This window comes from Antechinus flavipes, chromosome 4 (genome assembly GCF_016432865.1).
Source record: "Antechinus flavipes isolate AdamAnt ecotype Samford, QLD, Australia chromosome 4, AdamAnt_v2, whole genome shotgun sequence".
In the NCBI taxonomy this organism is placed as follows: Eukaryota; Metazoa; Chordata; class Mammalia; order Dasyuromorphia; family Dasyuridae; genus Antechinus; species Antechinus flavipes.
Window position 1 is genome coordinate 481,671,545 of NC_067401.1, and position 72,089 is coordinate 481,743,633.

General features: G+C 37.7%; 1 protein-coding gene, 1 non-coding gene and 1 pseudogene across 2 annotated transcripts; 1 reads left to right on the forward strand and 2 right to left on the reverse strand.

The window, feature by feature from the left end:
* Positions 1-16,528: 16,528 nt before the first annotated feature.
* TRNAW-CCA (transfer RNA tryptophan (anticodon CCA)) lies at positions 16,529-16,600 on the forward strand. Its single transcript has one exon. It is a non-coding gene; the product is annotated as a tRNA-Trp (tRNA).
* A 3,382-nt stretch (positions 16,601-19,982) lies between these two features.
* On the reverse strand, positions 19,983-48,564 carry LOC127563475 (vitellogenin-1-like). The gene is made up of 11 exons (XM_051999987.1): positions 48,281-48,564; positions 43,783-43,983; positions 42,066-42,208; positions 41,822-41,960; positions 39,511-39,646; positions 36,353-36,536; positions 34,550-34,647; positions 30,366-30,460; positions 27,347-27,506; positions 23,007-23,162; positions 19,983-20,362 (listed from the first exon to the last, which is right to left on the reverse strand). The coding sequence occupies exons 1-11, from the start codon at positions 48,362-48,364 to the stop codon at positions 20,238-20,240; spliced, it is 1,521 nt and encodes a 506-aa protein (XP_051855947.1). The 5' UTR covers positions 48,365-48,564; the 3' UTR covers positions 19,983-20,237.
* An 18,887-nt stretch (positions 48,565-67,451) lies between these two features.
* The window catches only part of LOC127561692 (PHD finger protein 3-like), a 23,650-nt pseudogene continuing 19,012 nt past the window's right edge, over positions 67,452-72,089 (reverse strand).

The following is a 72,089-nucleotide window of genomic DNA, read 5'->3' on the forward strand; positions in this document are numbered from 1 at the left end:
GGGAATGCAGATGCTCTTCTGGGCGAGGCTGCATTGTCCTCATCAGTGATGACTTGGGAGTCGTGGTGTCTGGGGTTGGGGGGAGCTTCAGGATGAAGCTGGAATGAGATAGAGGCCAAGTGTAGAAGGCAGAGACTTCACTCTTTGAGGAAGGAGAGAGAATGACAGGGAACTAGGAGGTGACATCAAGGAGGGTCCAGAGAAAGTAATGTGGACAATTTTGCAAACCTGTGCATCTGGGAATTATTTGTCCAGCAGAGGACCATAATAATTAAATGGAATTTTCTGTTCAGTCAAAGAGTGGCACTGTGAGAGTCTTAAAGCAAGGATCATAGACTTTGAGAGTTAGAAAGGACCCTAGAGAACCAAAGGAGAGAAGAATCCAAAAAGTAGAAAGAGCTTTTCTAGTGATTTGGTTGGATACATTGCCCCAGTTCCAGGTTAAGTCAGTTATGAAGTAAATAAACAGGATTAAAATATGGGTTGATATTATACAATACTACACATATATCTTATCCATTTCTGAATTTCTAAACATCTTCGGTATCACCTGCAGACTTTTGCAAATCATTTAGTTTCCCCAAAACTCCCTGCCCCCCAAAAATTTTTCATTTAATTTCTCATACTTGAAATGGACAAATGGCCCTCCTTTACGCCATATTTCAAAGGCCTCGGGCTAGCAGAAGAAAATTTGCTCGGCTAGATTAGGGGGCTTCTTTGGCACTTCAAAGGGCCAGATCAACAGTGCTCCTAAGGGTATCTGTTCCGTGAGGGTGGTCGCCTAACCCTGATCCTATGTTAGAACATCTGCCCCGGTGGGTTCTCCTTTCATTCCTGTAAAACCCCCAATCTCCTGTTGTAAAACTCGAGTCACTGTTTAATGTCAAAATGTCACGAGCCGAACAGAAATGCTTATAAGGCTGTCCCTATTTCAGTTGGGCACGGAACCATGCCAGAATCCTACTGGAGGTCCATCCTGGCCATGCACACCATCTAGGCCAGTTACAAATAAATTATTTCTAAATTATGAATTACCATGGCCGCCTTGAATTCTATTGCCTGGGCTATTTCACTTGGAAGTCCTACAGAGATAAGCCTTTGGCTCTGTCTGAGGACCAGTCCCTCTCCTTGGAGGGTGAAAGAGATTATGGATCCTAGGGGCTGGCCACCGAAAGACCTTCCTCGGCCTCTAGTATTCAGTAATCTCTTTTCTGCAATCCAGGAGACTGAGACCCAAATTTTGAATTCGGTCCAAAATTGGCATAAAGCATTCTAAAAGCCAGTTCTGGTTATTTTGAGGGGCCCCTGCAGCTGCAGCTGCCTAACTATCCTGCAGCTGCCTGTCTGGTCTGTTGAGTACTCCGATATCTGTACAAGTGGGCCTAGCTGGACGCAGTGTTTGACGGTGACTCTTGCTGGCTCTTCATGGGATGCCATCATAAGAGTCCTGACCTGGTTCTGGAAGACTAGTCTGTATGTGTTCTGTGTGATTTGTCTGTCTGTTTTGTTGGTTGCTGTTGTTTGTGGTCTATGTTCTGTGTGTTCTGTGTGATTTGTCTGTCTAAAAGCTTTGTTAACAATGTTGCAACGGTGTTTAGTTTAAAACTGTGATTTCTAACTTTTAATCTGTTGCACTAATTCGTAAGCAAAAAGCAGCAACAGGATTAAAAAAAATGTAAAAGGTGAAAATGGAGATCTGCATGTGTCTGTGTGTGTTTGTTTGTGTTATGCCACAGTTCTCTTTAACTGTCCTGACTCAGTTTCCCTGTACGAGTTTCCCTTGTCTCAGTTTCCTTAACTGTTCTGTTTCAATCTCTTTAATTGTAAATCCCCCTCTGACCCAGGAAGACTGGGGACTATTTGTTCAAAGGTTATATATTAGCAAGATAAATGAGAGAGTAAGCCTCCTGACTCTTTTCTGTCCTCAAGAATTTACAATATCCCTCTAAAATATTTCAAGATATCTCATTAATATCTTTACTTCTTTGTATTCAGACATCCTGTCTCTGGGTTTTCTAGGATTTATGGCCTCCCTATCCTGTTAGAGTTTTCCCTCACTTCTTACCCCTTCCTTTGTTTAGAGAAAAGGTAGTTAACAAGTTGGGGTTCCTCCATTCGTTGTTGGAGGCTGGCGGCTGGCGGCTGCACGCTAGATGCTGGATTCTTTGGGATGATAGTCTTCTCCAGCCCTGGGACCAACATGGATTCCTTGGTCCCAGTATATCTTTATCTCTGTCTGACTGGATAATCTGAGACGAGAGTCCTGTCCAGTCAATCTTACTCTCCCATTAATAAAATATTAAAAACTCTCTAATCTCTCTCCTGCCTCAGTTTCTCCAGCATTACAGTGTTCTGTGTTAAAAAGTTAGCAAGCTTGTAAGAGATAAGAATTCAGCCTCTGTGTTGCAGGCTTAGAAAATATCAAGAAGTTTGAAAAATCTTTCTCTCTCCCTCTCTCTGTCTCTGGCTGACTGCAGCAGCCTGTGAGAAAAATGGAGAAAGGGGAGAGAAAGGGAAAAATAAAAAAAGGAAATGAATTAAAAAAAATAGATTGAAAAGGATTTGGAAGTTTGGAAAGTTAAAAATATACATATATAGAAGAGCAGTGTGCTAACATTTAAAGAAAAGAAGTTTGAATGGAATATCTAGGTATTCTTTGTGAAGGCAGAGAACAGCACTAAATGGGCTTGCAAGTTCATAGAAACACCTTTGGATTCTGGAAGGGAAAAAGGAAATTCAAGGTGAAACAAACTTCTCTCTAGGGGCAGAGATCCTGGAAAAAAGCCCCTAGTCTGTTTGCTGATTTAAGAGTTTTGTTGAGTTTTAAGAACAATGATTTAGAAATTTGGGAATTGGTTAAATTTTTTTAAATTTGTAAGTGAATGGAATTGGCTAAGTCTTTCCTGGAAGGAATTTGATTAAGAAGTTTGGGATGGTTCTGAAAAGGAAAAAAAATTGTGAGAAATGATTATGCTATAGTCTTTGCATGCTAGATTTGTTTATTCTGAGTATAAGATCTTGGAATTTGTTTGAATATTGATAACTTCCTTAGTAAAAAGGAAGAAAGAAAAACAGAGAGAGAGAGAGAGAGAGAGAGAGAGAGAGAGAGAGAGAGAGAGAGAGAGAGAGAGAACAATAGAACAATAGAATTCCAATTTAGCCTGGGCTTGATCATGGAAGCTCTGCCTAGAGATGCTAATTATTGTCAGACAACACTCAGGTAGAATAAGAAAAAAGCATTTGTAAGAGCCTTGTATTAGTTTGGTTCAGAGTTTGTTACCTTCTGAAATATATAGAGTTTATTTGTTAACATAAGTTATACTTTAAATCCAGCTCTGCTGGACATGTGTGGGTTTTATGGAGGTTTGGGCTATTCACTAGTGTGAATCTTACAGGTTTTTGAAGGAAAAAGGATAGAGGAATGCAGGTGATTTGGGAAGGACTGATTTGTAGGGGCAATTAGAGGTTTGCATGGTTTTAGGAAGGTGAAAGAAAGACTTTTGGGAGTAGGTGAAGAGGTGGGAGAGGGAGCCACCCACCCCCACTGCCTTCTGCTACTTTACCAAAGGAGCATCTGGTAAGAAAGTTCTTTAAGCAGATTGTTCAAGTATGTAGCCAGAAAAAGAGAAAGTTGGAAATGGGTGGATTTGGGAAGAAACCTGATGTTGGGAAACTGATGGGCTAAATCTTGAAAAGGATCTCCATGTAGGAAATTGAGTGGGGAACCTGAGGGAAGTTTTTTCTAGGGAGTAGGAGTAGGGGAAGGGTAGCCACATGGAATCCTCTCCTCCCCTCTCTTCTCTAAGTATGTTCCTGCCGTTTTTTTTTCTTATCTGATTACGGCCAGTGCAGAAAACTGTGATCTTTAAGAGCATGCTTACTTTTAGGTTAATTGATTGAATATTTGTTTCTTGATACACAAAGGTTTTCTTGGTTGAGGAATATGGTCATAAACGTGATCCATACTTTGGTAGGAATATTTCTAAAAGTTTAATTGCTATGTTGAAAAACTTTTTGAATTCTTTATGTGGAATTTGGTCTTTTGTATAAGTTTAAATTGATTGTATTGGGTCATCCTGAGATTGTTTAAAGGCCTCTGAAAATAATAGTGTTTTTTTCTTTGTCCTTTTGAAAATGTTTCTGTTATAGACAAAATGAAATTTGGGATTTTTTCTATGTATTGGGTATTTAAAAAAAAGCAAAATGATTTGTATGTATAATGTTCACTCATGTAACATCTACTTATATATGATAATTGTTCTAAGTTGTGAACTTACTGAGACAAAATTTCTTTCTGTTATTACTATAAGGTTATGATAAATCTTTGTTTAGGAGTTATCAGAAGTTTGATTAATAAAATCTGTTATTGGAAGTAAAAGTTCTTGGGCTTAGAGTTAATTAGTTAATGCTATTTGGGAGTTTTAAAGCTCTACCTTCTGACAGTTACTGGGATAATTGATAAGCAGTTAAAACTCAACTGCTTATGTTATGTTATAGTTATGTTCTTGCATTTTTCCTTCTGTAACTGATCTCTCTGATCAGAGCAATGGTCAATAGAACTGTTAATGCAATTTAATTATGTCATGCCCTGCTATTTTCAGTCTGGTTATATGTAATCGTTGTATCCTAAATGCTTGGGCAACTGAGTATTTCTCCTGGTCATCTGTCTGTTACTAGATATTTGTGTTTTGTTTCTTTAAGGTTTCTACATGATAAGAGGACAATTAACAGGGGTCTGTGAGACCTCACTGATGTTGCAACTTGGGACTGCACCTGTTTGCTTGGCCTGTAAAGCAAACTCATCTCTTCACATAGGAAACTGCTGGCCAATTTATTTTGGCCTCCTCATATTTTGCATCAGTCTGGTGAAAAGAGTCTTTCTATCTGAGACTGATCTAATCTTTCTTTGTTAGATTTGTGTTTTTGTTCTAGATTTTGGTCAAATTACAGAGATTGGTTTGCTTCTGGAACCTGGATCAGCTTTCATCAGCTTTGATTGTCAGAATGATACACCCAGGGACTTCCGGTTAAGATGGCGGAGAGGAGGCTCACAGCTGCATAAGCTCCACGATTTCTCTCACTATCCATTTCATTACAAGCCTCTGAATCAATGCTTGACTGAAAAAAACCCACATATAGTTACCAAGAGAAGCCATCCTTGAGATCCGCCAAGAAAGGTCTGTCTTTACTGGAGGGCTGGGGCGGTTTTAGATCGGGCACAGGCGGCGGCAGTGAGAGCACGGGAGCAGACTGGAGAGGGGGTGGGGAGTGATCACAGCCGTCTCTGCGGGGAGAGCTTCGCTACAGGTTTGGAACCTGCAGCAAGTCAGCAGCCCAGCAGAGAAGCTAAAAACACCGGGGCTGAAGAACACAACCCCAAACAGCTGGAGTCTCTCAGGACCTGGCCGCCCCCCCCTTACCCCCCCTCAGTGACTCAGCACGCTTTGGGATCTCAGAGCGCAGGCGCAGCACAGTCCTGCTAGTGCCTCACTGCTGCCCCCCGCAGTCTGTAGAGGAAGCTCGATAACACACCCAGCCCCCCCCCAAAGAAAGACTCCAGTTTTTTCTGTTTTTCTTTGGTAGTTTGTCTCTGATTAATAGACAGAATGAGCAAGAAGCTGAAGAGGACTTTAACCCTTGACAGCTTCTATACAGATAGAGAGCAGACTCTAAATCCTGAGGAGACTAAAAACAGGCAGTCCCCAGGTGAATCCCCAAAGCAGGAGAGCATCTGTTCCTCAGCACAGATGAACCTCATAGAAGTGATTTAAAAGGCTCTCACAAGGGAGCTAGAAGAAAAATGGGAAAAGGAGAGGGAGGCTTGGCAAAAGAGCCTGGAGAAGTCAGTTAAAGAGAGAGTGGATAAAGAAGTAAAATCCTTGAAAAATAGGATTAGTGAACTGGAAACAGAAAACAGCTCTCAAAAAACAAAATTGGCGAAATGGAAAAAAATTCCACAGAACAAAAGAACTCAATTGGACAATTAGAAAAAGATTTTAAAAAAGTGAGTGAAGAGAATACTTCACTGAAAATCAGAATTGAACAAGTGGAATTGAATGACTCGAGGAGACAAGAAGAATCAGTCAAGCAAATCCAAAAAAATGAAACAATGGAGAAAAATGTGAAATGCCTTCTGGGGAAGACAACAGACCTGGAAAACAGATCCAGGAGAGACAATCTGAGAATCATTGGACTCCCAGAAAAACATGATGAAAAAAAGAGCCTGGACACTATTTTCCAGGAAATTATCAAAGAGAACTGCCCAGAAGTCATAGGAACAGAGGAAAAAATAAACATTGAAAGGATTCATCGATCACCCACTGAAAGGGATCCTAAAATCAAAACACCAAGGAATATAGTGGCCAAATGCCAGAACCCTCAGATGAAGGAAAAAATATTGCAAGCGGCTAGAAAAACCCAATTCAAGTATCAAGGAGCCACAATAAGGATCACCCAGGATCTGGCAGCATCCACATTAAAAGATCGAAGGGCCTGGAATATGCTATTCCGAAAGGCTAAGGAACTTGGTATGCAACCAAAAATAACTTACCCAGCGAGAATGAGCATCTTTTTCCAGGGAAGAAGATGGACATTCAACGAAGTAAGCGAATTTCATCTATTTCTGATGAAAAAACCAGAACTTAACAAAAAGTTTGATCTACAAATATAGAACTCAAGAGAAATCTAAAAAGGTAAAGATTAATCTTGGGAACTATATTTTGACTATATAGATGTATAAAGAATACATGTATACCTTGTTCTAGAAATTGATGTGGAAAGGACATTGTACCAGAAAAAGGGTAAAGTGGGGGTAGTACATCTCATGAAGAGGCATAGGAAACCTATTATATCCGAGAGAAAGAATGGAGGGGGATGAATATAGTGGGTATCTTACTGCCTTCAGAATTGGCTTTAAGTGAAAAATCTTAAGACATATTCAATCTATGGTGAAACTTCTCCCATCTCATTGAAAAGTGAGAAGGGAAAAGTGAAAAGGGAAGGAATAAGCTAAGGGGAAGGGAATACGGGAACTGGGAGGGAAAGGGGTAAGATAGGGGGAGGAACTCTAAGGCGGGGGGAGGGATACTAAAAAGGGAGGGCTGTGAGAAGCAAGTGGTGCTCACAAGCTTAATACTGGGAAGGGGGGGGGGAAGGGGAAAGAAGGGAGGAAAGCATAAACCGGGGTTAACAAGATGGCAAGTAATACAGAATTGGTCATTCTAACCATAAACGTGAACGGGGTAAACTCCCCCATAAAGAGGAAGCGGTTAGCAGAATGGATTAAAAGCCAGAATCCTACAATATGTTGTTTACAGGAAACACACCTGAAGCGGGGAGATGCATGCAGGTTAAAGGTAAAAGGTTGGAGCAAAATCTACTATGCTTCAGGTGAAGTCAAAAAAGCAGGGGTAGCCATCCTGATCTCAGATCAAGCTAAAGCAAAAATTGATCTAATTAAAAGAGATAAGGAAGGACACTATATCTTGCTAAAGAGTAGCATGGATAATGAAGCACTATCTATATTAAACATATATGCACCAAGTGGGGTAGCATCTAAATTCTTAAAAGAGAAACTAAGAGAGCTGCAAGAAGAAATAGACAGTAAAACTATAATAGTGGGAGATCTCAACCTTGCACTCTCAGAATTAGATAAATCAAACCACAAAATAAATAAGAAAGAAGTCAAAGAGGTAAATAGAATACTAGAAAAGTTAGATATGATAGATCTCTGGAGAAAATGTAATGGAGACAGAAAGGAATACACTTTCTTTTCAGCAGTTCATGGAACCTATACAAAAATTGACCATATATTAGGACATAAAAACCTCAAACTCAAATGTAGTAAGGCAGAAATAGTAAATGCATCCTTTTCAGACCACGATGCAATGAAAATTACATTCAACAAAAAAGCAGGGGGAAGTAGACCAAAAAATAATTGGAAACTAAATAATCTCATACTAAAGAATGATTGGGTAAAACAGCAAATCATAGACATAATTAATAACTTCACCCAAGAAAACGATAATAATGAGACATCATACCAAAATGTATGGGATGCAGCCAAAGCGGTAATAAGGGGAAATTTCATATCTCTAGAGGCCTATTTGTATAAAATAGAGAAAGAGAAGGTCAATGAATTGGGTTTGCAATTAAAAATGCTAGAAAAGGAACAAATTAAAAACCCCCAGTCAAACACTAAACTTGAAATTCAGAATGATACACCCACTCTGCAAGAAATGAGAGTCTCCTATCACTTCACAGCCTGAAGCAGCAGTTTTTTAAAATGAGAGCATGGACTGGACCCTGCATCTAGTGTACTTTGGACTGATATGAGGGACTTTGGGAATGTTTGATGACTGACTGTTAAACCTTGCCTGGATCATCTATTACTGTGTGTTTAAGATTTGGGATGGGATTTGTTAAAACTGTGTAATTATTGCTGTTATGTTTGAGGGCTTTTTAGGAAATGCTACTGTATTCAATTGATCAAAGATGAGCAGAAGCAGCTACACCCAAAGAAAGAACACTGGGAGATGACTATAAACTGCCTGCATTTTTGTTTTTCTTCCCGGATTATTTCTACCTTCTGAATTCATTTCTCCCTGTGCAACAAGAAAACTGTTCTGTAACCTATTCAACATGTAAAGGACTGCTTGCCATCTTGGGGAGGGGATGGAGGGAGGGAGGGGAAAAATCGGAACAGAAGTGAATGCAAGGGATAATGCTGTAAAAAATTACCCTGGCATGCGTTCTAGCAATAAAAAGTTATTAAAAAAAAAAAAAAAAGGAAATGCTACTGTACTAGTCTGTTATGTATAGGCATTTTGATTCACTCTTGGGATTTATATGGGGAATGGTCATTTGATAATTCCTTTCTGTGAGAAAAAAAGGGGGGGGGGAGGAAGAGATAGAACACTGGGGCAACTGGTATATTTTTTTCAAAATACCTGAAAGAATGGGAACCCCTTAGCTCCTATTCACTTTGCCTTAGGCATTTCTGCCCCACCCCCTATCTCACTAGTTCAGACTGAATTTGGATGCTTTAGCTTTAGAATCCCTTATTTTGTTAAAATTGCCCTGGCAGACTCAGTTTTGGGGATTATTTTTTTCTTAGAAAAGTTTTAGAAATCAGACACCTGTCCTGGGATTGGCAGTCTCTCTGATCTGTTTTTCTTCAATCCTGTAACCCCAGTTCATTAATTAGTACCTCAGAATTTCAAAGGACCTTGTTTGATATCATGCATCTAAAAGTTTGGGGTTTGCCTGCCGCCAAAGTCTAACTGTGCATAATTTGCTCTGCAGTCTGATCCTTTCTGCAGCCTTGTCTGTCTGGGCGGGGACAAGCGAAGCTACTACAGCTTCACCCTTCTCCTCCAGAGAGATCTTTCCCTCCAAATGGCTTGAGCCTTTGCCCCTGCTGCTCTGTAAGCAGAGACTGAGTTAAGTGCACAAATGACCACAGACCTAACTCACAGCGAACTGTCCATCTCAAACTGGCTTCTCTGGCTGAGATGGTGCCCCAGACTCTCATTCCTTGCAGAGTGAGTGTATCATGCTGACAATCAAAGCTGATGAAAGCTGATCTAGGTTCCAGAAGCAAACCAATCTCTGTAATTTGACCAAAATCTAGACCAAAAACACAAATCTACCAAGAAAGATTAGATCAGTCTCAGATAGAAAGACTCAGTTCACCAGACTGCTGCAAAACATGAGGAGGTCAAAATAAATTGGCCAGCAGTTTCCTATGTGAAGAGACGAGTTTGCTTTACAGGCCAAGCAAACAGGTGCAGTCCCAAGTTGCAACATCAGTGAGGTCTCACAGACCCCTGTTAATTGTCCTCTTATCATGTAGACCTTAAAGAAACAAAACACAAATATCCAGTAACAGACAGATGACCAGGAGAAATACTCAGTTGCCCAAGCATTTAGGATACAACGATTACATATAACCAGACTGAAAATAGCAAGGCATGACATAATTAAATTGCATTAACAGTTCTATTGACCATTGCTCTGATCAGAGAGATCAGTTACAGAAGGAAAAATGCAAGAACATAACTATAACATAACATAAGCAGTTGAGTTTTAACTACTTATCAATTATCCCAGTAACTGTCAGAGGGTGGAGCTTTAAAACTCCCAAATAGCATTAACTAATTAACTCTAAGCCCAAGAACTTTTACTTCCAATAACAGATTTTATTAATCAAACTTCTGATAACTCCTAAACAAAGATTTATCATAACCTTATAGTAATAACAGAAAGAAATTTTGTCTCAGTAAGTTCACAACTTAGAACAATTATCATATATAAGTAGATGTTACATGTAACATTATACATACAAATCATTTTGCTTTTTTTTAAATACCCAATACATAGAAAAAATCCCAAATTTCATTTTGTCTATAACAGAAACATTTTCAAAAGGACAAAGAAAAAAAAACACTATTATTTTCAGAGGCCTTTAAACAATCTCAGGATGACCCAATACAATCAATTTAAACTTATACAAAAGACCCAATTCCACATAAAGAATTCAAGAAGTTTTTCAATATAGCAATTAAACTTTTAGAAATATTCCTACCAAAGTATGGATCACGTTTATGACCATATTCCTCAACCAAGAAAACCTTTGTGTATCAAGAAACAAATATTCAATCAATTAACCTAAAAGTAAGCATGCCCTTAAAGATCACAGTTTTCTGCACTGGCCGTAATCAGATTTAAAAAAAAAAAAAAACGTCAGGAACATACTTAGAGAGGAGAGGGGAGGAGAGGATTCCATGTGGCCACCCTTCCCCTCTCCTACCCCCTAGAAAAAACTTCCCTCAGGTTCCTCACTCAATTTCCTACATGGAGATCCTTTTCAAGATTTAGCCCATCAGTTTCCCAACATCAGGTTTCTTCCCAAATCCACCCATTTCCAACTTTCTCTTTTTCTGGCTACATACTTGAACAATCTGCTTAAAGAACTTGCTTACCAGATGCTCCTTTGGTAAAGTAGCAGAAGGCAGTGCGAGTGGGTGACTCCCTCCCCCACCTCTTCACCTACTCCCAAAAGTCTTTCTTTCATCTTCCTAAAACCATGCAAACTTCTAATTGCCCCTACAAATCAGTCCTTCCCAAATCACCTGCATTCCTCTATCCTTTTTCCTTCAAAAACCTGTAAGATTCACACTAGTGAATAGCCCAAACCTCCATAAAACCCACACATGTCCAGCAGAGTTGGATTTAAAGTATAACTTATGTTAACAAATAAACTCTATATATTTCAGAAGGTAACAAACTCTGAACCAACTAATACAAGGCTCTTACAAATGCTTTTTTCTTATTCTACCTGAGTATTGTCTGACAGTAATTAGTTATCTCTAGGCAGAGCTTCCATGATCAAGCCCAGGCTAAATTGGAATTCTATTGTTCGTTCTCTCTCTCTCTCTCTCTCTCTCTCTCTCTCTCTCTCTCTCTCTCTTCTCTCTCTCTCTCTCTCTCTTCACAGCCTGAAGCAGCAGTTTTTTTTTTTTTTAAATGAGACCATGGACTGGACCCTGCATCTAGTGTACTTTGGACTGATATGAAGGACTTTGGGAATGTTTGATGACTGACTGTTAAACCTTGCCTGGATCATCTATTACTGTGTGTTTAAGATTTGGGATGGGATTTGCTAAAACTGTGTAATTATTGCTGTTATGTTTGAGGGCTTTTTTAGGAAATGCTACTGTATTCAATTGATCAAAGATGAGCAGAAGCAGCTACACCCAAAGAAAGAATACTGGGAGATGAATATAAACTGCTTGCATTTCTGTTTTTCTTCCTGGATTATTTCTACCTTCTGAATTCAATTCTCCTTGTGCAACAAGAGAACTGTTCGGTTCTGCACACGTATATTGTATCCAGGATATACTGTAACCTACTCAACATGTAAAGGACTGCTTGCCATCTGGGGGAGGGGGTGGAGGGAAGGAGAGGAAAAATCAGAACAGAAGTAAATGCAAGGGATAATGCTGTAAAAAATTACCCTGGCATGAGTTCTAGCAATAAAAAGTTATTAAAAAAAAAAAAAAAGGAAATGCTACTGTACTAGTCTGTTATGTATAGGCATTTTGATTCACTCTTGGGATTTATATGGGGAAAGGTCATTTGATAATTCCTTTCTGTGAGAAAAAAAGGGGGGAGGAAGAGATAAAACACTGGGGAGACTGGTATATTTTTTTCAAAATACCTAAAAGAATGGGAACCCTTAGCTCCTATTCATTTTGCCTTAAGCATTTCTGCCCCACCCCCTATCTCACTAGTTCAGACTGAATTTGGATGCTTTAGCTTTAGAATCCCTTATTTTGTTAAAATTGCCCTGGCAGACTCAGTTTTGGGGATTATTTTTTTCTTAGAAAAGTTTTAGAAATCAGACACCTGTCCTGGGACTGGCAGTCTCTCTGATCTGTTTTTCTTCAATCCTGTAACCCCAGTTCATTAATTAGTACCTCAGCATTTCAAAGGACCTTGTTTGATATCATGCATCTAAAAGTTTGGGGTTTGCCTGCCGCGAAAGTCTAACTGTGCATAATCTGCTCTGCAGTCTGATCCTTTCTGCTCTGCAGTCTGATCCTTTCTGCAGCCTTGTCTGTCTGGGCGGGGACAAGCGAAGCTACTACAGCTTCACCCTTCTCCTCCAGAGAGATCTTTCCCTCCGAATGGGCTTGAGCCCTTGCCCCTGCTGCTCTGTAAGCAGAGACTGAGTTAAGTGCACAAATGACCACAGACCTAACTCACAGCGAACTGTCCATCTCGAACTGGCTTCTCTGGCTGAGATGGTGCCCCAGAACTATAGAGGACCTGACATGTTTGTAACAGGGAGCCTTGTACTGCTGAAGTTACAGACCCGCCGTGGGTTAGAGCCACTGTTCGTGAAGCAAGGGGTCTGTGTGTGCACTGGGAGCATCTTGCTGCTTCTATGCAAATCGGTTGGGTGTCATTAGGCAATCTCTTGCTTCCCTGTGTAAGCAGTTGGATGACCGCGAGGCCAGTCGTGCGGCTTCAAGCAGTCACTCTATGACTGGCTGACTGACCACCCTCCTCGGGAGGTACCGGCCCAATCCTCTTGTCCCTTCTCCTCCTCCTCAGAACTCCCTGCATACGAAAGTGCCTCATTTCTTACATTCAGGGTCGCATACAGAACCTGGAAATTTTTGCTCTCAACATGAATTATTCTCGGTTGGCTTCAGATGAGTCACAACTATGAACGTGAAAAAGGGGAAGTAAAATGTACAAATGGTTCTCCTTTCCCGCCTTATTTCAATGGCCTCGGGCTAGCAGAAGAAAGTTTGCTCAGGTAGATTAGGGGGCTTCTTTTGCACTACAAAGGGCCAGATCAACAATGCTCCTAAGGGTATCTGTTTCGGGAGGGTGGTCGCCTAACCCCGATCCCTATCTATGTTAGAACATCTGCCCCGGTAGATTCTCCTTTCAATCCTGAAGTGAGCAGAATATTCAGCTTGCAAAAGTGATAAACAGGGTAAAGGACTAAAGAAAACACAATAAAATGATGTAATATAGCTTTAGGGGAGTCAGCAATGATTTTAAGGTCCCCTGATCTTAGGGGGGCTTCTGTTCTGACAATAAATCAGTAATCCTAAATCTTCTGGCTTTGGAGTCTGCCTCAGGGACTTCCTACTCTAACGTATACTCCCAATCCAAGAACAACAACCTGCCTGATTCTGAATAGACCATTCCTCAATTCATTGCTGACAGTCAGATAATTTCTGGCTTCAGGATCGTCCCACTGATCAAAATCACAATAGTGATTAATTTGTTGATCTGTGAGAAGCAAATTCTGGAAGCTACACTCCTGGTCCTACCTCTGAGCCATAGAATTAGCACATCAATGATAAAAAGCTGGATAAAGATGTTCTCTCTCAGCTCTCTGCTAAATTCTCTTGGGATTTTGAACATTTGTAATGGGGTTATAATTACAATAAAACATTGCCCCTTAACCAGGAAACGGATTCAAGTCTGCAAATATTTTTTAATAGCTTTTTAGTCACAAAACATATGATCCATGGGTAATTTTTCAACTCTGACCCTTTCAAAACCTTCCGTTCCAAATTTTCCCCTCCTTCTCCCCATCCCCTCCCCTAGATGACAGGTATTCCAATACATGTTAAAATATCTGTTAAATCCAACATATGTATACATATCCATACAGTTATCTCTGCAAATATTCTTTTGAGACACCTTGTGATACCTGTCTATGACCCCAAACTTTTAGGGTCCCCTTCCCAACCTCAACAGAAGGATATTACCCCATATCATCAAAGCTGTTGTTGGGAGTGTTTGTCCCTTCTTTCTTCTCTCCCCTCCCCCTCATAACGGTTTATTATAGCAAAAGCATCACGTACCTCTTTTCCTCTGTAGCTGCTAGAGTCAAAAAGGGAACCACAAGCTCTTGCAACGTTTTCAAAAACTCAGAGAGGGTGGAGCCAGGAAATTCATACGACGTACGACGTACGACAGAAGAAGAGTGTTAATAAAGGAAAACAAATCTTCAGTTAGCACAGCTATTTACCCAAGTCCAAAAGAAACAAAGTTCTTTATCTGATAAGATAAAGAGAACGCCTTTAAAAGGCTTTTAAACGCTTTTAAGCCTTTTCTGAAGTATGTGTTATATAGACAAATTTTAGGCTACTTTCTCAAAAGAACTGCAAACATAACCTCTGCTACATTGAAATGAAATTCTGAGGATATACCCCCACATAAAGATACAAGTATCCTACTATTGATCCTTCAAAGACAGATATTTTTTTAATAACTTTTTATTGACAGAACCCATGCCTGGGTAATTTTTTACAACATTATTCCTCAAATTACCCTGGCATGGATTCTGTCAATATAAAGTTATTATTAAATAAAATAAAATAAAATATAAAAAAATAAAACATTATCCCTTGCACTCACTTCTGTTCCTATTTTCCTCCTCCCTCCCTCCACCCCCTCCCCCAGATGGCAAGCAGCCCTATACATGTTAAACAGGTTACCGTATATCCTAGATATAATATATGTGTGCAGAACCGAACAGTTCTCTTGTTGCACAGGGAGAATTGGATTCAGAAGGTAGAAATAACCCGGGAAGAAAAACAAAAATGCAAGCAGTTTATATTCATTTCCCAGTGTTCTTTCTTTGGGTGTAGCTGCTTCTGCCCATCCTTGATCACTTGAAACTGAGTTAGAGCTCTTAGTCGAAGAAAACCACTTCTTTCAGAATACATCCTCATACAGTATCCTTCTTGAGGTATATAATGATCTCCTGGTTCTGCTCATTTCACTTAGCCAGATTTCTTTTTTAATATCCTATACTCAAATAATTCCATGCTGCAAATGCATTTCTAGTCTTCACTTGACCATTGCAATAACTGAATAGAATTCTGCCAAATATAGATAATTCTATAATTCCATCTCTTCTCCCATTATCAACAAGGAGATCTAAATAGATGAAATAAAACTCAGATTATGAGACCTCGAAATTAATAAACATATCTCTAAATCATGTCGACAAATTTGCAAATCTTTCCATTCTCTTATCTTAGATCTAACACTTCCTAAAATATTCTACCAAATACAAGCTTCGGGGTACAGGGTGGGGCTGCATATTCTAACTTCCTCTTTTTAGCATTCTTTATTTAAACATCCAATCTACATCTCTCTCTCTCTCCACTCTGATCTAAAACTCCACTTTCTGTTCCCCTTACATCTCAAAAGTATCTCAAACTTATTTTTTCCAAAACTTGATTTTTTCAATCTTTCCTTTACAAATAAGCAGTATATCAAAGTGAACCCAAACTTTTAACGTTGATGATTAAAAATGAAAACGCCTAAGAAATCTGGGAGCAATTTCAGAGTATTCTTAGAGTTACACATTTTTATCTCGAAAGAAAACGTCATTATTTTAAGAGAACCTCTGCCTTACTAGGATTCTCTACTGAAATTAACTCAGAAGCCTCCTTATCCTATCTCCAATTTTTTTTCTTTTTTCCTCTCAGAAACAAAACTTCATTCCAATGTCGATTTTATCTTGTCGTTTACCTAGACAATTTCACTTTGTTAAATCATTTTCAGGGATAAACAAAAAATCCTCCATAGAATCACAGTTCGTATATACTAGAGAATTACCATCGTTATTATTTTCTATTCTCTGGAGAGTCCTCTAGGAGAATATCAATAGGGGATAAAGAGAATGTGAATGAGAAGATCCCATTTGCCCCTAAAATCCCGTTGGGATATTTCAGTACTTTCAAACCACATTTCATAAATAATTAATATAGGGTAATCGAGTCTTTCAAATGCTTCTAGCAAAAGGGAACTCTTAGCGTATTGGTCGTCTCTCCCCTTAGCATTCTAGAATTAGAAGTATCAGGACTAGGGGGAAATCCCTTAGTCGTTCTTGCGATTTGAGGAAACTTTATCCCAACTTAAAGTCCTTGCCAGGGCACAGTGGGAGTCCCTGTTTAAGAGGGAAGTAAGACCTCTGACCTACAGCGACCTCGTGGCGCAACGGTAGCGCGTCTGACTCCAGATCAGAAGGTTGCGTGTTCAAATCACGTCGGGGTCATGATTCTCTTTTAGAGAAAAGTAGTGGATTCACACTCCGATTTAGACTCGTTTCTAGGTGTGTGTGTGTGTGTGTGTGACTCCAGGCAAATTTCGTCGCTTTAACCCCATTTTCCTCTGTTTCACATCTGTAAAATCCGGAGAAGGAAATGATATACCCACATCTGTGTCTTACTCGAGAAAATATCATACGATCTAGAAGGAACCGATGGGGCCGAGCAACGACGGAGGTTGTCATTACCATCTGCTAATCGTAACGATGACCCACGATCCCACGTATTTTAAATATTATGGGGCATCATTTAATTTATGGATTATCAAGATGTCAATGAAAGAATACCCCGAGATGGGGTGAGGAGTTGGGGAACTCAAGGAAATTAGAAAGAAAAATGTGTGATCTTCTCGTCTTTCCTCCTTCCCTCTCCCCTCCCCATAAATATTGAAGCTCATGTCAGATTTGGGTTCTTGTCACCAAATCAAACCCAGGAGATTGAACGCTGACCTCTCAAATAAGAGCTTTATGTCAGGGTTTTTGTTTTGTGTTTTGTTTTGTTTTGTTTTGTTTTGTTTTGTTTTGAACTAGACCAGGGCCATAGGGATGGTAAACCAGATAGTAGTACAGTAATAGTAAACGCCAAACCGACCAGTTTCTTGCTCACTCGCCTGAAGGGAAATGAGGAGAAAGGGCATAGAGTTTGAAAAATAACACTTGCTAAAACAGCCGAGTTTCTCCATTCTTTTAACTCCCACAACTTAGTCAACAGGAAATCAGTAAGCAGTCAGCCTGAGCACTCTAGAATTCAACACTTTGTCTAATGAACTATTCAGGTGCAAGAGACAGATATAACACCACACACAAGTACACAGAACATGATTTTCTAGCTCACTACGGTTTTCTAGAACTAGAAGATTTATCCTTTAGTCAAGTTTTTCCACTTCAAAGCTTCCCCAGGGAAATTTTACCTAGTGTGTGCTGACAGACTTCTGAACTGAAAGACTCTTTCCAACTTATTGATAACTGTTTTTTTGTGGTCTGCCCATTTGACGTCCGAATACCCAAGGACTGATTCATAGGTACTGCTGCCGATCATACTTATAAGCACACAGAAAGATTTTGTAACTGTATTTATTATATAGTTGGAGGATCGACTCAGAGTTTCTAAATGACCACTGAGCACCAAGTAAAATTTTAAATAAGATTTATATAGTCTCTTTTGTTCATTCATCTTTGTGTTCAATTCTTTGTAACCCTATTTAGGCTTTTTTGGCAAAAATACTACAGTGGTTCGCTATTTCCTTCTCCGGTTCATTTTACAAATGAGGAAAGTGAGACAGAGTGGCTTTCCCAGGGTACCACATCTAGTAAGTGTCTGAGGCTAGATTTGAGATCAAGAAAAGTCCTGACTTCAGGTGGGGTAGCTCTATCCACTGCACTAACTAGCTGTCCCATATAGTCGCTAGTTTAATAAAAAATTTCAAGAGATACAATTGGATTTTATAAATGGCAAAAGGTGCAGAAAGGGAAAAACTACATCAGTACAAGTTGTAAACCAATCAACAAACACAAAAAGGAATTACCTTAGAACTTATAACTAGCGTAATAGTTATCATAAAATTGAGCCAGAAATTTCAACAGTAAATGGCAAAAATGTATAGAGAGGAAGGATATTTGCATATCAAAGGTGCAGAAAGGGAAAAACTACATCAGTACAAGTTGTAAACCAATCAACAAACACAAAAAGGAATTACCCTAGAACTTATAACTAGCGTAATAGTTATCATAAAATTGAGCCAGAAATTTTTTTTCACGCTAACCAATTAATCCTTGGAGATCTCAGCTGAAGTCTATTATACTATAAGGAAAGTTGGCCAGTTATGTGGGTTTTTCTACAAATAGAATGACTATACTGCAACTAAATAGAAATTAAAAAAAGAAACAAACTCATGACACCATCATATGGACACATTCCTTGTACGATCAGGTGTGAAACCAAGATACCCATTATCACCACTATTATTTAACATTGTACTAGAATTGCTTTTTTATAAGTTGATTGTTTAAAAAAAGAAAGAGAGAGAGAGACAGGAAGCAGAAAGAAGCTTCAGTATTCTGGGTTTATGAGATAGACAAAGAAGAGGCATTAAGTTGGTTGCGGGAATAAAGACAGATAAAGAATAATAAGTGGATTCTGTGTCAGAGTCCAAAGAAGGATGATGAAAAAGAAGCTGGTAGATAAAAAATATCTGCAAGAAAACACAATGAAATCTTCAGTCAGAAGAAAAAAAATCTGGGACTGCCCTTCAGAAAGACTCCAAATAAACTCCCTTGGTGCAAAGTGAATGATGCTCTAGGTTTCTCAAAGTACAATCCCTCACATGAAGAAGGAAAGAAAATCAGCCCAACTCATTGGCCCATTCCTTCTGCATTCAGAAATTCATTTTGTATTTTTTAACTGGCAATCCAAATCTGGTTTTTACATCACAATAAATACTGCATAAAGTATGTTGATATATGTTTGTGTTATAAATATTCTATATATGAATGTTCATGTATGTATACACATGTGCATGTATACGTGTGTATACATATACATACTCATATACCTATATAGCCATGTTTATATGTGTCTATATACATATGTATGTGCATACATATATACACTCACATATATGAAGAGACAGAGAGAAAGTGACAAAAGTCTCCTTAAATCAGTTCTCAGAGTTCATCAGTTCTCTGCCTGGAGATGGAGAGTGTTTTCCATCATGTGTCCTTTGGGATTTTCTTGGATCATTGTCTTGATCAGGATAACAATCTTTCACAACTGATCATTGTTACAATTTTGCTTTTACTGCATTAACTAATTTTTTTGGTCCAAGACTATAATTACTTGTTTGTAAGGAACTCTTGGAATGAGAAGTTTATTTCGCTGATACAGATCACTAGTTTACATAAATTTAGTTTTATAATGTTATAACATTGAGAAGTGACTTGTCCATGATTACATTGGATGTAGATGTTAGAGGAAGCATTTGCACTCAGATCTTGACTCCAAGACAGTTTTCCAGCAGCTCCGATCTCATAATCCCTCCCACCCTCTAACTATTCAACTGTATTACACTCTAAGATTTGTTCCAGAGTTATTGGTATAAAAAGCACACTAATTCGCTCATCCTTAAGAATTCTATGATCTTTTTCTTTGGTAAATATGAAAGAAAACACATGATTATAACATTTTTTATACCTAAATAGGAACCGTCTTGTACAAGGCATAATTAAAGCTAACTCAGATTCTATATGCTCTCATCTTTCAACCAGAATCATTTCATGAGAGAAGGATGGGATTATACTTTTGAAGTACAAGGAACAAAAATGCTAAAAGAGCTTATGAATGCATATTTAATTAGCAACACAAACAAAGGGTTTTTGTCCTTTATTCCCAAAGAGGACCATGACATCAGGGAGGTGACCATATAAAAATGACCATATACAATGTATTAGGTTCTATAGAAATACATTAACTTTTATGATTTTTCAAGAATATTTTAAAAATCATTTCCCAAACTTCTCCTATTCCCTTCATAGTCAGGACATTCTTTGAGGATGTTGTTACGGCATCTGTCAGATGAATTGTAAAGCGTCACAGTGGGGGATGATCTCTCACACATGTGCAATTAATATCTGCATCTATGGCTTCCACTTTGTCCTCTGTAAAGGCTTGTTTGTTTCTCGTGTTTACCCATTGTGTCAGACTCATTGACAAATCTGTAAGAGAAAAATGAGGTAATTGTGGGTTAGTATCCAGAAAAATTTAAGTCCTCTCAAAATCCCATTTATGGGATTCCAACAGACAGAACAGCATCAATTACATTGGTATCTCAAGGCTTCTAAGTAGAGCTCAGGTGAGATGACTATAGTAAACACAGGCAGATAACAGGGTAATTGACCTTCATTAGTCTGCACAAGTAGAACATTGGGGCCATTGTGTTCTATTTGGGGTGTCATATTTTAGGAAGGTTTTTGAAAATCTGAGGAACGTCTGAAACCTGGCAAATAAGATGACAAAGGATGATGATAATACCATATGAGGACTGAACGAATTAAATCAATATATTACTCCCAGAAAGTCACTTAATCTTGTTTGCTTCAATTTCCTCATCTGTAAAATGAGCTGAAGAAGGAAATAGCAAGGGGCAGCTAGGTGGTACAGTGGACAGAGCGCTGATCCTGGAGTCAGAAGGACCTGAGTTCAAATGTGGCTTCAGACATTTGACATTTACTAGCCGTGTGACCCTGGACAAATCTCTTAATCCCAAGTGTGGAAAAAGAAGAAAGTGGTGAACTACTGGATGGAATTTCATACTTTTTGCCATTTAGAGTGTGTGATAACCTCCCACAAGGATCTCAGGAAACTGCATGTATTTCTAGTCTGAAGAATAAGGCTATGTTATAGAACTATACACCAGCTTTGGTTTTTCTTGCTTTAATCTCTATAAAACCTTTCTTCCCAGCTCCCATTCTCATATCACATCTTGTTCTCCATAGGATATGTTTCCTTTATACAATTGTCCTTTCCCTCTCCCGCTGATCTTTCCTTTGTCTGGTAGAGTCCCATCCTCAAACTTCCATATTGGGGTGGGGGTGGATGCCCCTCTTCTTTACATCTTCCTGGACATTTATGATGGTCCTGTTCTTCCCCTGGGGCCCATCTTCCACCACAAGATCCAGACACTGCACTCTCCTGACCATTCTTGAGAGATAACTTCTCCTTCAGTTACCATTAGTAACTACTCTTCCTCCCAGTTCTTATCTTCACTTCAATAACCAACTTTACTCGGATTAATTGTTATTGCTATTTAATTGTTTTTAAGTTGTATCCAGTTCTCTTTAACCCTATATAAGGTTTTCCTGGCTAGAGTGGTTTGCCATTTCCTACATCAACTACTTTTATAGTAAGGAAATTGAAGTAAATAGGGTTAATGACTTGCCCAGGTTCTCATAGCTAATAAATGTGTGAGGTTAGATTTGAACTTACAAAGATGAATCCTCCTGATAGGCCCAATACTCTATCCATTGCATCCTCTAACTGCTAGATTAATTGTACTTATGCTCTAATTGTTACTATTTTTCCTTCTGTTTGATGGCTTAGTACAGAACTGGACTAGCATTTCTCTGAGTTGTCAATATCTCTAGGACTGTCTTAAGGGGTAAATTTAATAATAACACGTAAATGGTATCTCTGGATGATTGTTGGGATTGAAAAGTGTTCCACAACCATCTCTGCACATCTGGTCATCAGGTTTGCAGAAACCTCACACATTACAATCCCAGGAACACTTAATGATTTTGGAGAATCTCAAATAAATTGTCATAAAGACCGCGCACTTTACTTCATAGGAACGACACTCAGTTCCTCTTGAAAATTCCCTTATCTCTTAATTTAGCAATGCCTTTCTTGTTGATTTTTGAGGATTGTACCCAGAGAAGAACATTTAAAGCCATTATTTCATTTTGGAATATAAATATCTAGATGAAGGTTTTCATCCCCCAACAACTATCACAGCCATTTATTAAACATCTATTCATACTGGGGAGAGAAAAATGAAAAAATATATATAATCCCAGTCCTGAAAAGACTCACATTATAGTGGAGAGGTTAATATGATACAATGGGAAGGATGCTTAATTTAGAGTTCAGGGACCCCGCTCTGCCTCTGCCATTTGCTCTTTGAATGGCCTTGGATAAATCAACCACTTTGAGATTCAATTGCCTCATCTGTGAAGTGAGGAGATTGGACTAGATGACTTCTCCAGACTCTTCTGGTTCCAAATCTATGATCCTTTAACCTTAACTTTTAGAATATCAGGATTTGGTTAAATTAGAACCTTCAGTTCAATAAAGATAATAGTTTGCATAAGTATAGTATTTATGGATACAAAACACTTTCACACTTTTATTCAGCCATCCCAACAACTTTGAAAAGTATATCATACAAATATTACCCTTATTACCTAAAGGGAGACATGGTACTGAAACCCCCCCCCCAAAAAAAAAATCCTGGTTTTGGGTTCTGAGTCTACATTCTAGCTTTGGAATTTTCCTACTCTCTGCTGCTGGGCTAGTCCCTCACTATCCACTTACGCTCTCTGTCCAAGGTACCCGTACTAACAGACTCCACTCTTCCTTCTATTGCCCAGGCTGTTCGGAGGAGAGAACAGTACTTTGTAAAAAATTAAAGAACGGTAAATAAGTGTGAATTTTCCATCTTACAGGGGAAGAAAAAAGTCTTAGAGATTCAAAGCAACTTTGCATGAATAGAAAAGTCTCTTTTGGGTCAGTGCCACTCATGCCAACATTCATTTGATTCCAGACTTCTCTCTCCTCAAAAGAGCTAAAGAAAACACATACCTCTGGGGAAGCAATGAAAGCCAACATTAAGCCTGGTGGTCTCGGCTGATCTGCAGCCTTTCCTACATTTCAGTACTGGTTCAGTAGAGAAACATGTGGATTCTTCTCCTTTCATCACAAGATCCAAGAACTCATACTTCCTTTGTATTTTGCATCCTAAAAGGGAATTTGGAGAGAAGATTTGAAGACACTAAGTCAGTGGATTGTACAATATGATAACATTCACTGAAGTCAAATATTTGTTGTCATTCAATTGTTAACAGTCTGTGTGACTCTTCCTGACCCCATTTAGAGTTGTCTTGGCAAAAATACTAAAGTGGTTTGCCATGTCCTTCTCCGGCACATTTTATAGATGAGAAAATCGAAGCAAACAGGGCAAGTGACTTGCCCACGGTCACACAGCTAGCAAGAGTCTGAAGTCAGATTTGAACTCAGGTTGATGAGTCTTCCCAACTCCAGGTCTGGCACTCTATTCAAGGCACACCTAGCTGCCCTAAAGTCTTATAGATGACCATACTTTAACACAGATTCCTCTTTATTTTAAAAATAATAAAAATGAAAATTAATCTCTTTAAAAATGTTCTATGTCTATATCATCCAGTAGTCATCCTGCTTGTGCTGATGTAAACTTATTTTTAGATGACACTTACAGGCCATATCCTAGCCTAGACACAAAACCTTCTCCTATTGGTAAAATCTTTCAAAATGTGTGCTCCAACCCATGACCATTCACTTCCATATCATGATTTTTTTGAGGAGAACATTGACAGAAATTAATTTTCTTTTTAAAAAATTATCAATAACTTTTAGGTTTTATCACCTTATTTCTATGTGCATCCCTCCACCCCATACATCTTAAGATGATATAGCCAGAATTCTTCATAAGCCTTAGGTTAGCTATTGTTAAGATTATTGTTATGATTATTATTATTGAAAGGTATAAGCATTTGTATTGCACCTCTTGGTGCCAGAAATAGTGCTAAGCACTTTTTGTAAATATTCTCTCATTAAACCCTCACAGCAATCCTGTGAAGTAGATGTTATTATTATTCCATTGTATAGTTTGAGAAAATTGAGGCAAACAAAAGTTTGTCCAGAGTCATATATATAGCTAGCAAGGATATGAGGCCAGATTTAAATTCAGAGTTTCCTGACTTCAAGTCCTATCTTCTATCCATTGTGCTTATCATCATCATCATCATCATATTATTATTATTATTATTCTCATGTATAAGAAAGAATAAAAAAGAAAGAGAAAAAATGAAGTTCATTCAAACTACCAACACATTAAGTCTGTTTACGTATTAAGTATATTTATTATTCCATGCTTTTTTTCCAAAGGCATTGTTAGTATAATTACAGATTCAATTTTCTTTTTTCATTTGGTATCTTTATGCACACTAGGTGCATTATTTTCCTGATTCTACTTACTTTATTCTGCATGAGTTAATATTAGTCTTTCGATGCTTTTCTGAATTCTTCATATGCATAATTTCTCATGAAATGGCAATATTTCATTATTAGCATTATTCCATTATGGTACAATATGTACCATGTATGTACCACAATAGCTTTAGCACCTACCTAATCAGAGAGCAGTTATTCTGTTTCTAGTTCTTTGCTACTATAAGAAGTTCTACTATCAATCTTTTGGTGTAGGTGCTCTCTTTCTATATAGACAAATTAAAGTCACATGAGTTTTTAGTCAGTTTTATAACATATTTTACATATAGCATATTATAGCATATTTTATAGCATAATTAAAAATTGTTTTTCAGATTGGTTAGAATAGTTCCTAACTCCACTAACAGTATATTTCATATCCCCTCCAATATTAATTGTTCCCTTTTTTCACTTTTATGAGTGTGAGGTAAAACTTCAGAGATGTTTTGATTTATAGCAATCTCTCATTGTTGGAAATAGTTTGCACTGCTTCTTTTGATATGTTCCTATTTTTTGACCAATTATCCACTGAGAAATGATTCTTTGTCTTATCAATTTGTGTTTGTATGTTTCCATTTATTCTTAAAAAGCAAATCCTTATCAGAATTATTTAATACCATATTTTGCCCCCAATTTGAAAGCTTCTCTTAGCCTAGTTGCATTGATTTTGTTGGTACAAAAGCTTTTAAGTTTCAATACCTTTGAAATCCTTTATTTTATCTTTTGTGATTACTTCTATCTCCTGTCTGGTTAAGAGGGTCATTTTTATATATTTTATATGCTAATATGTTTTATATGTTTATAGATCCATTTCAGTAACAGCATTTAAATGTTTGGGTTTGGGATCATGATATACAGGAGGGAGACTGCTAACAAATAGTAGCAATAGCCAATCATTAGAAAGCCATATTTTTTTTTCTTATAGTCAAATTAAATTTCCAGCTCCTATTAAAAAATACTATTCTTTAAAAGATAGAAATTACTCAAGACAACCTACAATTTATCTTATCAAATTTGACAGTAAAAATGACAACCTTGTTAAAATGGAAAAGGGAAATGTTGGCATGACTACAAAAGGAAGGCAAATTTCTAAACAGATTTTTTCTAGAATTTTAATTATCCAAAGAATAAGGTTTCATCAATTCTGTCAGTATACTACTTATTTCAGACATCTTCAAATCTTAGCTCCTGTGAGAAGTCACTTTGCTATCTGGCTTGGAAGATTACTCTTCTGAGACTTGCATTTGCCTATTTCATTTCTTCCAGAAATCTTTTAGTGCCAGGTCTCAATCAGGCATTTTTCTCTCTGTTGTAGACAGTTTATTCAATATTATCTGGTTATAATTTCCTTGCAAGTCAAGTGACCAAGGAGCCATCTTGGAACTTGTTTGTATCATGGCAGTTCTTTTCAGTGACTAGAAGCTGAATCCCTGTTCTCCTTTTAAAAACCCAGAGCTAACTTTTTGAGAATTTATAATTTTGAATGTTTTTGTCTAAGGGGTGTTTGCAGTACTTAGCTCATTCTCTGAGGAAAGAAGACTGAGGCTTCTGTGACTGATGAATGACCAAGTCTGTCTTAATTCAAGTTCCCATTTCCTTGGTTTGCTTTGGGGATTCATTTTCTCATATATGTTTTACATAAAGATTTAATTGGGTGATCTGCCACATTACCTTGAAATTTTTGGATTTTGGATTCATTTAGTGACTGGTGGACTGGAATCCAATTATAATATCAAGGTGTCTCAAACACATAATAGCAATTCATAAAGAACCTCCTGTGATATTATCAGTAAGTCAAAATCCTTCTACTGGCAGATTATCAGCAGAAATTCTCTTGAAAATGAAGTAATTAGGGGCAGCTAGATAATCCAGTAGATAGAGCACTGGCCCTGAAGTAAGGAGACCTAAGTTCAAATGTGACCTTAGACACTTAATGCTTCCTAGCTGTGTGACCTTAGGCAAGTCACTTAATCTCAATTGCTTCAGCAAAGAAAGAAAGAAAGAGAGAGAGAGAGGAAAAATGAAAAGGAATGAGGTAAATGAAAGGAAATGGAAAACTACTCTAGGACCTTTTCCAGGAAAACCCATCATGAAGAGTCATACATGACTGAAAAAACTGAATAACAATATTAAATGCTTAATCTAAGTATAATTTCCTCATCCCTGAACAATGCTGGTTAATGATCACTTCAGGAGCAACATAAAAATCACATAACTGGGAACACTGGGTGAGAGATGTACATGATAAGAGATGCTGAGAGAAGATACAGGAACTAGTAAGATGAGCTTAAAGAGACAAAATGCCAGACATAGGGAGGATTCAGAAAATAAAAAGAAAGCTTTAAGGGGCTTCTTTGATCTATACATAGAAAAGCCAAAACAAAGATAAAAGCAATACAGTGTCAAGATCAAAATGGAAGGAAAGAAAATTGGATATTGAATTGTACAAAGTGTATAGAAAAAGAATATGGGGGAAGGGAAAGCTGTAGTAATTGAAGTGGTTGATAGCTGAGAGCTATGGATATCTTGGGGAAAGAAAAAGAAAGCAAACCAAGAGTTTCCAAAACCCCACTGATTTTAGAGAAATGGTTAGATCAGAGGTGTCCCTCAAACAAAATTAGAAAAAATGAGAGCTATTGCTCTTTCTTTCTGCACATCAAAAATATATTCTTTTTTTTTCTTTTCTTTTTTTAATGCTAAAAAATTCTTTTATGATGTGTTGAGATGGTCTGAGTACCTCTGGAAATTAGGACATTTTCTAAGTACATGAAGATCTGTCATTGCACATATGAAACATGGTGATATCTGCCTGAATACTCAAATTAATATTCGATGTCATGTTAGTAGTCTTTGTTGTAAGTCTCCTGGGTGTGTAATTAATTTCAGAGTCCACTAACCTTTGTCACAATTTTCTTTTACCAACAACCATGCATGAAAAAAAGCCGTGCAGTCACGAGCCTGCTTGTGATTGGGCATTTCCATTTCATCGTGAGTCTCCCAATTTGCTTTTCCACAAATTCCACAGGTCTTCCCTCTCATCCAAGAAGAGATGGTAACCTTTAAGGATAGAACATATTTCATGTATATTCTATTCAATTCAATCAGCATTTAGCAGCCTCCCATGTGTAAGGAACTTCACTAAAAGACAAATAAAAAAAAAAAGATCCTGCTTTCAAGGAGATTATATTCTTTTTTTTTTTTTTAAGGCAATTGGGGTTAAGTGACTTGCCCAGGGTCACACATAGAGGAAGTGTTAAGTGTTTGAGGTCAGATTTGAATTCAGGTCCAAGGAGATTATATTCTACTGAAGAGCTTCAATCTTATCTTTGAAAGCAAGGGCCATATACATAGAGGATGGAAAGAATATTAACAACTGTTAGGATTATTAAAAGATTCCAATAGGATGGGGCCCTGGAGGTGAGCCTAGTAGGAAGCTAAGATTTTGTGGGGCAGAGAAGAAGGGAAATACATTCTAGGTGTAGTATACCTTTGGGCATGCATTTTGATGTATCTTCTCCTAACCCAGGGCCTCCTTCATTGGCTGCTGAGCTACTGAGCCAGGGACTTATAAAAAAGACAACCCTTACCCCAAAAGGCTCTCCTTCCTGCTAGCCAGGAAGGGCCAGGATGAGTCTCTGAGCTTTGGAAGACCATTGAGGGGTTGGGCTCTTTTCTGACCCAGGCAAATGAGTTAATGGCCTCCTAGTTCAACAGCCTGTTTCTAGGAGGGGTTTGCCTTCTCTTTCCTTTGATACTGGGACCTGAACATTTCCAAAGGCAGCTAGCATCTTCCTTCTCCTCCATCACTGAGCCATGGGTAATCAGCTCCTAGAACTGGTGTTACAGTGGTCACTCTATCTTCTAACTCCATGTCTCTCCTCCTTCTGACTCCCTTCTCCCACGCCCACCATGGGCTTTCTCATTACCTCTACCACCTGGCTTCTTTGGCTTCCTTCAAGACTCAGATCAAACTCCACCTTTTGCAAGAGGCTCTTCCTACTGCCCCCTCTCCCATTGAATTCTCTCTGGGGTTACCTTTCGTTTCTCATATATAAAATGTGTGTGTGTGTAAATGTTGTGCCAAGATATAGAGACGAATTGAGAAATATTAATTTTTAATTGGAGAATTTGCTAAAGTCGACTTTGGCCACACAGAATCAGTATCCAAATCGCGAGGCCCCGAACAAAAGGATATAGGGCCTTTTATAGGGTCTAAAGAAATCAGCAAACAGGTTAGCCTGCTTCCTTATGTGACATGTTTGCAACTATTTGTTAAGGGGATATATCATAGACAGGGGCAGGGAGATAGAAGTGTTACATGAGATTTCTGCTCCTAATGTTATGCAGGAGGGAGGGAGACAAGGGTCTTTTAAGGTGTATAAAAGGGGTTGGGGGATTCTGGGACATTTTAAGTTCTCAAACCCAGTTTCCTGGGGGTTGGGGCTATGGTTGTAATATAATATATACAAGCACATGTATACTTGGTGTTCGTGTGTTTACACACAATGTATAATTCATGTATATGTATTCGTATATATGTGTCTATCTATTTGCATCTCTTTTCCTCACCCATATAGATAGATATCTATGTACATAGCTCTTTGCACATTGTCTCCCCCATCAGACTGAGCTCCTTGAGCCCAACAATCTTGAATTCTGGGGGTCTTTCTTTGTATTTCCAGAATTTAATGCACTGCCTGACACATGATGGATCCTTAATAAATGCTTGTAGTCTGATGGAAAACATAGCCAGGAGGAAGGGTCATCCCCAAGGAGAGAAAAGAGCCCCATGGAGATGACACTCATGTTGGGTAGTTAATGAGCAGACTTGTTGCAAAGCCTCTAACAAAGGAGGCTTGGAAAGCCTCTTAACTAATTTTAATCATACTGTGATTTTTTCATTGCTTACTGTTTCCTTTCTGTGTAGTATTTAAAAAAAAGTCTGCTCCATATCTGATTTGAGTTTGTATTCTGGAGACTTGTTTTTACTTTCTCCCTGTCTCCACCCTCATGGTGAAGGACAGACTGGAACCCCAAATAAAATTTTCCTTTGGGTGGTGGGATTGAAGAATCAGGAGTCCACTTTCTCCCATAAAGTTGCAAGCAACTCCAGAATGATAAACTCAGGCCAAACCAGGAAGGCAAGTGAAGAATGGAGAACTGAGATGGTTATCAGACCTTAGGGCCCCAGTTCTCTGTGCTGGATAAGTATGGAGGGAAATGTGCAAAATCGTGGAGACAGGATACCCAATGCTGATTTCAGCAAACAGGATATTGTGGCTAGAATATAAATACAAAAAAAGAAGTAATGTGAAAAATTTGAAAATTTAGACTGACCAGATTACAAAAGGCTTTAAATGCCACCAAAGACGCATGAATAAGGCAGTTATTCGGTCAGAGTTGTATTTTGGCTAAAAACTTTGAACTTCCCTTTGTAAGGATGGGTTGAAGCAGTCAGAAATTGGAATTAGGAGGCTATTTGGAACAGTCCATCCCAGAGCAGATGAAGGTATGAACAGGGTTGTGGCCTTCTTGAATCAAGAGGAGACTGTTGGAAACATGGGCAGGTTGAATTAACAAGGTGAGGCAACTGATATGGAGTAAAGGGAACTGAAAGGGTACAAAATGTCTCTGAGGCTGAAAAGTGGGTGAATGGAAGAGTGCTTGTCCCCACCACAGAAAGATGGAAATTTGGAGGAAGAACATCTGGGAAAGATCATAAATCATCTGGAATATGTTGAATGTAAGTAGCCTATTGAGTCCAGAAGTCCAGAAGAAAACAGTCATTTTTGGCAGCTAGCAATAGACGACCAGATTTCAAGACAGAGAGGAGAGTTAGATAAGTAGATTAAAATGCATCAATCTATCTACATCATCAGGAGAGAGGATTCCAGTGGTATAATAAATATCCCCTACCTTAAGTATTTTGCCATTGTAAACTAATTCTTCTAATCCAAATTCAGATGCTAATATAATAATGCTTCCATTTTGTTGGTAAACATTTATGTAGTCTGTTAAAAAAAAAAAAAAAGAAAAACATTAAGTTTGTGGCTGCTTTGGAAATTAGTGTTAGCAGTCAGTGGGCTTTACTTTTCATAATATGACTTTTAAATGCATTTTATTTATTGAGGCATAAACATATATATATATATATATATATACTATAAATAGTCATCTATACTCTTGATTTTTCCCCTCCTTCCTATTTTTATTATCTTTTAATGTGGAAATCTCCCAGTAAAATTTTTTGAAGAGGAATTTGGCATGTTTTAGGAAGAAATTATTTAGATATGCTGTCATAATTTGACATACTCAAGTGTTGGCATTTTACTATGTGTGTATTTCTCACTTTTACACAAGTGGTCTTTCAGATCTGGAATTTTCTCTCTCCTTGTATGTTCTTTTCAGAATACCCAACTTTTGAAGAATTTATGGCCAAAGAAGAACTAGAGAACATTATGAAATGCAAAATGGATAATTTTGATTATTTTAAAAACTTTTTTAAAGTTTTGTCCAAACAAAACCAATGCACCCAGAATTACAGGGGAAGCGGAAAGCTGGGAAAAATGTTCACACCTAGTGTTTCTGATAAAGGCCTCATTTCTAAAATATATGAAGAATTGACTGAAATTTATAAGAATACAAACTATTCTCCAAATGATAAATGGTCAAAGGATATGAACAATTTTCGAATGAAGGAATTAAAACTATTTCTAGCCATATGAAAAAAATGCTCTAAATCATTCTTGATTAGAGAAATGCAAATTAAGACTACTCTGAGGTATCACTTCACACTTCTTAGATTGGCTAAGATGACAGAAAAAGATAATGATAAATGTTGATGGGGATGTAGGAAAATTGGATCATTAATACATTGTTGGTGGAGTTGGGAAATGATCTAACCATTCTAGATAGCAATTTGAAACTATGCCCTTTAATCTAGCAGTATCTCTACTGGGTCTGGGTTCCAAAGAGATTATAAAAAAGGGAAAAGAACAAAATGTGCAAAAGTGTTTGTAGCAGCACTTTTTGTAGTGGCAAGGAACCGGAAACTGAGTGGATACCCATGAGCTGGGGAATGGCTGAATAAGTTATGGCAATGAAATTTTTTTTTATTAAAGCCTTTTATTTTCAAAACATATGCATGGATAATTTTTCAGCATTAACCTTTGTAAAACCTTGTGTTTCAATTTTCCCCCTCCTTTCTCCCAGCCCCTCCCCAGATGGCAAGTAATCCAATATATGTTAAACATGGTAAAAATATATATTAAATCCAATATATGCATATATATTTATACACTTATCTTGCTGCACAAGAAAAATCAGATCAAAAAGGAAAAAAATGAGAAAGAAAATGAAATGCAAGCAAACAACAACAAAAAAAGGTGAAAATGCTATGTTGTGATCCACACTTAGCTCCTTCAGTCCTCTTTCTGGGTGTAAATGTCTCTCTTCATCACAAGATCATTGGAAGTGGCCTGAATCATTTCATTGTTGAAAAGAGCCATGTTCATCAGAATTGATCATCATATAATGTTGTTTTTGTCATGTACAATGATCTCTTGGTTCTGCTCATTTCACTCAGCATCGGTTCATGTAAGTCCCTCCAGGCCTCTCTGAAATCCTCCTGCTGATCTTTTCTTATAGAACAATAATATTCCATAACATTTATATACTATAACTTATTCAGCCATTCTCCAACTGATGTGCATTCACTCAGTTTCTAGTTTCTTGCCACTACAGTAAGGACTGTCACAAACATCTTTGCACATGAGGGTCCCTTTCCCTCCTTTAAAAGATATCTTTGGGATATAAGCCCAGTAGAAACACTGCTGGATCAAAGGGTATTCACATTTTGATAGTCCTTTGGGCATAATTCCAAATTGCTCTCCAAAATGGTTGAATCAGCTCACAACATCAACAATGTATGTGTCCCAGTTTTCCCAAATCCCCTCCAACATTCAACATTATCTTTTTCTGTCATCTCACCCAATCTGAGAGGTGTGTAGTGATAGCTCAGAGTTGTCTTAATATGCATTTCTCTGATCAAGAGTGATTTAGAGCACCTTTTCATATGACTAGAAATGGTTTCAATTTGAAAATTGTCTGTTCATATCCTTTGATCATTTATCATTTGGAGAATGGCTGAAATCCTCATAAATTTGAGTCAATTTTCTATATATTTTAGAAATGAAGCCTTTGTCAGAACCTTTGAATTAAAAATGTTTTCCCAGCCTATTACTTCCTTTCTAATCTTGTTTGCATTAGTTTTGTTTGTCCAAAAACTTTTTGACTTAATCAAAATTATCTATTTTGTGTTCAATAATGAACTCCAGTTCTTTGGACACAAATTCTTTTTTCCTCCTCCACAAATCCGAGAGGTAAACTATCCTTTGTTCTTCTAATTTGGCATATAAATTTAATGAAATATTATGTTCTATAAGAAATAATAAGCAGGCTAATTTCAGAAAAGTCTGGAAAGACTTACATGAACTGATGCTAAGTGAAGTGAATAGAATCAAGAGAACATTGTAGATAGCAACAATAAAATTATGTGATGATCAACTGTGAGTTGACTCTTTTCAACAATGAGGTGATTCAAGGCAATTCTAATAGACATATGATGGAAAGAGCCATCCACATCCAGAAAGAACTATGGAGACTGAATATAGATCAAGGCATGGTATTTTCACCTTTTTGTTGTTGTTGCTTGGTTTTTTTCCCCACTTGATCTGATTTTTCTTGTGTGGCATGACAAATATGGAAATATGTTTAAAAGAATTGCATAGATTTAACCTATATTGGATTGGGGAAGGTAATGAGAGAGGGAGAAAAATTTGGAACACAAGGTTTTGCAAAGGTGAATGTTGAAAACTATCTTTGCATGTATAGGAAAAATATTAAAGCTATTATTAAATTTCTTACAATGATATTTACCAAAAAAAAATCCCTAACTTTTTTCCAAAGCCTAACTCAGGTGTCACTTCTTACATGAAAGATTTCCCAATATCTCCAGTTAATTTTGTATCACTTCATGCATTCATTGCATTCTCTTTTTTGTCCATTTGAATATCTATCATATATCCCCAATAGAATGTGGACTTTTTCCTAGAGAGCAAGGATTATTCATCATTATCTTTGTCTCATGAAAGGCCAGCATAGTGCCCTGTACTGATATCTAATAAATGTCTTTTGAAGTTTAAAGCGGGGGTCTTCCTTTGTCCATTTCCCAGATTTAACCTTTTGCTTGTATTAAAAAAGAGGGGGAAATCGTCCTAAGACTGGCCTGCCACTATCTGAGGTGACTAACATAAAAAACCATGGTTGGACTAACTAAACCAATTACCATCATTTTCAATTCATACTGAGCATTCAACTCTCTCAGAAGATTATATACATGTTATGACTAATGCTCAGAAATAAGCTAGGTCTGACATTGATCTGGACAAGATGACTCATTCTAACCAAAATGCCAACGAAATACTAGAATGCCCCTATTCTTTCTCCTTCAGAAGCAAACTTTTTAAATTAAAAAAGTCAGGGGGAAAATCATTTATAAAGTCTAAAGAATTCTTATAGTTCAAGTGAAAGTTTTCAGCAGTTAGAGGTCTAATTTGCCAAAAGCAGCTAGAAGAAGAAACAGAAGAAGGAAGAAAACACACACTTACTAATTATTTCCTGTGTGCCAGGAATTATATTAGGCACTTTACAAAATTCTCATTTATTTGTTCCTCACAAGAACCCTGGGAGGGAAAAGTCATTAATTTCTCTATTTTACTGATGAAGAAATTGAGGGAAGCAAAGGTTGTCATAACTATAGAGTTCAAGTCTTCCTAACACCAGACACAATGTGCTATATCCACTGTGTTACCTAGATGCCTGTGTTAAATATTAGTGCAAAGCAGTAATGTCTTTAAAGATAAGCCTGTGAAGAACCTTTGGCCCATGCTGTTAACTCTGTGATTGAGAATTTTAAATAAACAGTAATAAAATGAAACTAACCTAATGCACATTTTTGAGAGTTAAAATTTGTGGGAGGGTTTTAAAAATTGAAGCTAAGAGAGTGTTGCCCCTTATAAATAAATCGTTTCGCAATGTACCTTCTTTCTCCTCATATACAGCTTCATTTAATAATAGTGGGCTGCCATCCAAAATTACATAGAGATTTGATGATGAAGATGGATAGATGGCTATTCTCCTTTAAAAGAAAATGAGACAACTTTAAAGATTTCAACAAGTTGTGATTTTGTATCCTGCAACTTTGTTAAAATTGTTAATTATTTCCATTAGTTTTTTAATTGATTCTCTGAGTATACCATCATATCATCTGCTTAGAGTGATAATTTTGTTCCCTCATTGCTTATTCTAACTCCTTCCATTTCTTTTCCAGCTCTAACATTTGAAGTACAATATCAAATAATATGTGATTCTGAAAATGTTAAATATGTCCAAGTACATGGTAAACAAACCAAAATGCCCCATTTTTGTGAACTCCTTGGAGTCAACGAATCTAAATTGTAGAGTCTGAACTCTTAGGAAAACCAGTCTTCTTTCATAATCTTCCTGAAGTGCCCTCAGAGAGTACAGAACAAAATTGGATGCCTTTCATGTCTTTCAGGTTGAGTCCCAGAGTCTCAGATCTGAAGGGGGGTCTTGCAGTTTAGTTCCTTAGTTCAATTCTCACCTAATAACACTTCTCCAACATTATATTGGATAAACCTTGGTGAATGTACATCATCTCCAGAGGCAGCCCTACTCCCACCTTTGTTTAGCTCTAATTGTCAGAGATCTAGTCAATCCACCAAGACTAAGTATGCCTTCCTGCCAGTTTCTGCCCATTCTTTCCACAGACTTCCACCCATGGGACCAAGGAGAAACAACTGAATCCTTCTACTTCACATTATAATTCACACCCTCCCTATTATAACAGATGCCAGAGTAAAATGTAATTGTGTAACATTTAACAAAATAATTAACACTATAATATAACATAGATAATGGAGCACAATGAATAGCTCTGTGCCTGGAGTCAGGGAGAACAGAGCTCAAATGTGGTCTCATAAGCTGTGTGATCCTGGGCAAGTCAGGGAGCCTCTTTTTGCCTCAGTTTCCTCATCTGTAAAATGGAATAATAACATAAATACTTCTAATTTTTGTGAGGTTTAAATAAGACGATGTATATAAAGGATTTTACAAACTTTAAAGTGCTCCATGAAAATCAGCTAGTATTAGTATGATTTTTATGTTTGTAATAAAACACAATGGATTTAATTTACACATTGTTGTGATCTTCCAACAAGATAATTGTAAAGGGTGTATATAATACAGTGACTGCCACAAAATAAGTACTTTATAAATGTTAGCTATTATAATTATTATTATGTTAATTTGTGGTTTTCTAAGTCAATATATGGCTAACAGGGATCTTTCTATTTGAGTATGACATTGTCCTATATGATAGCACTTTAAGTTCTTAGAGTTTGCTATCATGTCCTATATGAGCCCCCATTTTTCTGGCTAACTATATAGGTCATAGAACTAGAGCTCAAAGAGATGTTGGAAGCCATCTAGTGCAGTATATCCATTGACCTCTAGGAAATGAAATGACTTGACAAAAATCACACAGACGAGGTAGATCTGAGATGAGATTTGAATCCTAGTTCTCAGACTCCATCTCTAGTTTCTTCAACTAATCCTTGTATGAATTTTAGGCTCATTACCAACTCCGTTGCCTTTTGAACTCTCCCAGATCCTTTTCTTATGATATAGCTTCTTTTTGATACCCTATATCCAAGGTACATTTGAATAGATGAGTTAGTGGCAGATTACTGGGTCATTGTATAGAAAGACATGCCCAGGCAGCTCAAATTGTCTTTAATTCAATGTGAATGGAGCAGACTTACCTTTTCCCCAAAAACAGGGAAACCTTTCTTGGGGAATTAGCAAATTCTTTCTTTGTGAGAACCACAAATTTGGGGGCTATGTGGCAATCTTCAGCTACAACAAGCTCTTGATCATGAGGATGCAAACAATTGAACTCTATACCATCAAAACTTTTCCAGGAAGTTTCAGTGACTTCACACTGGGCTGTATGTTAATAACAAAGAAATAACAATAAACAATATACAGGTTCAAAATGAACTTGGAGCAGGAATCACCGTATATCAAATCCTGCCTATGATGATCCTTCCTTATTAAACAACCATGGGCAATAACTCTGTCCCTCTGTTTGCTCATCTGTATAATGAAGTTTAAAACGCTTGTAACTTTTGTGAGGTACAACAAGGATAATAAAGGGTTTTATAAATTTTGAAGCACTCAATGAAAATCAACCAGTAGTATTATGATTGTAATTATTATGACAAAAAAACCCCCAATGGATTTAATTTGCATATCTAATAATTATAAAACTGATGTGCCACAGTGGATAGAGATCTAGTTCTAGAGCCAAAAAGACTAGCAGGCTGACCATGTAAAATCTGGTAACTCTCTGGTACTTTGGCCAGCTTCTAAAGAAGGCTGTAATTTACCAATTATTGCCAATCTGTACCACTGCAAGGAGTTTCCACCACTGCAAGGAGTTTCCAGGACTGGAATTCCTCACAATTCTGAAACTATGGATTAGATAAGGACTAGATAAGGAGGAGGAGAAGGAAAAGGAGGGAGAGAAATGGTAAAATGGAATGATCAACTGACCTAGTCAAGAAGCCCTGGGTTAAGGTGCTGGATTTAAACCATTACTGACTGGTCATGTAAATCTGGGTTAATCACTTAAACTCTCAGTGCCTTAGGAAGTTCTCTGGCCAGCTGCTAATCAATCAACAAATATTTTATTAAGTGTCTACTAAATACCAGGTGTGGTGCTAGGTGGTAGAGATGCAAAAATTCAAATTAAATATTTATTGCTCTCAAGGAGATTGCTTTCTCTCGGGAGATAGAAAATAACTGGGCAAGAAAGAGATTTCTCACCAGAAGTTTACTAGAATGATTAAATACTGGGTCTAGATGATCACCACAGCTATATCTGTGGTTAGTACTATCACTTCTATTATCAGCAATTGTCTTCACCATTATCACTATCATTTTCACCAGTCACCACCTCATTATCACCAATCAAAATCATCATTATCAATCTATCACCATCATCATTATCATCATCAGTAGTCACCACCTTTATTACTAACAGCCACCATTATCCCTCCAATTTTCACCAGTCACCACCTTTTCCCCAATCATGACAACATTCTCACCACTTACCCCCACCATTATTTTCAATCAACAACCACCACTGCTTCTACTCCCATTGTAGTTCTAGTATATTCACTCAAAGCAGATTCCCTAATCAGGCCTTCTCTTCTTGCTGCTCTTTATATTTTCCCTGTTCAATGGTACACAGCATTGCTGGAAGCTATACAAAGACTAAAAATGGTCACCCAGGGTCAAGTAAATAAAAATAAAAATGATCACACTTTGAGTACCCACATGGGCCTTGTCTCAAAATGTCATCATACTTTTTTATTCACCAGGTGAATAGTGGCAAAGTCAGGGGCAGAAATTGAATATCCTAGGTATCCATTGGTCCATTTTAATTTTTTAAAAAATTAAATTAAAATGTAAATGTAAGATTACATCTTTGTCTGTTTCTCTCATGTGTATTACACTTTTTCACTTTACATACATTAGAGATTGTGACAGATGTTGAGAAACATAATTCTATAGCTGAATGTCCTCAGTTGCTTTAGTGAGGAATCTGGGTCTATTTGGCCTGATTTTGATGGTTTTCCTCATCTCAGATGTTCATTTTGAGGAAGCACTCAAGCAGGCTTTCACTTTCCCTCCTCTACTCTTGATTCATCAGATTTCTCTCCTTATTCACCCTAGAAAATCCCTTCATCTCTGTCTCCCTGACTACTGGTTCTTATTTTGAAGAAATGCTCAGGCTTTTATACTCAGTTTTTCACTCTTCCACTCCTGACCCTCCAGATTTCTTCATATTTTTCCTGTAAGGCCAGGGCTGAATTTTAGCTTGTATTTTTATTCCTAAAATTTAACAGAGCTCCTGGAACAGAGAATCCACTTAATAAATACTTTTTGACTTGAAATCAGATGCTACATCATTTTTTTTTATATTTAATAAATACCTTTTGACTTAAAATCAGGTGGTACTTTTTTTTTTTTTTACAGTTTTCATTTAGTAAGATTTAGGTTTCCCAATACTCCTTTGACTCTCAATAGCCTACAACTGAGCCATAGCAACAACAGTTTAATTTCTTTCCCTTGTTGCTATTTGTTAATATTATTAACAAATAAAGGCATTCCTTTGGGAAAACCTTATTTTGCTATTAAATAAGCATAAAGTTTGTCCTCTGCTCAAAATGAAGGGAAGAAATGAGGTGATTATCTTAACCATTAAAGCAAAAGAACCATTATATCCCACTTTCCATATCTTTATATTTCAGGCAAAACTGGATATCACAATTAGATCCCAAAAAACCCACTATCGGCAGACACCTAGTAGGCTTCCTTTCTTGTAGGTTTTCATGAAAACCAACATGGAACATAGCTGGAAATTTTATTCACATGGGCCAAGTATGACTAAGGATCTTATAAGTGCTGGGTAATATGGGAGAGGGGGTGATGCAACCCTAACCTTTTCAGGATTTGTTGATGAAAGCAGGAGCATCTCAGTCATGGATGAGGGGGAGAAGTGATTGCAGGGAGGATTATGATCATAAATCTAAAACTATTAGGAATCTCAGAGATCTTCTAGTTTAGCCCTCTTTTTACATTTAAGGAAACCAAAGTTCTGGGAAGTGAAGAATTAAGGTTGCATAAGTGATGAGCATCAAAGATTGGATTCAAACTCAGATCTTCCCATTGCAGAGCCAGCAAATACTTCACTGCATGCTGTTGCTTCCCAAGCATACTCCGATAGATGTTGATCCCCAGAGAAAAAGCCCTCTTTGCCTTACCCTAGTTATGGATCTCAAACCAACACAGATTTCAATCAGACAACCCATCCATCAGACACCACTCACTCCATTTGTTGGCAATGACCTACCTTCATCCTCTTTCTTTATCCCGAGAGCTATTTCTGAAAAGAAATTCCAAACCCCCTCGGTACTAGTATTAATCACAAGCCATGATTCTATGGGCAAAGCGAATGGAACTGGAAATGTTGAGTAATAAGTGTTTACCTAAAAAACAATAATAACAACAAATAAGATTTAGAACATTCTCCAAACTAGTTCAAAAGTATTCTTCAAAATGACTAAATATTTCTGTGGCTAAGCCATTGGAACTCACACAATAATTTTTGGATTGATGTTTGTCCCTCATTTTCAAAGAGAACCAATACTGGCAATGCTTGGAGTTGTGTGTGTGTTGGACGCGAGGAAGAGCTGCTCAGGGTCGTCAGCCTCACTCTCTCTTCCCTAGTCATCAAAGTCCAGTGGAAGGGCAAAAGTCAGGAGTACTGACCGTCTGCTGACAATGGCCTAGAAGACAGTGGATGACCGGTGTCTTCTATGATTGACCAGGCTCCAAGTGCTCCACAATGCCTGTGTCAGCCATTTCCACAGCTATTGGAAATGCTGCCCATCCCTTGGGGGAAGTTTTCACATGCTGGAGGGAAACCCTTCCCCTAACTTGCCAACAGGTTTGGGGTCCACTGATTACCCTCAACCTGGTTTAGTACATCTGAGGAGATGGTTTTATTGGTGTGTCACACATGGTGCAGCTTCTTGGAGCTACAAGTGAGAACTGGGGGTAAGGTGGAAAAGGGCTCGGGGAGCCCTCACACCAAAGGAGCCCTGAACACCCTATGAACCCCAAATTATAGCCAACTTTCAGAAGCTAAAAGTTCCTTGTAGGAGGGACTGTGACATTCTGTTTTATTCCTTCATATTCTACAAAAGACCCATAGGATTTCTAGTCACTTGTTTAGCTTTGAAAAATAGAAACTGTCAGTGTGTGAATTACCTTTAATATTATCATGGATTTGCATTTAAATTTCTTGGTCATCTAGGTGGCAGAGTAGATAGAATAGCAGACTTGGAGTCACAAGACTTGAGTTCAAATCTCACCTCGGACACTTACTATTTATAAAATCCTAAGCAAGATATGTAACTCTCTCTCAGCCTTGTTTTCTCATATATATAAAAATGGGCATATTAATAGCCTCGACTTCACAGGATTGTTGTGAGGATTAAGTGAAGATACATATATATGAATATATATTATATAGTGCAATACAAATATTTAGAAGATAAATATATGCTTCTACTTGTTAGAATACATATTTGTGCATATATATGTAGTCCATACATAAATATCGTGCTTATTTAACATTAAATCTTAGTTATTATTATTCCTATTATTATCTGTGATTGATAGAAAAACGGAGTTGTTGTTACAAAACAGCCGAAACACCATTTTCCAAGATTATTCCTAGTGGTTCTATTATATTTACATCCTCAGACTAGTTAATAGTCAATAGTCAATACACAATCATTAAGCACCTACTATGTCCAGGAGGGCAGCAAGATAGCATAGTGGATAGAGTGTAGGACCTAGAGACAGAAAGACTCAAATTCCTGGGTTCAAATCTGGCCTCAGACACAAGCTGTGTGACCCTGAGCAAGATACTTACCTGTGTGTGCCTCAGTTTCCTCATCTGTAAAATGAGCTGGAGAAGGAAATGTCAAACTACTCTAGTATCTTTGCCAAGAAAACTCTAAATGGGGTTATGAAAAATTGGATGTGGCACTGTGCCAAGCACTGGAGTATAAAAGAATTCTTGCCCTCAAGAACCTTATACTCTAATGAGAGAGGCAACTTATAAACAAATAGATATATTATAAACAAATAAGCTATACCCTATATAAATAGGACATGAGAGAGGGAAGGTGCTGGATTTAAGAGGTCTTGGGAAAGGCTTCCTATAGAAGGTGAAATTTTAGCTGAGACGTCAAGGAAGCCAGGGAAGTCAGGAAATAGACATAAGGAGACCCAAATTATGTGGTTCCAGAGAACTACAAGGGACTCAGTGTGGGGCTGGAACATAGAATTGAAAAATGCAAGATTCACTGATTGACAGGTTTTTTCCCAAGAAACTTCAGATCAAATTGATTTTTTCCTACATCTGCAGAAACTGGAATATCATTATGACCAAAGGCAAACAGTGCTGTTCACGAGCCCATCAAAAATGATAACACTAGTAGCCCTGGAGATAGGAGGATCAAGTTCAAATTCAGCCTCAGACACTTGACACTTATTAGCTGTGGGATCCTGGGCAAGTCCCTTAATCCTGATTGTCTCATCATCATCATCATCATTATCATCATCATCATCATCACAATGCCGTACTCTACCTCTGGAATTTTAATAACTGCATGGATTGTCCGAGAAGACGTTGCCATTGCCTGAAATATGGCTTGATGAGATGGTTTTTCCCCTGGCGTTTCAGAAAAAACAGATTCCCCAGTTATATCTGACAAATACTTTAAAATCCTATCAGGGAAGAAAAGATTTCATGTTATTAGGGATTATATAGATTATTCCCTCCCAAAAAAATCCCAAGAAAACAAAGTGCAATGAAATCATGCGGGCGCTTACTTTTCGAATACTGTCTGAAGCAATTGTGGGAGGTTTTTCCAGTCTATCTTTATGTGGATGGCTGGTTTCTTGGTTATCTGGCTCAATGTGACCTCAGCTTCTATTTTGTAATTCTTACAATCCATGCCCCATCTTAAACTGCCCTAGGAGAGGAGGAAATATCATTTTTAGTTATGTTGGTAGGAATCTTCTTTATTCTCTATGATGCAGTAGGAGTCCAACCTCTCTGCCCTGGGCAAGTCACCTAATCTCCATCTGCCTCAGTTTCTTCATCAGTAAAATGAATAGAATAATAGCGCTTACCTCCCAGAGTTATTGAGAGGATCAAAGGAGATAGTAACTGTCCTTCATTTTCTAAAAGGGCCAATGATACCATGGATTGATGTTGACTTGCTCAGGTATGGGATTTAAATGAGGCAGTTGTCCAAAGTCATCAACTTGACTGTTTTTTTCCGGTCAGTATCTGGCCCCTCTCTTCAGAAGCCTTATTCTCCCCGAACTGAACCCTGTTTTTATCAATTCCTCTTGGGGGCCTTTAGTTGGAAAGGGCAAACATTCCAGCCTCTCTGAACCAAGGTGAACTCTTGGGTCCAAAGGATTTTTTTTCTTTCTTTCTATTATATTATTTTTTTAAAAAGTTGATTGACTAGCGAATCTCTCCCCTCCTTCTATTTCCAGCTACTTGCTCCAAGGAATCATAAAATTTTAGGTCACCGACAGGAAAAATACTGTCACACTTTGAACTGTTCCAATATAAAATAATGGTGTTGAGAGGTGATGGTTTCCCCATTATTGGAGATTTTTAAGGAATTATGGAGCTGTGTCAGGCAGAGGAGAGCTAAGAGGGCCCCTAAGTAAGGTACCTTCTGAACCTAAGCTTCTAATGATCCCATGTGTGTCAGATGTGGAAGGATACTCCATCATGACAAGCAGCAGGGCATGGTGGCTAAAGGGAAGCTCTGGTAGTCAGAGAGGAATGCAATTTCTGCCTCTGGCTAATTACAAAATTGATCACAATTTAATTTTCTTGAACTTCATCATCTTTATAAATAATGTATAGGAGATATCTTTCAAATCTTCATGTGCTATGTAAGTGCCTAATTGATGATTTTGGAGAAATCAGGAAGATTTGTATGAATAGAAAAGAAGTGAAATGAAGAGAACCATGAAAATTCTTTATACCAATGTTGTTTTTCTTTTTTTTTCTTTTCTTTTTTCTTTTTCTGTTTTTGCTAAGGCAATTGGGGTTAAGTGACTTGCCCAGGATCACACAGCTAGGAAGTGTAAAGTGTCTGAGACCAGATTTGAACTCAGTTCCTCCTGACTTCAGGGCTGGTGCTCTATCCACTGCACCACCTAGCTGCCCCCAATGTTGTTTTCTTAATAGAAATGATTATCCATGTATTTGTTAGCGCTTATTAGGTTTCACAGAATCCCAGAATTTGAGAGATGGAAGGGCCTTAAGGGGCCATCTAGTCCAAACATACACAGGAAAGGAATCTCCCTTACAACAATGCCCAGTGAGTGATCCTGCAGCCTTTACTTGAAGATCTCCAAAGAGGAGGAGCCCAGCACCCATTGAGATTTCCTATTCAGGACCTTAGGAACCACCAGGTCTCAAAGTCACCACTTCTCCTCTTTCTGACTCCGAGACTTCAGCATCCTTGTCAGCATCCTTGAGCCCTTGGGAAATCCCAAATCGCTACCATCACCTCACCTTGGTTTTTTGGGGTAACACAGTTGCGTCGGCACAGACTTTCCACTTTTCACTGGTCAGCGGAACTACCACCAGCTGCAGGTTGTTTCTGTCAGAATTAACGTAGCCTGTGACTTGAAAACCCTGCTTCTTGTTGTCGGTCCGAATTGCTTGGACTATCACTGTCATTGTCGGGGGTATTGTGTCTCCAAGGAACGTGGGCTGGGAGAAAAGATAAAAATAACGAATCATTAATCATGGACTCATTTTACCTTGTCACCTTCATTACCAGGTACTAGACATTACATTCACGGGATCAAAACATGGGATGCATGTTGCAGTGTAGTGGACAGAGTCTAAGCCTTGAAATCAGAGCGACCCAAGTTCAAATCAGATCTTACTAACTCTGTGGTATTGGACAGGTCGTTTAGCATCACTGGGCCTCAGTTTCTTCATCTGTAAAATGGAATACCAATCTCCAATACCAATACCAGTGGTTATTGTGATAATCAAAGGAGATAATTTATATGAAATGTTTTGCAATCCTGAGGGCATTTGTGTTAATCCCTCCCTCCACTAGCACTTCCCTTCTTTGCTTTGCATGATTTGTATATAGTTAGCTGTGGAGAAGCAATGTCCATAGGGGAGAAGCTCCTTGAAGATGGACAGCTCTTTTAGTGCTGATCCAGTGGATTCATTCCTCAGTTGATTGTTTTGTATTGTGGTTTTATTTATTTTTTTTTTTTTTGACTTAAAAGCAACAATGAAAAGTAGAGAGTACAAAGGATGAAATCAAGTGCTTTGAGATCAAATCCTGGCTCTACTAGTTAATCTCCATATGATCATGACTGACCACTCAGCAGATCCACCCTGACTTATTTAAACAAACTATCAACCCACCCCACCACCTCACTCCCAAAAGGGGAAGTGAAAAAGAGCAAGATCAGGGAATCTCATGTGACTCTGGGGGTGGAGTAGGGAGAAGGAAGAAAGTGTTTCTGTGAGTGGGATGAGGTGGGGAAGATCTCAGTTGAAGAAAGGATAGCGAAGGACACACAAAAATAAAATGGATAGCTTTGATGATAAAATCTGAAAAAGTTTTGGCAAGAATATGAAGAGAGATTTATAAGAGGAATAGTAGAATGGGAAACTAATTGCATTAAATCTCATTGATAAAAGTTTAATATAGAAAACATTCAGAGAATTGATTCAAATATATATTATATGTTTCACCAAAAGTAATACCTCCAATTGATAGGTAAATAATACAACAAAAATTGTCAAAAGAATTGCAATTTAATAATTACATGGAAATATTCTCCAGATTATTAATAATAAGAGAATGAGATGATATGTAAATTGCTTGGAAATTTTTAATGTATGGGGCAACTAGGTAGTTCAGGGGATAGAGCACCAGCCCTGAAGTCAGGAGGACTTGAGTTCAAATCTGGATTCAGACCCTGGGCAAGTCACCCCAATTGCCTCAGGAAAAAGAAAGGAAGAAAAGAAGGAAGGAAGCAAGGAAGGAGGAAGAGAGAGGGAGGGGGGAGAGAGGAAGGGAGGAAGAAAGGAAGGAAAATTTAATGTACTGCATAAATGCTGGTTATTAATTTGAACATAGATAAAAGTAAAAATCCAAATGTTCCTATTCACAAGGAACATTGTGCTAACTGGGCCCTGGAATAGTACTACCAAGTGCTCCATGGAAATCCACTCCTATTTGTAAGAAAACATCCACACTAGAAAAATAAAGTGGGTGAATTTTCTTCAGATTATTGGATACAATTGAACAGGAATCTCATTGAGTTAATCCATTAATATGTCTCTGAAAACCAACATGGGATGTCACAGAGAGGGTGGCATTTAGAGGGATCCAGAGAGTGCAGGGGAAATAGAGGGTAGGAGAGAATAATGGTTATGGAAGGATAATTATGAGTTTATTATAGAGGAGGGGAAGGAAAGATAGTCAGTCATGACTAGTGTTACCAACACATGTCCTGAACTGAATGGAGGAATCCTTATGCAAGCAATCTGTGAAACAGGGTATTGGGTAGGTGGTTGGTGACGCTGCCCTGTCCATAGAAGCGCCAAATCTCTGAAAAGAGGGCTTAATAGCCAAAGGATCCTGGGGACTAGTGCTGGGGAACCTTGAAGAGAAATCTCACACCTTAGGAAGTTAGGATGTGGGTCAGGGCCCACGTGGTTCTGAGGTCATTCTGATCCTGGTCACTGAGAGAACTGGCAGATGCTACAGCACTGGTCCTAGAGTCAGGAGGACCTGAGTTGAAATCCAGCTCCATTTACTAACTGTGAGACCCTGGGTAAGTCACTTTATCCTGATTATCTCATCAAAAAAAAAATGCATGGATGAGACTGCTAAGCCTCTGCCACTTATATTTGAAAGAACAGAAGAAAACAAGCAAGATGACAGCAGTTAGAGAAGAGGACTGTTTTGAGGATCAAATGCGGGAGGTGTGTATGGAATTTCAGTTCAATATTATTATCATTACCCAGATGTCAGGAGGAAAATGTTTCTTAAAGAAAAACAAAAATGATTTGGGCTTTTTGAAATACTCTGGGTTGTATCCAGACACTCATTTCACTTAGTGCTGGCACTGACAAGCTACTTTAAAGAAACAAGCTTTCTGCCAGAAAATTCAGTTTGGGAAAGACAGGAAACGTGCCAAAGAGTGGAGGATAAAAGGAATTCTCTGCCCTCCTGACTCGATGGTTGTTTCTGAAAGTGATCGCCATTGAAATTGAGACGGCCAGAGTATGTTCTAAAGATACGGGAATGAAGGGTTCACAAATATCTTAGGAGTTATTTATGAAAGTTTGGGGTGGGATTCAGTAACCAGTTAAATATAGGGATCTTAATGAACACATCCTCACTCAATTCAGGATTTTCTTCTGCTTTTAACTATTTTAGATTAGCAATAGTTTAGTTACCTCAGCAGTGTATGTACATATGTATATGTGTGTGTGTATGTATTTTGTATGTGAGCATATATAGGTATACATAAATATATAATATATACATGCCTACCTGTATATGTATATATGTACATGTGTGCTCGCATATAAAGGATGGGAAGGTGCCGTGATATGTACTTATAAACATACATGTATATGCACATAATATACACATGTATACATGCTTGTATATAAATGATGAGATAAGTGCAGTGGTGTGTACTTATATGCACACATATATACATGCAGTATACACGCATGTATGCATGTACATATACATGTGTGTATCTTAATATGGACAACTAAGTGGCCCATTGGATCGAGTGCTGCATCTGGAGTCGGAATGTTCCCTTCTGGTCTCAGGTATGTATTAGCCATGTGACTCTGGGCACGTGACTTAAGCCTGTTTGCCTCAGTTTTCTCATCTATAAAATGAGTTGAAGAAGGAAATGGCAAATCACTTCAGTATCTTTACCAAGAAAACCCCAATGGATTCACACAGAGTAGGACACAACTGAAAAATGGCTGAATCCGAAACAACAAGAATTTATTGAAGGTCCACAATAGAGCCATGTATAAACATTTTTAATTGTCTTAATTCTACAGCCCACAGGCTATATGAAAAGCTTAGAGAATCTCATGATATGTCTATGGAGTTCAAAGGGAAAGAGGAAAAAGGGCAAGGGTGTGGAGAGCTAGACTCTGGAGAAGTCTACTTGAAATAAGGTATTAACTCAGTGGAATTGATGAGATGATGGTTCTCCCAGGAGATCATTATATACCTCAACCACGATACTGTATGAGGATGTATTCTGATGGAAGTGGATCTCTTCAATAAAGAGACCTAACTCAGTTTCAATTGATCAAGGATGGACAGAAGCAGCTACACCCAAAGAAAGAACACTGGGGAATGAATATAAACTGCTTGCATTTTTTTCTTCCCAGGTTATTTTTACCTTCTGAATCCAATTCTCCCTGTGCAACAAGAGAACTGTTCAGTTCTATACATATACATTGTATCTAGGATATACTGCAACATATTTAACATGTAAAGGACTGCTTGCCATCTGGGGGAGGGGGTGGAGAGAGGGAGGGGAAAAATCAGAACAGAAGTGAGTGCAAGGGATAATGTTGTAAAAAATTACCCTGGCATGGGTTCTATCAATAAAAAGTTATTTAAAAAAAAGAGAGAGATGATGGCTCTCTAGTTTTCACACACTCAGTACACTGTAATGATATAACTGTAATAGGGTATTTAAACTGGGGACAAAGTCAGACTCAGAGGGAGGCTGATTGAGACAGGCAGACGGGCAGACTGCTGGAGGAGACTGGCTCAGACTGAGACTGGGTCAGACTGTGTAAGAGACAATAAAGACTGGACTCTATTCTTGTCCATTCTCCTGGTATCTATCCCACTGAGACCCTTCCAGAAGACCTCCAGAAAGCCAGCCCGGAACTTATTTCCTCTCCTTAGAAATTCTGAGAAACCTCAAGCATTTCATTAAGCTCCTTAAGTTATCCACAGATCCCAAAAGTAAATACATACCTTGTCTGTTTCCTCCATTTCTTTAAATGTGTCTCTTTCCTCTGATGCTGAGTTCCCTGCCTCAAAATGAACTAACTGCACCATCTTTGCTCGAGCCTCGGGACCTGTCTGGATGGCCACTTGTACTTTCTGAATCGCTGGTTCTGTTGGCACAAAACTTACTGAAAATTTATTCTTGTTGGGTTTTGTTTGTTGATGTTAAGATTTGATGAGGACAATGGTCAAAGAGGCAGGCATCGTTGACTAAAAGTCCTAAGTCTCAGAATTGCAGAATCTCAGAGTTGGAAGAGACCTTTAGAAGCTGTCTAGTTTAACCTGTACCTGAATAAGAATGAAAGGAAATATATGACTCAACAACTAGGGACACAGTGGTTAGAGTTTGGGACTCGGGAGTCAGGAAAATTTGATTTCAAATCCAGCCCCAGCACTTACAAGCTGTGTTTTAGGCAAGTCATTTAGCCTCACTCACTGTGTCTCAGTTTCCTCATCTGTAAAATGGAGAATATAATAACAATAGTACTACCCTAGAGGAGCAAATGAGATAATATATGTAAAACACTTTTCAAACTTTAAAGGGGCTTTATAAACACCATTACCATGATCATCTTCATCATCATCTCTTATGACAGACAATTCTACTTTTGTATGGTTCTGAATTTTAAGAGATTTTCTTATCTCTTTTTCTTAAAATTTTCTTAATCTTAATTTAAGAATCTAATCTAATCTTAATCTAAATCTTAATTTTCTTTAAAAAATTTAGCCAAAATCTGCCTCTTTTCAATTTCCACTTATTGTTCTGGGCTCTGCTTCCAGGCCACCTTGTCTTTCATATGACAGTCCTTTAGCCAGTTGAAGATAACAACAATAACTGCCCTCAATCTCTCCTCTCAGCACCAGTTCTTTGCTCTTTGACCTCCAATGAGATATGGTAATATTAAAAAAGGAGCCTTTTCCTGCTTGTTATTGGGATGAGCTTATACCATGTTTACCTGGTTGAACAGTCACTATCATAAAATACTCCCCGACGACATAGTAGAGGGGAACTGGTTTGATGTATGCAGCTGAAAAGCTTGTGTACAGCAAGCAAAGTTGGAATCCCAAGGTGCTCATATTATAACACACCGTTTTTAAATCAGAGGCAACATCTCTGTCGGAGTTTCCTTCAGAAATATTTAAAGCTGGTGTCACCTGTTGAAGAAGAAGAAATTTTATTTTGGAGCTAGTAAGGATTTAGTATCCTAAAAGGGACCCAATTTTCCCTGATTCAAAAGATACAAGTCTTGGACAGAGGCAGGAGCATCATCGCAAGGAAGCAAGTACTGGAGGAGCTGGGCCCTACAGAAGAGGAACAGTTATGGGTCCTAAAAATGTAAGCACCTGGTGGTAAGACTTCTGAACTGAAGCCAGTATTTCCAACAAGTGCAACATTCCCAACTAGCTCAGTCTCGTTATAACCATGTATGATTAAATAAAATATTTTATAGTTGGAGGAGACTCTAGAGCTCCTATAGGCTAACTACTACTCAAAGTAAAACCCTCTCTATGAGATCCCTGACAAGTGGTTGGCCAAGTCAAATGCCTCCAATAAAAAAGAACTGCTTTTTGAGGCAGTTAGATGGTGCAATAAAATGCCAGGTTTGGAGTCAGGAATTCCTGAGTTCAAATCTTGCCTCAGATACTTACTAGCTGTGACGCTGAGAAAGTCACTTAAACATGTTTGCTTCAGTCTCCTCATCTGTAAAATGAGCCAGCGAAGGAAATGGCAAACCCCAAATAGGATCACAAAGAGTCAATCTTTTGACTGAACATACAATCTTTTGAGGGAGCCATTCTATTATTGGGCAGCTGGAATTATTGGGATATTATTCTTTATATTCAATTTAAGTTTCCCTTTCTGCAGTTGATACTTCTTGCTCCAAGTTCTGTCATTTGGACCAATCAAAATGCTTTCTATCACCCACAGGATGCAGATCTGATAAGTGCTGGTAAATGTTTAAAACAAAATCACTGAACTGGTATTGCCTCAGATACACTGAGGTCTAGGAATGGTCTTAATTTAGAAAAGACAAGGTCACCCCCTGCATCCCACGCCATCACTAGTCATTCTGACTTTTGTTTTCTTACTGGATTTTGATGACTCTGGAGGAAAGAGTTGCCATCTTCCATGTCTGACCATGTCTAAGAACTGCACCACATCTGCTTCAGCCACTCTCATGGTCTTTGGAGCAAATTACTTTCATCCTCCCATTCTATAGGGAAGCTGGGGGAAAGTTTTCATTGATTGAAATAGACATCCCCCTGACTCACCTCTGGATGACCATTTACAAGGGATTCCTTGTTCAGGTACAAGATGGATTCATTGCTAATGAGTTCCCTTCCATCTACAAGAACTCATGGTGTCACTGATGGAGAGCCAGACCTAGATTGCAATCCCATCTCTTGACACATATTGTGTCTATGTGGCTCTAGACAAGTAATTTAATCTTTTAGTAGCATCCTCCTTCTTCCCTCAGACTACTCCCAAAGACTCTCTGCCTTGGGTTAGAATTCTGCCTCAGATGATTATTAACTGTGACCCCAGGCAAGTCACTTAACCTCATCACAGTCTCAGTTTCCTAATCTGTAAGATAAGGATAATAATAGTACCTAAACCCTATAGGCTTTCCTCGTGTAATCTTGTCTTTTTGCCACTTGTTTTCTCTTCTCTGTACATGATAATTCACCTCCTACCTCCATTTCTTTGTATAAGCCATCTTCATTTACTTTCTACCCTCAGTCTTAGAATTCTCTCTTTTCTCCTCCATCTCTTGGGACCCCAAGTTCCTCCAAAACTCAGTCCAATTGCTGATCCTCTTTGAGACCTTTCCCAATTTTCCCAGTTGTTAGTGTTCTCCCTCCCACCCCTGTCCCAAATTATGACATATTTATTTTGAACATTGTTAGTATTGTCACTCATTTCAGTCATGTCCAACTCTATGACTCCATTTGGGATTTTCTTGGCAAAGATGCTGAAGGGGTCATTTCTTTCTCCAACTCATTTTAGAGATGTGGTAACTGAGGTCAACCGGGATAGGTCATCCAGATGTAGCTTATTCCACTTTGGGATAACTCTTATGATTGGAAAATGTTTCCTTAGATCAGGGCTCTCTGCCTCTTTTTGCAGGGTCTATAAAGCCTCTGGGCTTTGGGAACTCCTGGACACTGCATGTTCTTGATTAAAAAACAAACAAACAAACAAAAATACCAGGACTTCTGCCAAGTGTATGTTACCCTTCTGATCCCTTGGCCTTCTGATCCTGATGTTGAATTGAATAGATCTTGGTACGAGTCATGGAAGTAAAATCTGACCACCGGAGTCATTTTTGCATCTGATGGAGCTTTGATATTTCTAGTAACTGCAATTGTCTGAGACCTACAGGGAGAATGACCTGGGTCATTACAATTCTCTGGACAACATCAATTCATTCAGCTATTCAACATGCAAAGGGTGCCTACTATGTAGAAGGTACACAGTATTGTCAAACCACATTTTTATGGGGATTTTTCCAGTGTTGTCCCCCCACCCCCGGAGTCACAACTACTGAATATGTCAAATGGTACTAAAAATTAAGACCCCAAGCACTAAAAGACACTAAAAAACAAACAAAACCCCTCAGGATACAAAAATACTACCAGTCAAATCATACCTAGGAAGATATGATTGAAGAATAATTCTACTATTCCTGTACTGCTGAGTTCTTATGAGGGTTATAATATAAAGGGCAATGAGGAGAACAGGGAGTATTCTGGGAGGGACTATTGGTGTCCCCATTTTGTGTTTTTTTGGCAAAGATATTGGAGAGATTTGCCATCTCCCTTCTCCAGCTCATTTTTACTGATGAGATGGAGAAACGGAGGCAAACACTCACTTGCCCAGGGTCACATAGGTAAAAGCTGTCTGAAACCAGATTTAAACTCATGAAGAGGAATCTTAACGATTTCTCAGCGTACACTTTATCCACTGTATCTATCACCTCCCTGCCACTTGTTTTTGAGTAGATCTTGCCTATAAACCACTTCCTGGAACGGAAACTTTGCAAAAAGTACAATTTCCTGTTGCTGAAGACTTCGTAGAAAGTGCGACCTTTGAAATTTCTATGAGTTCTGGGTTACGCCTAACGGCACACAAATACCATCATATTTAAGAGTTTGTCGAATACCGTAGCTTAAATTTTCTTTTAAAGTTTTCTATTAAAAAAGAGGAAGTAGAAGGGCTAACACTCTATGCAGAGTACAGAACAGAATGGTTCGAGAGAAATCCTAACAAGATGAAGAAACTAAACAAGATAAAAACAATCATCCTTCATTTCAGATGGTTCAACTAGAAAGAAAAGATTACACATAACTTTTATTTTGTAAAGTCTTTAACTTAAATGAGGCCAGAATGATAGTTATCTAGTCCCCAGCAGAAAGCGCTCATATTTGTGGGTAGGTTTCTTGTTTTTTTGATAACTTTATATGCTTGTGGTCTACTTCTCCAAGACTTGTGGTCTATCTAATGTGAGTCAACAACTGAGTCCTCCCTGTTGAACTCTGAAAGCAGGCAAAATGTCTTCTCACAGGGGACACATATCAGTGTTTACAGACTTCTAGAGCACAAGAAAAATAGACAGCCATAGCCATCTCTGGTATTTGAACAAGAAAAACTATACAAAAATTGCTTAGGCGTGAAGGAAATTTCACTTTTTATGCTCCTCACACTGGATGGAAAATCACTTTCTATCTAACAGAGACAATTTTTCCCCAGGAAAGTATGAAATCTGAGTTCCACAATGTTGAATAATAACGTTGACATTTAGCACATTCAATACTAATGTGGTATATATGTCTGCGTGTTTTAAAAGCAAAGTATATTTCATGGCATCTGCCCACATTTGTACTTTAATTCTAACAGCTTCTTTTTCCCAGGGTTTATTTACATAAATCTATTCTCTGCAAATAGAGAACTTTTTAAATGGATGCCTGCTGACAAAAAAAATTGAGCAGTGAAGACTAAAGCAATGTGTGGAGAGTTTGAAAATGTGCAAGAAGTTTGTTCTTGTTTAATTTTGATGCCTGATTACATTGCAACATGTTTTCTCTTTTCCATCTGGCATTATATGGGCAGTAAGTAATTTGTGCTGCAAGGGACCTAAGGGAGCAGTAAGTGTGTTACCTTATGGGGATGTTGGTCTAACGTATTCAGTCTGGCGTATTTTTGCCTGATTAAAATCTGCTAAATGTGTTTTTCCATTTCCCTTGTAAGCAGCTAGGCAGTGGGTACATCTGGGACTGCAGTCAGAAAAACATCTATTCATATCTAACCTCAGACCCACCCAACTTGTGTGGTCAAGGGCAAGTTACATGACATTCTGTTCACCTCAATTTTCTTAACTACAATGGGCATAAAATGGGCATAATAACAGCACCTACCTCACAGGATTATTGTAGGGATCAAATATGACAATAATTATAAAGCATTTATTACAATGTCTGGTACATAGTGGGTGCTTCCTTTCCTTCCTATCAGCTTCTCTCTCAGGACAGGGCTTCACTTTTCCCTCCCTATTAGGAAGCTCTTGAAAACCCAGACAACTATTAGTGATTTTGAGAGAGTTTAGCAATCATTTAAGACAAGTGACTGAAAAGAAGGACCAGTGGGTGGGAAGAATTCAAGACTCTTCCAGAAAGTCTCATTAAGTCAAAAACCATTCAGGCTTCATTTTTGCTCCTAATTCACAAAGGTTTTGGAATTGTTTGATCTGACTCTCCATTATTTTTCAAGGTTTTGTTTCTATTTGAGCTTCTACAAGTTAGCCCTTGCTGGCATTGCCAAAATGAAATGGACACTAGAATAGACAAGGTGAAATCTATATATCTTGTGGTAAGAGGACATTACTAACATGGTCTATCTGTGATGAAAATCAATGGATGTTTCCCCAAAAATGGATGTTATGGATATAGTTGTTTCAAGTTCCCTCTCCATTTTCTTGCAGTAAGTTTAGGTGGATTTTGATTATTGTCTCTAACAGTGTTTATCCATGAATGTTTATGGGTTAAGAAGCATTTATTATAATGCCAGACATTGAATGCACTAAGAGCAGAGGATACAAAGAAAGAATCGATCAAGAATACAAGAATCAGTCTTTGAGTTTCCATTCTCATCATGACAATAAGCAGAATCATAAAAGATAGATTCAATGTAAATGGGAGAGAATCTCCTAGGAAATGTACCCGACAGGGAAGAGGAATGGGAAAGACCTTCTACAGACAGTGGGGTTAAAGGGAAGCAAGGAGTCAGAGTGAGGGGGGAATTTGCCAGGCACAGGACACAACTGGTGCAATAGCATGGAGATGAGAGATGGAATGTTGAAGGAGAAGCAAAGTAGTGAAGCTAGATTGTACAGTGTGTTGAAAAGTGCAAATTGTAAAAAGACCAGAATAGTAGGAAGCCACAAGATTATGAAGGCTTTGAACTTTTCATATTTGATCTTCAATGTGTTAAGGAGTTATAGAATTTAATTTGGGGACAGGGCAGGCAATTGGAGTTAAGGGACTTGCCTAGAGTCCTACAGCTAGTAAATGTTAAGTATCTGAGGCCAGATGAGAAGTCAGGTTCTCCTGAATCCAAGGTTGGTGCTTTATATCCAGCACCATCTAACTGCCCCAAGGAGTCAGAGTTTATTGAGTATTGTGGTAAAATAGTCACTAAAATGGAGAAGCCTGAGTTAGAATGACCTAGGAGGAGGTGATTGTAACAGTACTGATTAGGTAGTGGGGGGATGGTTGTGTAAGTGGAGCCAACTTCATGAAGAATGATACAATTAAACATGAAACTGGACATCTAGGGTGAGTAAGAGTAAAAGAGGTGAAGGGAATGTTGGGATTGTAAGCTTGGGTGACTGGGGAAGTGGTGAGGTCCTCACAAGGAATATGAAAATTAGTAACAAAAAAGAGTTTTGGGGAAAGACAGTGAGTTCTATTTTGAGTTTGAATTGCCTTTGAGACATCCAGTTTGAGATATCTAACTGTCTAAATGGGATCATAAGTCAGGAAGAATATTAGGGCTGAATATACAGAAGAAGAAATCAGCTTTTTCTTTTTCTTTTTTTTTGTATTTGGAAACTAATTATATATATTTTTAAAATGATTAGTTATTATGATTTTTAAAAGTCTATGCACCCCAAGTTAAAAATCCCTACAAAATAATTACCTTTTAATATAAACAAATAAAAATAATAAGTAGTACATCTTCAAATTTGCACTAATAAAAAATTAAAACTGGGCTTTGTTTCCCTAAAAATTCTCTTTTTCTTTGAAATCCCATTCCTCATTATAAGGACAATGCCAAAAAATTGTGACATTTAAAATTCTATACTTTAGTATATGCCATTATAATCTAATTCTAGTTTCTCAACATTGGAAAACATCTTTTTCTTGAAGATATTGAACCTGTGGGAATTGCTGAGATCACTTAAGTGAGATAATATAGGGGGAAAGGGAAGAGGGCTCAGAATAGAATATAAGGGGAAAGGGAAGATGGCTTAGAGCAGAGACATGGAGGACATCCCCACTAAATACTTTTGATTTTTTGATTGCCTGAGATGTCTATTATAAAGGAGAGGAATTTAAACTGTGACAACACTGAGATAGAATCTTCCATATTCAATTCCTTCTCCCAGGGCATTCCCATCCCATTCCAAGAAAAGCTCATCACTCTCATCATCATAGATACTGCATCCCCTTTGGTACTCTTGCCTCATCAGTTCCCTCTGCTGCCTCTGCCCCTCTGATTGTAAGAGAAAAAACTCCTCTCAAAGCCTCCATTTAAGGAGGGCTCAGAAACCAAATCAGCTCTTCATTTCCTCTCAATTGTACTCCTTGGATTCAACTCCACAGTAATCAAGCCCTTCTTCCCACCTTCCCTTTCCACCTTCTCTTTTTAGCTTCTTTTTGTGTAAGATTTCAATTTCCTTGATAGCAGGGACTGGCTTTTTTTTTGGTTATATTTGTTGCCCTACACATCGCCCAGAGCCTGTCATGCGATAGGTATTTAATAAATTTATTGTTTTTCATAGCTCAGTATCTCTGCAGCCTAGAGAACTACCTAGAGAATTGAGATATCATATGACTTGCTCGGAGTCACGTAGAAGCTCATGTCGTGGACGTTGGCTCATCTATTACCTCTCATATATTACAGATAGTTGTATATATAATTATATATAGAAAAAATATAAAGAAAAATATACAGTTATATACACATGTACATATATGTACAGGTATACCGGTATATAAATATAAACCTACCTTATGTAGGCAGTTTTAGTGTTATGAACAAATGATGGAAATTCAAATTTAAAAGATTGTGCTTTAAAATTAAGTGAAGAAATCACATCCAAAAGGATATCTGCCTGAATTCTCGCATAAACTTCAATTATAGCTTGTAAAAGATTTGTGTTGACTCCCATAACAGCAATAATATATTTTTCAGTTCTAAGAAAGAGAATAGGACATTCAGGTCACAACATTGATTATGCCATGCCAAAGACTTCCAAGTTTGTGTCCAATGAAAGGAGGGAATATGTTATTTACCCCAGGTTTGCTTGTAGATGTGTTTCAATGTTCATATTGAATAAGTCCATTAATCTAAAATTTTCAGATGGCGCTGGTGAGATCTGAGATTGAACTGTTATAAAAAAAAGAGAAAGCAGTGACTCATTACCAGTTGAGACCCCCGTGTACATGTGCAATTTTTTCCTTTGGCCTTACCATCTCCATAGAGACGCCACACAGATATGAAATAGAAACTCCTTTCTATGGGTAGCCCAAAGGAAGTTGGCAAGATGGTACGGATTTCTGAGAAAAGTAGTGGTTTTACCCAGTAGTAGTACCCATTTTGAAGACTGTCAAGGATTTTTTTGATTAACTGGAATCTTCCTTCAGATTGTTGAAGTGCCTATAATCATAAAAATGGTCTGTCTAAAATAAGTCAGTCTGAAATAATAAATCTCATCACGAATCACATCAAGCGGAATCATGGCCAATAGTTCTAAAAGTCACCATCAATCCCAAATGAAGAGAAGTGATAGACCCACTGTACATAATGAGACACATTTTTGGACATGGCCATCATGGAAATTTATTTTGCTTGACTATTTATATTTGTCACAGAGGGTTTTTTCTTTCTTTCAGGGAAGGAGTAGTAGAAGAGAAAATGTAGTTTTCTTCATTGTAAAAAGTTAAATTAAATTTTAAAAAAAGAACTATATGTATTATATTTTGTAACATGAGCCTAGCCTATATTGTTGTGCACAATAAGATAGAATGCAGATTTATAATCTCATTGACATAAGCAAAGACTTGGTGAGGAAACTTCCTGTCAAAGTGATTCATCTCCTTCTCTTCTACTTCTACTCCTCAAGAGCTGCCTGGAGCACTGATAGGGTTAAGTCACATGGTCAAGCCAGTTCTCTAAGATTATACTATCATAACACATATATAATGTATATCAAATTGCTTACCATTATAGGAAGAGGGAAGGGGAGGGAAAGACAAAATTTAAAACTTAACATTTTATTGAAATGAATGTTAATGTCTTTATATATAATTGGAAAAAATTAAATACTATTAAATAAAAAGAATAATATCATAGATGATCCAGATTAAGAACTAGAAGGGACTTTATAAATCATCTATTCCTTTCCCCTTTTATAATAGGAGTTTATTTTATAGAGGACTTTATTTTTTTCACAGTATATGTATATATTTTTAATTGGTGATTTTGCATAATTTTTAAAAGCATATTTCTTTGTTTTTTTTTTTTAATTTGAAGAAATTTTGATTTAATGAGTAGCACCTATGTTAGGACCAAGATGGTGGTGCCTTTTGCAAACTCCAGTGATAAATTAGTCAATTATCCACATTGGTAGATAGATTTTGCTTATTCTAGTGAAAAAAAGGCCTTTTACACTTGAACACCCCCTTGGCCTGTTCCTGCTCATCTCTTTCCAAACTCCAACATCTGCTTATTCTCACTTCTCTCCACTTTTTTTTCCTCATGAGAGAGCACTACTAAATGCTGCTAGAGGAAACCATACAACAACATGGACTTAAATCCATTATGTATTTACACCGTCATATCTTAACTGGGGTCTTACTGTTGCATGGGAATTCCTTACAGAGCATTTTAAAGTTTATAAAGAACTCTATATATTATTCTACTTCCATTTGTACAACTGAAATTCTATTTACTCATCCAGTTGAAAAGCAATGATTAGGTTGTTATCCCTCATTAAACTAACATCTATATAGTGATACTCCTGATCCTCTAATATTTTATATAAATTTTCCTGTCTATGGCCAACTCCTTACAATATGTTTTGTTTCAATGCACACCAACACATTTGAATACACACTCACAAGTTTGCTAAAGAAAACCAATGCCATCTGATGTTGGAGAGAAAAATAGTTATATTCCTTGGTTTGGGAGAGGCCATGGTAGATACAGAACAATGATTCTCAAATGTTTTAATCTTAGGATCCCTTTACATTCTTAAAAAATATTGAGTTCACCCCCAAGAACTTTACTTATATACTTATATCTATTGGCATTTGCCATATTAGAAACAAAAACATAATTGGTATTATTTAAATAGTTTTGATTTCATAGACCATGAAATTATTTCAGAGATCCCTCTAAGAGTCCCCAAACAACACTTTGAGAACCACTTATAGAGAAGATAAGAAAGGGTTGGGTAACCCACTACATCCTGAGATAGCTCATTCTACTTTGTTTGTCGAGTTGTCATAGTATTTATGTCCATGGTACCTGAATTGCCGTCCAGATAACTTGTTTATCAAATTCAAGCCAAAAAATCTCTTGTCCGAATAACTTCAAATATAGAGAAATAAATGATTTATCAGAAGGAATTGCCTTCCAGTCTGGAAGCTATGAAACAAGAAGAGGCCAGTAAGAATAGCATACCTAAAATATGAACCAAACCAAACAAAATGACCCAAGCCTTTTACCATTTTTATGAAATCCTTGATATCTACTCTATATGAGTCACTTCTAGACAGATTTTTTTTCAGAATTGTAGCCAGCATTTCTTCGGTGTGCATTTCAAACTGTAACCAGAAGGGGAAAAACACATTTACCAAAAATTCAAATAATTCAACCTATCTTAAAAATCTAAGATCAAATAGGGATAAATTATTTACCTCCAAGATATCTGCAGTGCTCCCAAGGAAGTTTGACTTCAATGCAAAAATAATCTCAGGTGGTATTGTGCTGCCTGCCTTATTTAATGAATAGTATTTTAAGGTAAAGCCAGCCATTAGCAGTTCTGGAGAAGAGAATCATGCAGTTCAGTTAGGTTCAGTTAGATACCACGCGGATCTATCAGCTAATTGCAGAATATGATGGATGAAGCATAAAATGAGAAATGCCAGAAATTGCACACTCACTAAATCTGACACCATTAAGCCAGCAGAGGAAGAATAGCCCCCATGTCTGTCCTTCTGATGGACAAAGTTACAAACCCTTCATTTACTATCTGTCAATTTTCATATTTTTCCAGTAGTACCACCTAGATTATTTACATGCTTACTGGTAAGTTACATTAATGAGATACCAGGCAAGTGGGGGGGGGGGGGAGACAACAAAGGGAGACAAAGGCAATCAAGACTAAACGAGTTCTCTTTTGTTATCAATTTAGGGGAAACTGAGGCATCGGTCATGCAGTAGAATTCCAAAGGCACTGTTGTATCAGAACCTGAATTGGATTGAGATGCCATCACAAAGTCTTGTAAATGAGATGGACATAAAATGCCCACATCTCAGAGACACTTCCATGTCTGGCATTATACCTTCAATAAATATATCCTTTGCTTTTCCCTTCTTCATTTGTTCTAATGCTTAAAGCCTTCAAATTTTGAAATGAACTTTGTGGAATCTCTCTGTCAAGATTCATAGCAGAGGGGGCAGAGCCAAGATGGCAGAGAGGACACACGCATCTTCCTAAACTCTCCTTTTCCCTCAATCTATTTTAATGAAATTCAGCCTTGGAATTAGTGCTTTTTAAAAAATACTAAATAATCTCATACTAAAGAATGATTGGGTGAAACAGCATATTGTAGACACAATTAATAATTTCACCCAAGAGAATGACAATAATGAGATGTCATACCAAAATGTGTGTGATGCAGCCAAGGTGGTAATAAGGGGAAATTTTATATCTCTAAAGGCTTACTTGCATAAAATAGAGAAAGAAAATCAATGAATTAGGCTTACAACTAAAAAAAGCTAGAAAAAGAGCAAATTAAAACCCCCCAATCAAACACTAAACTTGAAATTCTAAAAATAAAAGGAAAGATCAATAAAATTGAAAGTAAAAAAACTATTGATTTAATAAATAAAACTAAGAGTTGGTTTTATGAAAAAAACCAACAAAATAGATAATCCCTTGGTAAATCTGATTAGAAAAAGGAAAGAGGAAAATCAAATTGTTAGTCTTAAAAATGAAAAGGTAGAAATTTCTACTAATGAAGAAGAAATTAGAGCAATAATTAGGAGTTACTTTGCCTAACTTTATGCCAATAAATTTGATAATTTAAATGAAATGGATGAATACCTTCAAAAATATAGGTTGCCCAAATTAACAGAGGAAGAAGTAAATTGATTAAATAGTCCCATTTTAGAAAAAGAAATAGAGAAAGCTATTAATCAATTCCCTAAAAAAATTCCTCAGGACCAGATGGATTTACATGCGAATTCTACCAAACACTTAAAGAACAATTAACTCCAATGTTATATAAACTATTTGAAAAAATAGGGAATGAAGGAGTCCTACAAAATTCCTTTTATGACATAGACATGGTACTGATACCTAAACCAGATAGGATGAAAACAGAAAAAGAAAATTATAGACTAATCTCCCTAATGAACATCGATGCAAAAATCTTAAATAAAATCTTAGCAAAAAGATTACAGAAAATCATCTCCAGAATAATACACTATGACCAAGTAGGATTTATATCAGGAATGCAGGGCAGGTTCAATATTAGGAAAACTATTAACATAATTGGCTATATCAATAAGCAAATTAACAAAAACCATATGATCATCTCAATAGGTGCAGAAAAAGCATTTGATAAAATCCAACACCCATCCCTATTAAAAACACTAGAGAGTACAGGAATAAGTGGACTTTTCCTTAAAATAGTCAGTAGCATCTATTTAAAACTATCAGTAAGCATCATATGTAATGAGGATAAACTGAAACCATTCCCAATAAGATCAGGAGTGAAATAAGGTTGCCCACTATCACCATTACCATTCAATATTGTATTAGAAATGCTAGCTTTGGCAATAAGAGTTGAGAAAGAGATTAAAGGAATTAGAGTAGGTAATGAGGAAACCAAATTATCACTCTTTGCTGATGATATGATGGTATACTTAGAGAACCCCAGAGATTCTACTAAAAAACTATTAGAAATAATCCACATCTTTAGCAAAATTGTAGATACAAAATAAACCCACATAAGTCATCTGCATTCTTATATATCACTAACAAAATCCAACAGTTAGAGTTACAAAGAGAAACTCCATTTAAAGTAACTACCGATAGTATAAAATACAAATTTCCTTGCCAAGGGAAAATCAGGAACTATATGAGCAAAACTACAAAACACTTTCCACATAAATAAAGTCAGATCTAATAAATTAGAAAATATTAAATGCTCTTGGATAGGGCAAGCAAATATAATAAAGATGACACTACCTAAACTAATCTATTTATTTAGCACTATACCAATCAGATTCCCCAAAAGCCATTTTAATGACCTAGAAAAAATAACAACAAAGTTCATTGGGAAAAACAAAAGGTCAAGAATTTCAAGGAAACTAATGAAAAAAAATCAAATGAAGGTAGTTTAGCTGTACCTGATCTAAAACTATATTATAAAGCAATAGTAACCAACACTATTTGGTATTGGCTAAGAAATAGACTAGTTGATCAGTAGAATAGATTAGGTTCACAAGACAAAATGGTCAATAACTATAGCAATCTCATGTTTGACAAACTCAAACACCCCAGCTTTTTGGGATAAGAATTCATTATTTGACAAAAACTGCTGGGAAAAATGGAAATTAGTAAGGCAGAAACTAGGCATTGACCCATATTTAACACCATACAATAAGATAAGATCAAAATGGGTTCATAATCTAGGCATAAAGAATGAGATTATAAATAAATTAGAAGAACATAGGATAGTTTACCTCTCAGACCTGTGGAGGAGGAAGGAATTTGTAACCAAAGAAGAACTAGAGGTCATTATTGATCATAAAATAGAAATTTTCGATTATATTAAGTTAAAAAGCTTTTGTACAAATAAAACTAATGCAGACAGGATTAGAGGGGAAGCAATAAACTGGGAAAGCATTTTTACAGCTAAAGGTTCTGATAAAGGCCTCATCTCCAAAATATATAGAGAATTGACTCTAATTTATAAGAAATCAAGCCATTCTCCAATTGATAAATGGTCAAAGGATATGAACAGATAATTTTTGGATGAAGAAATTGAAACTATTTCTAGTCATATATAAAGGTGCTCTAAATCATTATTGGTCAGAGAAATACAAATTAAGACTACTCTGAGATACTACTACACACCTGTCAGATTGGCTAAGATGACAGGAAAAGATAGTGACACATGTTGGAGGGAGTGTGGGAAAACTGGGACACTGATGCATTGTTGGTGGAGCTGTGAATGGATCCAAACATTCTGGAGAACAATTTGGAACTATACTCAAAAAGTTATCAAACTGTGCATACCCTTTGATCCAGCAATATTACTACTGGGCTTATATCCCAAAGAGATACTAAAGAAGGGAAAGGGACCTGTATGTGCCAAAATGTGACAGCCCTTTTTGTGTAGTGGCCAGAAACTGGAAACTGATTGGATACCCATCAATTGGAGAATGGCTGAATAAATTGTGGTATATGAATGTAATGGGCTGAGGTCTGAGTTGATGCACTGAGGTCCCAAGCACATGAGGCTAAATAGTAATTGGACTGTACTCTATTAATATATAAGCTTGGAGAAAGAATGGCCCCCACCCACTCTTTGTGCAAGTCCTGATGTGTTGTATAAGAAATGACGATTCTGGTGGGTGGAAGCAGGGGAGTGAAAAAGGAAGGGGAGAAGAGCTCAGATCTCTCTCTCTCTCTCTCTCTCTCTCTCTCTCTCTCTGGTAGCTGGCTTCCTGTCGCAGCTGCCCATATTGCTATCACAATCCTTCTTGCCCATATTGCTATCACAATCTTTTTTGACCTCTTCACTTCAATAAAGACTGAAGATTTTTCCCTTAACCTGAGTTCCTGACTCCGGCTGATTTTAAATACGCGATCATTACATATGAATATTATGGCATATTATTATTCTATAAGAAATGACCAGTAGGATGAATACAGAGAGGACTGGTGAGACTTACATGAACTGATGCTAAGTGAAATGAGCAGAACCAGGTGATCATTACACACTTCAACAACAAGACTATAGGAGGATCAATTCTGATGGACGTGGCTCTCTTCAACAATGAGAGAATCCAAATCAGTTCCAACTGCTCTGTAATGAACAGAACCAGCTGCATCCAAAGAAGGAACACTGGGAAATGAGTATGGACCACAACATAACATTTCCACTCTTTCTGTTTTTGTTTGCTTGCATTTTTGTTTTTTCTTCTCAGGTTATTTTTACCTTCTTTCTAAATCTGATCTTTCTTGTGCAGCAAGATAACTGTGTAAATATGTATACATATACTGTATTTAACATATATTTAGCATATTTAACATGTTTAGGACTACCTGCCCTCTAGAAGAGGGGGTGGAGGGAAGGAGGGCAAAAGTTGAAACAGAAGTTTTTGCAAGGGTTAGTGTTGAAAAATTACCCATGCCTATGTTTTGTATATAAAAAGCTATATTAAAAAAAGATTCATAGCAGAGAGCCAGTTTGCTGGCTTGATGTTCTATAATTATACATTCATTCTGCAGCAATAGAATGTGGATAGAATGTGGCATATGGGAAACTGCACTTGCCGGGATGAATGAATCCACATGAATGTTTCCCCCTAGAATCAATTCCATTCAGTCTCTGGAATGCTGTATGACTCCTCTTCATCCCTGTGGGGCAATGTTTACCTAAAGTTTAAGCAGCTAAAGAGAAGCATGGCTTTCAAATGCTCATTGAAGTTCTCTGGAAATCCATTCTACAAATGAATTAGTAGAAGGAGTCACACAGAATTTTTTAGGTTAAGACAAGGGAACAGATTGACTAATTTTTTTTCCACCCTTTTCCCTGCCATTTCTTCCTCCAGCTCATTCTATAGCTGAGGAAACTACTGAAATAAACTTCAGTGATTTTCCTGGGATCACTCAGCTAAGTAAGAGTTTGGAGCTAGATTTGAACTTGTGAAAAATGAATTTTCCAGATTCCAGACGCAACTCTTTATTCACTGTGCGCCCTCTAGTGCCCATGAAGTTATAGGAGGCTAACCTTACATAACATGAGAGGTAAACAAGCTTTGATGCTCCTTAACACTGCTTTGTCTCCTTTTCGTCCTTTCTTTTTTCTCCCACCTTCATTCACTTCCACACTTGATGGCTTCCAGCTCTATCAGCCTCTACTCACTAGCAGAAATTTGTAAAAGCCATTTTCTCTTCCTTTAGAATGAAACATCCTAAAGTTTTCCTTCTGAGAACTGGTGCAGAATCCAATGCATTCTGGCAACAACAATTATTGGGGTGATGTAATGGGCTGAGGCTTGAGTTGATGCACTGAGGTCCCAAGCACATGAGGCTAAATAGTAATTGGACCATACTCTATTAATATATAAGCTTGGAGAAAGAATGGCCCCCACCCACTCTTTGTGCAAGTCCTGATGTTGTATAGGAAATGACGATTCTGGTGGGTGGAGGCAGGGGAGTGAAAAAGGAAGGGGAGGAGAGCTCAGCCCTCACTTGCTCTGCTAGCTGGCTTCCTGTTTCTCTTCTTCTTTTTGCTTTTTGCTGAGGCATTTGGGGTTAATTGACTTGCCCATGGTCACGCAACCAGGAATTGTTAAGTGTCTGAGGCTGGATTTGAACTCAGGTCCTCCTGACTTCAGGGCTGGTGCTCTATCCACTGAGCCATCTCCTTTTTCATTCCCCTGCCTCCACCCACCAGAATCGTCATTTCCTATACAACACATCAGGACTTGCACAAAGAGTGTGCGGGGCCATTCTTTCTCCAAGCTTATATATTAATAGAGTATGGTCCAATTACTATTTAGCCTCACGTGCTTGGGACCTCAGTGCATCAACTCAAGCCTCAGCCCATTACAGGGTAACATACAAGAAATTCTCTAATATTGAACATAAATCCACCCACAAACAAATGCTTTTACATAGTACTTCAAAGTTAAAATATTACTATTTTCAATCTTTACAACAACCATGGGAGGTAGGCACTATTATTATTCCCGTTTTAAAGGTGAAGAAACGGAGGCAGACAGAATTAAGTGACTTGCCCGGAGACACACAATGTCTAAGGCAAAATCTGAATTGAGGTCTTCCTGATTCCAGACCCAGTGCTCCATCCACTATACTGTCTAGCTCAAAATTTCAGCTCAATTCCTTCTGCCACTCCAGTATCTCTGTCAAGAAAACCCCAAATAGAGTCATGAAGAGTTGGGCAAGAACAATAACAAAGGAGCTGAGCTAATTCTGAGCCTAATCCCTTTCTTGAGACTAAAGTGGTAAGGGGGAGAGATGCTTTTCTCAAGAGTAAAAAGAAATGTTTATTATGATTTTTCTTGCTTATCTGTTTGAAGTCAATATCTCTTTGTAAAAGTTAATCTAATGTTAAATAGTTAAATGGAACTGGGTGCTAGTCATTTGACTCCTAAGAATGGGCGACACATTGATGGAAGCTTGAGCTTGAGCCAATGGCAGAGAAGAAACACTCCCTGACCCCCTCAAGCTTACCAGAGAACTCGGAGTGGGGTAACATGGGAACGAGAAGTAATATGAAGTTAATAGGGCCCTGATGGAATGGGGTCAAAACCACTGTACTACACTTTTATACATACATGCTGTATCCCCTCATTAGAATGGAAACTCCCTGTATTCAGGGACTATTTCCCATTTGCCACCATAGCAACCCCCAGGGCCAGCACCAAATGGGCACAAAGTAACCCCCCTTGATAAAGGCTTGCTCAGCAGCCCGCCAAATTCTTGTGGGAGAGGAAGGATTTTATTATCTTGGTGCATTTTAGAACAAAAAGAGTACAAAATTAACAGTGGCATCAATCTGCTACAAGTGACTTAAACACCTGTTAAACCACATTTCCTTTCGAACAACCCTTTGAGAGAAGGTACTAAAAGTCTGATCATATCAGAAGTTTTACAGAGAGCATCCCACAGAAGAAGGGAGAATTTTCTTCCCGGATGAGTCAAATGTAATTTTTAGTGCTTCTCCCACTCTCCATCCCCAACCCCTGGCCACCACTTCTACCCCCAGGACAGTTTAATTGGGAGTGCAGAGGGGCTCTCACCTGAGAAGCTGTCCCAGCAATAGCTTCTACTGAGTTTAACATTAAAGTCAGTTTGGTAAACTGTGGGTTTCAGCATTCTAAGAGCAAGTCTACAGGCCAAAGCCCTGAGAGGGAAAAAACAAGGAAAAATCAAAGCTCTATCATTGCTCCTCCATAAAAATCTTTTTTCCTTGAAAGATAATTTCACCATAAGCGAGTGCAAGGGATAATGTTGTAAAAAAATTACCCTGGCATGGATTCTGTCAATACAAAGTTATTATTAAATAAAATAAAATTTAAATTAAAAAAAAAGAAAGATAATTTCACCACAAAGCTCTAGCTGTCTTCTCGCTTTGCCCAATGGACCCCTCTCCTCTCAAAAACCTGTGCTTTGGGGCACCTTATTCTGCAGCCCTATTCAGCAATCTTCTGTCCCTAGAACATAAGTTCCTTGAGGAAAGGAACTGTCTCTATTTGCTTCCATTTGTATTCCCTGGATTTATCACAGTGCTCAATACATAGAAAACCCTTAATAAATGTTTGTTGATTTGTAGACTCGATTAACCCATTCGAAGAAATCTCTTACAATGACCGATGTTCTGGAGCTGAGCTTCTTCCTAAAGCCTTCATTTGGGAGTAAACAAAGCTGGCCACTTGCAAGCTGCGTTCCTTAAGCATGACGCTGGCCATGGTTGCCAAAACGGGGATCCCTGGGATTGTTTCAAATATCACCAGAGAAAGAACAATTTTAACTTGGGGAGGGACATTGGGTGTGAGGAAGGCATAAATGGCAATTTCTTGAACCTGTGAAAAGAGAAAAAATTTACAGAGCCTCTAAGTTTTTAATATTCCTTTGCTACTCCATTTTTATGGATGGCCTTGCCCCTCTTCTGTGAGCTGGGATTTTGCTAAATGCAAAATAACCTTAGCCTATGGTTACATCAGAATTGATGGCTCTTCATCTTTCCTGCTGTATGGAATAGAGTAGAGGTAAAGTGAAGAACCTCCAAAAATGTTTAAATTCCTTTTCTGTATTTCAGTTTCTCTAGGTCTCTGTGACCTGCATATGTATGCTGAGTAGTAGCCAATATGTACTTAGATTTTAGATATATGTATTTAACCTAAAATGATGACATTTATCACTGTTCAAGTTATCAATGTTTAGACAACTAGTTGCCTGATGTATGGTTCCTCCCAGAACCAGGGAATCTGCCGTTTGGGGCACGAATAACATCCAATGGAGAGAGGGGTGGCACCTATCTCTCAATGTTCCCCCAACCCATGATGTAATCCTTTGTAACTAAAACCTATAAAAACTGTATATCTTCTCCTAGTTCTTTAGCCCTTCTACCTTCTCTCTTTCCCTCCTCACAGTGGAATTGCTCATTCTCATGAGAATTAATTAAATAAACAACTTTTCTGCTTTTTATTTCAAAAGGTCTCTAAGTAGTCATTTTTGGATAGGATTTTCTATCCCTCACACTGCTCACATGAAAACATTGTCATGTTTTTTTTTTCTCCAACAATGGTTGTAAAAAAAATAACCTGAGTGTCTTTAATAAATTGAAAATCTACATATTCAACATAATATAACAATAATATAACATTCAACATATTCAATAAATATATATATTATATTATATATATAATATGTGACAATCTAACAAATATATATTATATATGACAATCTAACAATATATGTATCTAATAATGTAATAATATATGTATGTATAATATATTTGTTATATTTGAATATATATAGCATATATGTATAGTTGTTTTCAATGAGAATCAATGACATATATACAAATATATATATAGAGAGATTTTTTTTCAGAGAACCAATGACATCACAAGGTGATGTTTTGACTTTCATGTAAATTGGATTTAAAGGAAGCAGGGTTACACAAATTATCAGCATCAGTGTTTCTTTTAGCTGCCTTCATGTCTGTTGGAACAAATTGTCCTTATTCACCCATCCCACCAGGCAAAGTCTTCATATGTTTGGGGTAGACCCCTCACTAACTCACCCATGAATTTAAGACCTGTCCATTACTCTCATCCTGGTTTAACCCATCTGCCAAGGTGGTTTTCTGGGATGTGGCTGCTGTGTTGCTACAGCTTCTTGGAGCTGCAGATGAGAATTGGGTCAAAGGTGGACACCAAAAAGTGGATGAGTTGACCTGAAAAGAGCTAGTTCTCCATGAATACCCCATACCTCCCCTCATATAGAATATGCTATATATGTATCTATGTATACATAGATACATCCATACATATGTATGTATACACACACACACACACACACACACACACACACATTGAGTCCCCTAGACTCTGGAGCAGTGGTTCTCAAAGTGTGGTGCAGTGAATCCTGGAGGGTCTTTGAAATCCTTTCAGAGGGTCTCCAAATTCAAAATTAGGTTTTTTTTCCCTATTTATGATAAATACCTATTATGAAACATATAAACAAAAACTCTTTGGACATATTCTCAATAGTTGTTAATATCGTAAAGATACTGAGAAAAAGAGTTTGAGAACCACTGAGTCTGGAGCAAAAGATAAGGACTGAACCTGCTGTCTCACTCACAGAGGGAATTTCCCAAGTGAGAAAATTCCTTCTGCCAATAAAAGTAGTCACCTTCTCTTGCAGCCATGCACAGTCTCAGAAATTTGCCTACAGCTCAAAGAGTTTAAAGGACTTACTTTGAGCCCAGGGTCATCCAGCCAAAATAAACAAAGCTCCGGGGAAACTAAGAAAATCTCAAACAAAAACAAATTCACTGCTGGAGATAGAAAAAGAGATAGTTGCTGCCCTCAAGGAATTTACTATCTAATGAGAAAGGCTAAATACAAATACAAGCAAACAAGCTATTTATAGGATAAATATGAAATCATTAATAGAGGGAAGGCACTGGAGTTAAGAGGAGTTGGGGAAGGCTTCCTATACAATAAGAGGGATACAGGGGGTGAAGGGATTTAAAAGTTTGTATTGATCTTAGAAGCAGGAGGGTTCTTGGCAAACTTTCCCATTTGACTGTAGAGAACTCCCAGAAAGTTAGAAACTTCAGTAACTGGGATGTTCCCCTCCTCCTAAGAGTAATCAAGGGTGCATTTAAGCTTGAAATCATGAGAAAACATTAAGTCCTGGCGCAATTACTGGGGCATTGTGAACTTTACACAAAATTGAGTCTCTAGAAACTAACAGGTTTCAGAGAGTTAGATCATAGAAAACCGAAAGCAGGTCACAAAACAATGCCTTTCATAATAACATACGGTTTTTAAGCTATAGAAGCATCATGCTTTCTCTTAATAAACAGTTCTGGTGAATTATCAGCAATCTCATCTCCTTATTGTCAATCGCCCATCTGTGTTGTGCTGGTCACAACATTTGACTAAAAATCACATTTGTAAGACAGAGACTGACAATCTTACACGACATTGTGAAAGCTGACATTCGTTCTTGACCACGCTTTGGTCAACTGACAGCATGTCTATGTTTTGAAAAGAATTATCTGTTATATAGAAAGATGGGTTTCCATTTTTCTTATTTGGAGGTTGGTTTATTCCTATAAAATGTTTGTTCAAAATGTTCCAAATCTATGTTTCATGTTAGTGAGGGGAGTTTTCTATCTATCTATCTATAGGTGGCTATAGCCTATATCTGATTAGGCCTTTATTATCTCTTGTATTTTTTGTGTACATAAATATTAGAATAGAGAAGTGGGGAGTAGAGATTCCCTTGGGACCAAGCTATACAAAATGATGAAAAAATACTGGTCTCATGAATTAGAACCATAAACCAAATAGTCCACTGGAATTGAGATCTCACCAGGGCAGATATTGTCTCCAGGTTTGCTGAAGCCTACCAAAAACTTTTCATGTCTCTTTGTCCATGTCCTCCCATAAGTCCTCTCTATAGGGGCTCTAATCCAAAGCACTGAGGCTCTTCCTCACTTTATTTAGATATTGGCAGGATACTAGTGGAATAAACTGGTTGCCTAACTCTTGTTTTCCATTTCCTTTTTCCATTTTCTATTTCTCTAATAAATGAAGTAAAGCAGTAGAGTAGATAGAGCTGACCTCTGTGATGCAAAACTTGAGGTTCAACTCCCACCTTTGGCTCATTTAAATCCAATTCACACACAAGTCAAGATATCACCCATGATGCCATGGGTCCTCTTCAAAAATGAAGTATGAACACAATCAGACAACAGCTGAATGAGCAATGGATTCCCTGAGGGAAATGGCAGTCCCAGAAGCATTCGGCAAAACTAAAGCTGCCTGTGAACCTTCCTAGAAGAATCTTTGGGACCCCTTCTGCTTTCTGGCAGTTCCCACCACCAGACAGGGGTGCTAAAAGGATGCTTCCTATGTCCTATGTCATACAGCAGGAAGCTCTCTCATGTGTCCCAGTTCCTCATGGGCGACCCAAAAGTTCCAGAAGCAAATTCTACCCATTCAATTGCTCCGTGAGAATAATCACATCACCACAACAGAGGAAAGGGAAATATTCCTCTGTATTTTGAGAATGAGCAATGCACTATACAGGGACATCTCATTGCCACATTATGCTGCCTAAAGAGAGAAATCGTTTCCAGAAATAGAGATGACATAGTTGTTGTCTTGCTCAGACTACACGTGAAGAAGAGGGTCCAGTTTGTCCTACATACACAATTGTCTTAATACTGCTTTAATACATTATCTGGCAAATCACTATTGATCAGAGAAATGCAAATTAAGACAACTCTGAGATATCACTACACACCTGTCAGATTGGCTAAGATGACAGGAAAAAATAATGATGAATGTTGGAGGGGATGCGGGAAAACAGGGACACTGATGCATTGTTGGTGGAGTTGTGAACGAATCCAGCCATTCTGGAGAGCGATCTGGAATTATGCCCAAAAAGTTATCAAACTGTGCATACCCTTTGATCCAGCAGTGTTTCTATTGGGCTTATACCCCAAAGAGATACTAAAAAAGGGAAGGGGACCTGTATGTGCCAAAATGTTTGTAGCAGCCCTGTTTGTAGTGGCTAGAAACTGGAAAATGAATGGATGCCCATCAATTGGAGAATGGCTGGGTAAATTGTGGTATATGAATGTTATGGAATATTATTGCTCTGTAAGGAATGACCAGCAGGATGAATACAGAGAGGCTTGGAGAGACCTACATGGACTGATGCTAAGTGAGATGAGCAGAACCAGGAGATCATTA

Coding starts and splice junctions, on each gene's coding strand:
- LOC127563475 (XM_051999987.1), bottom strand. CDS start 48,364: ATGGTGCAGTTAGTTCATTTTGAGGCAGGGAACTCAGCATCAGAGGAA. Junction 27,507..30,365: donor ACAATGGCAAAATACTTAAG/GTAGGGGATATT, acceptor CTATCCTTAAAG/GTTACCATCTCTTCTTGGAT. Junction 23,163..27,346: donor AAAAGAAAATTGTGACAAAG/GTTAGTGGACTC, acceptor ATTCCCTTTTAG/GATGCAAAATACAAAGGAAG.